General features: G+C 38.2%; 7 protein-coding genes across 7 annotated transcripts in view; 3 read left to right on the top strand and 4 right to left on the bottom strand.

Moving 5' to 3' along the window:
- LOC134741110 (uncharacterized) overlaps positions 1–50 on the bottom strand; it is a 1406-nt gene extending 1356 nt beyond the window's left edge. The window contains exon 1 of the mRNA XM_063673880.1: positions 1–50. This exon is cut by the window's left edge and continues 59 nt beyond it. Within this exon, the coding sequence (XP_063529950.1) occupies positions 1–23 (23 nt within the window). The 5' untranslated portion in view covers positions 24–50.
- An 18891-nt stretch (positions 51–18941) lies between these two features.
- On the bottom strand, positions 18942–21005 carry LOC134741195 (uncharacterized). Its single transcript, XM_063673969.1, has 3 exons — positions 20924–21005; positions 19876–19952; positions 18942–19142 (listed from the first exon to the last, which is right to left on the bottom strand). Exons 1-3 carry the CDS (start codon positions 21003–21005, stop codon positions 18942–18944), a joined length of 360 nt encoding a protein of 119 aa, XP_063530039.1.
- A 12904-nt stretch (positions 21006–33909) lies between these two features.
- On the top strand, positions 33910–34461 carry LOC134740884 (uncharacterized). The gene has a single exon (XM_063673537.1). It carries the CDS (start codon positions 33910–33912, stop codon positions 34459–34461), a length of 552 nt encoding a protein of 183 aa, XP_063529607.1.
- A 390-nt stretch (positions 34462–34851) lies between these two features.
- Positions 34852–48033, bottom strand: LOC134740883 (uncharacterized). Its single transcript, XM_063673536.1, has 3 exons — positions 47909–48033; positions 35576–35646; positions 34852–35061 (listed from the first exon to the last, which is right to left on the bottom strand). Exons 1-3 carry the CDS (start codon positions 48012–48014, stop codon positions 34852–34854), a joined length of 387 nt encoding a protein of 128 aa, XP_063529606.1. The 5' UTR covers positions 48015–48033.
- Positions 48034–52213: 4180 nt separating this feature from the next.
- LOC134740882 (uncharacterized) lies at positions 52214–53962 on the bottom strand. Its single transcript, XM_063673535.1, has 3 exons — positions 53804–53962; positions 53546–53634; positions 52214–52378 (listed from the first exon to the last, which is right to left on the bottom strand). The coding sequence occupies exons 1-3, from the start codon at positions 53943–53945 to the stop codon at positions 52214–52216; spliced, it is 396 nt and encodes a 131-aa protein (XP_063529605.1). The 5' UTR covers positions 53946–53962.
- Positions 53963–57553: 3591 nt separating this feature from the next.
- LOC134741109 (uncharacterized) lies at positions 57554–59466 on the top strand. Its single transcript, XM_063673879.1, has 3 exons — positions 57554–57702; positions 58340–58416; positions 59209–59466. Exons 1-3 carry the CDS (start codon positions 57615–57617, stop codon positions 59392–59394), a joined length of 351 nt encoding a protein of 116 aa, XP_063529949.1. The 5' UTR covers positions 57554–57614; the 3' UTR covers positions 59395–59466.
- A 3950-nt stretch (positions 59467–63416) lies between these two features.
- LOC134740881 (uncharacterized) lies at positions 63417–65574 on the top strand. Its single transcript, XM_063673533.1, has 3 exons — positions 63417–63546; positions 64596–64672; positions 65392–65574. The coding sequence occupies exons 1-3, from the start codon at positions 63459–63461 to the stop codon at positions 65572–65574; spliced, it is 348 nt and encodes a 115-aa protein (XP_063529603.1). The 5' UTR covers positions 63417–63458.
- The last annotated feature ends 6515 nt before the right edge of the window (positions 65575–72089 follow it).

The following is a 72089-nucleotide window of genomic DNA, read 5'->3' as shown; positions in this document are numbered from 1 at the left end:
AGCGAGCGAGCGAGCGGCGCCATGGCGGCGGCGGCGGCGGTGGCGGGAATGGCACGAATGATACGCGCCAGTCAGCCAGTAAGTTTATTGTGCACATCCTGTACAGTTGTGAGTAATCAAATTGCTCCGGCGCTACACTTAACACAAATCTAGAGATGATTCGGTCACATTCACAACCTCCGTCGAGATAACACGCGTCCACGCAGTGCGCAGCGCTAAACCAGTTTATTAAGACCCATTGCTTACGGCCTGAACGCGGGCTACCGGTGTCTTACAAGACTGGTTCCGGGCCTACTACCGCAGCCTTTTTAAATACAATTGCGCCACGGTAATTTATAAAGTGAGATATGAAGTGAACTTTTTATTGTAAATCACGAATCGCGAGGATCTCGGGGGCTCTCGTAACCCCCGGGAAATGCTACAAACAGTGAATTACATTAGTGAAAACGTCAATATGTTAACGAAAAGCAATAGTGTACGTTCGGACAATAATAGTGATATGGACATGGTCCCAATTAGTTCGGAATCATGCAACAAAACAGATACGGACAAAGTGAAACTAGTGAAAGTAGATTTGACAGACTTTAATAAAAATATAGTGCAGTGCTGGGAATGTGAAAGTAGCTTCCAGATGGACACTCCCCTATGGGGTACAAATCAAATGAACACTAGGAAGATCCAGTGCAAGTTGTGTACCAACTTCTTCCTCATCAAGGCTTCACTCAAAGCAGAGCCAAAATACGACAACGGCACTCTGAAAATCGAATCTGCAGTGACTATTTATACGACAGGACTAAACACCGGCGTAAAGAACATCCGCCCATGCCTCAACTGTAAAACCATGAAGGAACTGACCACCATACCCATCGAGAATTTCTCATCCGAGGAGTGGTTCATCTGCAAGTGCGGGAAAAACCAGTGCGCACTCATTGAATTCGTTCCAGAAGGCGCGAAATCACCTTTGGCTATCAAGAAAGTAAGCAGAAAGAAGAATCGCGGAAGCAGAGCGATGCAGAACATCGAAGCCTCTAGAACGCTCCAAGCACCAAGCGCTTACGGGACTAAAAGCCAGCAAGCGCTAGTACAGACCCAACAAGCAAGGCCGCAGATACACGGTGGCGCGTGCGCGCCCCCGACCGTCCAGCAAGCTCCGCTCACCGGTGCAGTACGACAGCGGGATAGCGGGTACGTGTACGCACCCGCGCTAAGCAAGAATAGTGAAAATGCCCAAAGCCAACCCGCACAAATAAGTACCAGGTGCGCAGGCACAGTAGCACAGAGTATTCCAGATGCGTGGATAACCCCAAAACCCACTCGACCTGCGCCTATTGCGGACGGGTCCAAAGTACAAAAAATGGCAAGCGACAGCAATCTCATCTCGCAAGTTAATCAGAACAGTATGTCACAATTTAGAATACCAGTGACAAATCAATACGAGGTACTACCAACAGAAAACAGACGAGCCAAAAGAAAACGTACGAGCGTAAACAATTGTACGACACCGACACAGAGGAATACCCACATCCCTAATATAATAATCAGGGATGAGAACGCAATTAAAAATCAAGACACACTAAAGAAAATCCGAGACACAATAGCAAAAAACAGCTCAACGCTCAATGTTATGGGTCGTCAAATAAAAATCAACCCGGAGAGCGGAACGGCCCGTGAGAATATACTCTCTGCACTCGACGCTTGCGGGATAGCCAGGGTAATAGCACCGAAACCGAAGGCCGACAGACAGCCGGCGACCAGGATCGTGCTTAAAAATGAAACCTACGGAGAAGACGTCGACACCATCGCTAACGAAATAGTAGACTGCATCGGCATCAAACCAACAGCAATCAAGCCACTAGGGAGAGCAGGGAAAACACACCTACTCATCTTTGATGGCAAATACAAATCAAGAGACATTCTGGAGAGCTTCAAAACCTCCGATAGGAAATTCTTCTGTGCTCCCTCCATCAAGGTCGAGCCATTCAAAGAAAACCCGAGGCACATTGTTCAGTGCAAAAAATGTTATGCATTCGACCACTCCAAGCAATCGTGTTACGGCAAACAAGAAGAACCGCAGATAACCATCACTACGCCCGAGGGCACAACGACGAAAGTCTGTAAAAATTGCAAATTAGAAGATCACGGTGCGAACAACGTCAAATGCCCAGTGTTCAAAAACATGATTGAGAGGCAAATGGAACAAGCAAAAATTAAGCAAACAAAGAGGGAGGAGAGAATCAAACGCTCAGTGGTAAGACAGGGTGTCAGATACGCAGACATCACAAACATGAGGCTATTCCCCACTCTGCCACAAAACGACATACCACAACAACAACCATCCACAGAACAAGTCCCGCTGACAATAGGCGGTCTCACACTCGAGGGCCTCTATCAGATGCAGATACAGATGCAACAGACACTGACGAGGCTGATCGACACAATAAATAAGACATTCGCATCTTAACATTCAATAACGAAAAAAAGAAAATACAGAATTTAAAAATATTACACTTGAACTCCCAAGGAATAAGAAACAAATTCTCAGAAATAAAAGCACTAGTCGAGAAATACAGACCGGCTATAGTCATTCTAAACGAGTGCAAGATCGACTTTGACAAACACAAATACGACATAAAAGGGTACGATAAACTCACCCACACACTAAAACGACACTTAGCCACGGCCATGTACATACAGAGGGGACTAAGATGGACCGAAACGGAAGTCACCCCAGGATGGAACGACGAAAACAAGAAGATCGAAGGTGTCGGCATCAAACTGTTCACCAACCACGCCACCGGACAATATATCAATATAAAAGGAATCTATATTCAAATTCCCAACCAACACCACGCCAAGGAAGAACTGGAGGAGACCCTAGCCGACGAACCATCAATCATCATCGGCGACATGAACCTACGCATGCACACCCTAGGCCACAGGCGAAACGTCGGCCTCGGTAACATTATTAAGAAAGCAATCAATGACGGAATCTGCACCCTGAAACACGCAAACGCACCATCCAGACCCACCAGCCAAGGCAACACCATCCTGGACCTGGCTATCATAACACATCAACAGCTCGAAGCGCAGGCCAAGCAGGTAGAAAGTGTTGGCTCGGATCACCTGCCTTGGCTGCTAACTGTGAGGATTGAACACAACATAGAAGAGCACCTATCTCGTAACACGAAGAAAATCTACGAGGACGAAGAACTGAGAGATGCATACCAAAAGACAATGCGGGAAGGACTTCGCGACCTTAACGAAGACTTCACTACCGAAGCGGATTGCGAGAAGTATGTCGAGACAGTGGAAAAAGCAATTGTCGCAGCCCTCGACACTCACGCACCCCTCAAAAGAGCAACGAGACATGAACAGCTACCGAAGGAAATCAATGATAAAATTGATCTTCGAAACAAACTGAAACAAATTAAATGGCAAGCAAGACACTGCAGCCTCGAACTCCAATTCGAAACACGTACTCTCTATAACCATGCGAAGAAAGAAGTCGAAAAAGCCCTAAAGGAATACACCGAAAAGGGCTGGCTTGACAAACTTCAAGATCCGCGAGACAACAGATCACAAATGTGGCGCATTCAACGGAACATGAAAAAGCCAATCGCCAAACTACCTAACATCACGGGGTGCAGTACGGAGTCAGAAACGATCGACTCACTTACCGACACAGCCATAGTAAAAGAGGCCAAGATAGCAAAAGAAGATGAGGGTACCGAAAAGACGACTCCATTTCAACCGCTCGACCCAACGTGTAAGAGCGAAGTCCAACGCGCACTGAGCAAATTCAAAAACAAGAAGGCTCCAGGTCCGGACGGAATCAAGGCAGATGCCCTTAAACTTGGGGGAGAAGTCTTCACTGAGGCATTCGTGCCTCTCGCTAACTTTGTACTGTCCACAGGGTACTTCCCTAACCGTTGGAAAACCGGCGTATGCATATTCCTGCACAAGGCTGGCAAAGATCACCGCCAGGCATCATCGTACCGCCCGATTACACTACTCAACATCATGGGAAAGCTATGTGAGCGGCTGATCCTGACAAGACTCACTGCTACGGTCAACCGGCTGCAACCACCATTCCAGCATGGCTTCACGAGGGCCAGGGGAACAGCGACCCAGATACTACGTACCGGCAAAATAATTACCGACGCGCTAGCCGTGGGCGACAGCGTCTCCATGATATCTACGGACCTCTCGAAGGCCTTTGACTCCATCAACCACAAAGGCCTGATCAACAAACTTCAGAACAAAGATGTCCCCAACAACGTCATACAAATAATTGAAAACTACCTCGAGGGCAGGAACCTGAAAGGTAGATTCAGAACTACCGAAACCGACGTCAAACAGATACCCCACGGCGTGCCACAAGGCTCTATCCTGGGGCCGGTAATCTTCAATCTGTACGTCCATGACCTATGGGACATACATGACCATATCAGAGGACTCAAACTCTCACAGTACGCGGATGACCTCTGCATACTTAACAGAGCCACGAACCCAGACCATGCGACCATGCGCGCTGAATGGGCAGCTGAAGCCATCATTGACTACTATACGAGATGGGGACTCAAGTGCAATATAGATAAAACCGAGTGCATTATGTTCTCAAAAAAGAAAAAATACCGCCCAACTGTGAAACTGAAACAACAAACGCTGCCTTACCAAAAACATATAAGATATCTCGGCGTCATTTTCGACAAACACATGAAGATGAACGAGCACACAGCAAAAATCGTCAAAAAACTAAAACAAGTCAGAGGAGCCCTCGGTCCTATAATAGGATACCACGCGAAGACGGAACTCGAAACAAAACTGGCCATCATACAAACTTGCATCCTACCGCTGCTGGATTACGGAGTTGTGCAACTACTCTCGAGGTATAGTGCAACGAACCTGTCCAAAATCGAACGCCAATACAGAATGGCACTGAAAAGTGCCGCACAATTACCAAGACGAACACCCACAGAAGTGATCTGGGAGATGGCTGACATCGAAGCTTGGCACCTACGTGCCGAGGACCTCAACACCAAGATGCTAGAAAACATCGCAAGATTACAAATAAAAGATCTTGAAACCCCCGGGGACGCCTACATGGCGCACGGCGAATTCAACCCCCTCAGAGTTAATTATAGAATAGGTGAAGTAATGTATGACCCTAATAAAAAAGTACATAGGCGGTGGCCTACCGATAAAACGAAAGCCCCGCGTCCTCTTAGAATAAGATAGTATGTAAGCACATATAAAAACAAAACACGCAATATGTTTGTATTAAACTTATTGCGAATAAACAAAGCACAGCAAACACAGATCCATTAGGACATAAGTTAGCTGACTCACCCCTACACGACTCCATCGGTCATAGGGACATTTATGTATAACACAAAGTAGGCAAATAAATGACATTCTGATTCTGATTCTGATTCTGATTCTGATTCACAAGGATAAGTCTTAAATTGCAACCTAATTCGATTATCTTATAAGGTGTAACTCGACTAGGAGGCTAATTCGAACGTACATTTTGACATCAATATGATGTCATTCAGTTATCAGTCGCGCGTGCATTTCGCTCGTACACGTATTGGCGCGAATGAGAACAAAATGAAATGAGATCATTTAGATACCATTTTGATGTAAGTTTAAATTAGCCTCTAGCTCTTCAAAATATTATCAATGTAAGTATCAAGTTATGATATGGAATTTGCAATATTTTACATTAGTAATAATTTCTTACGCACAAGCAATCAGAACACATGACTTCTATGATAACAAATTAATGTTACGGTCTGTTTGACGCTGACTCTACTACGGTACGGTGCACGGGTCATGTGCACGGTCTTCGCAAATAAAATCGGCTACGCGAGCAACATGCGAGCACACGAACGATTACAACAACGGAGCTGAAACAGTCGCCGTGGTCGAAACCGGCCGGGAGAGAGTATAGTACATACTACGGTAATATGGTTATGGTTTTATGTATGATGGTTAAGCATAATATTTCATGATGATTAAATAGGTAGGTATGTAATTAGAACTCTGCGTGTTAGGATGAATAATTTACACAATATTAACTTATTACCCCATATAACAAATTTTGATAAGTATAAAATATGAAATGAATTGACCTGTGCAACGTGCGATCTCCAGTAGGTATTTATTTTCAAAAGGATTATGTTTGATTATGTTTTTAAAATTAAATTTTAGAAATTAAAAAAGACGACTGCGAGTCTTCGCAAGCAACTTAAATATTTATAGTCTATGTCACTCCCACTAATAAGACCCCTTACCATGTCAGGGAGTATTGGGATCCTCGGTGTCGACATCTCCAGTGACGTCCAATTCCGTAGCCACCTGGAAGGGAAGGCTGATCTGGCATCCAAAAAACTCGGTGTGCTCAATAAAGCACGGCGATACTTTACTCCGGGGCAAAGACTGCTGCTATATAAATCGCAAGTCAGACCCCATATGGAGTACTGCTGTCACCTTTGGGCAGGAGCACCTGGATGCCAGCTTGGACCCTTCGACTCAGTCCAAAGGCGCGCTGTACGAATCGTCGACGATCCCAAACTCACAAGCGGTATCGAACCTTTAAGTCTAAGGAGAGACTTCGCCTCCTTGTGTGTGTTCTACCGCTTGTACAATGGGCTGTGCTCTGAAGAATTGTTTGACATGATGCCAACGGCCGCTTTCTATCACCGCACCGCTCGCCATCGGCAGGGTGTTCATCCTCACACCCTAGCACCTAAATGGTCGCGTACTGTGCGGTTTAAGAGGAATTTCCTCCCGCGTACGCTTCGGCTGTGGAATGAGCTCCCTGCCGAGGTTTTCCCGAGGGGCTACAGTATGGGGTTCTTCAAAAAAGGAGTGTACAGGTTTTTAAAGGGTCGGCAACGCGCGTGTAATATCTCTGGTGTTGCAGGCGTTCATAGGCTACGGTAACTGCTTACCATCAGGCGGGCCGTATGCTTGATTGCCACCGACGTGGTATAAAAAAAAAAAAAAAAAAAAAAGACCAATCTAATGATTCCTCATCATTATGACCCGTGAAACTATGTAAGATATAGGCCATGCAATTTCCAATTACTAATAAAAATATAATGTAATCTATCAGTTCAATACTTTTTGAAAAACCCCATACAATGCATAGTTTTTTCTTTTAAATAAATATTCTTATTCTTATTCTAATGCCGCGAAAAAACTTCATTCATTCCACGTAAAACATTAGTCTATTTAAATGCCCAAACATTGAGTTGGCACAGGCATCTTCGTTGTCAGCGGTAAGTCTACGGCATAAGAACATTTATTGCCTGGCAACCGCAGCACTAAGTGCACGTCTCCAAAACGAATGTGGCCGCGACGGCGGAGTTGCAAAATAATGGCGACGGCGGAATGAGTGAACACTGTTTTCTTTGTAGGTACGCTCTACTTCTCTTCTTTTAGACCAAGATTCTGGTAAGATTCTTACTTATTATTATAGAATAGAATAGAACAGAATATAATATAAATAATTTACTCGTTAGCACACACAAATAGAAAATTATACAAAACAGAGAAACATAAAAAAGAAAAAGTGCCACGAAATGGTCTCACCTCAGCATGTTGCTGGCGACTTCCAGCGCTGATCTTCTTATACTTATACTCATAATTATAATTTTTTTTTTATACCACGTCGGTGGCAATCAAGCATACGGCCCGCCTGATGGTAAGCAGTCACCGTAGCCTATGGACGCCTGCAACACCAGATATATTACATATATATATCTGAATGATGTCATTTAGTTATCGTGCGTCTCGTTCGCGCCAATACATGTACGTGCAAGCGTGTGAAAAAAGCACGATAACTGAATGTCATCATTTAGATATCATTCTAATGTCAGTGTACGTTCGAATTGGCCTGTAGGTAACAATTTAAGAATATGACGTGTTATAAATTTCAAGCCTATCATTCCTATCTTCAACGGTTTAGGTTGTGCGATGTAACTCCACTAAGAAAGGATTTTTGAAATTTAAGCTCTTAAAAATTAAATGGGGTTGAAATTTTACCAATTTCTACTTAGATGAATTTGCAGGCGGAGATAGTGTGTTATACCTGTAGTGGGGGAGACGGAGGTGAGTTGTAACAGAGGAGAGTTGTGAGATCGCCGATTTTTTTGGAAATTATTAACTGTTAGCGAGTTCGCAACAGTGCGCGTTTGTTAGCTAGTAACTTGAACTAACAAACGCGCGCTATTGCGAGCTCGTTATTAATTAAGGCCGTTCCATCGGTTTGCCGCTGTCTCTGTCACATTTCGCAAGAAAGAACGGGAAAGAACATGCGCGCCAAGTGTCAATTGATCGAATTTTATCGATTTTTATTTATTTTAAAAACTTTACCCTACAATATCGAAATTCGAAAGCTATGAAATTACTATTTAAGTTAAGGTTGTTTTTTCTCCTTTTTTTGTTTATAGTAAATAACCGAGTAAAGTTGAATTAAAAGTCTTAGAGGTTACTTTGGGAATTAATTGTATCGAGCGAAGTGTCATAATTCGTGTATCGGAAGCTATGATATTAAAGATAATATAGTCAATAACTACATATATTTTTTCCACGTCTACAAATATCAACGCTTCTTAGAAAAACATGATCATATAAGGAGATTTTTCGTCTTCTGGCTCAGGGAACCGCCTTAATAGATTATGTCACAACTCTCCTCTGTCACAACTCACCTCGGTCTCCCTTAGGTAACTTTTAGTTAAACATGTAAAGCGAAAATAAAAGCTTAAAATTATATAAACATTGTTAGCCACCAAACTCCAATTGTAAAAGAATAAGTAATGTAATTACACTTAAACTGTAAAAAGCGCTATTGAAATAAATGACTCTAAAGCACTGACGTACATTAAGAATATTTACCGCATGAAGTTAGGGTAAAGACGAGATATACGGGGTGGGTAATAACGCTGATTTAGGGGTGCCGCTTGACGGCTCAGGGGCAGGAGTAGGTGGTTTTACCCTAAGGGGCTCCTTGATTTAAGGTACATTGCGGGAATTCGAATGTGTGATTCAACTTAATTAGTTTACTTTTTTGTGGGGTATTTCGAACTATTACTATACCGCGTGTTTCCTGTAACAGGAGCAACAAATTAAACTGGAGGCTGTACGCCTCAAACTAACCAACTTTTTAAAATTTTGAAATTTTTATCTTTTTCATACTAATTAAATATTATTTTCAATGTACGCTGCCATCTGTGTGTTTGACGTTGCTTGTCACCCTTTAAACATAACAAACTTTGCAATACATTGCGTCTTAGAATAAACTTTAAAGTGTAATGAAAATAAAAACACAAGTTATTTTTAAAAGTTGCTGAACAAATGTTGGTCAGTTTGAGGAGTACAGCCTACAGATTAATTTAATGCTCCTGTTACAGAAAACACCCGGTATAATTTAAATTCGATTATTATATACAGGAATACAACTTAGAAAACTAATTAAAATATTTTTTATTTAATTAATGGGTTGAATAGTGTTTTTTTAAGTAGTCAAGTTACTATATACGTACCTATTATAACTACTCTATAATGGCCGTCGAGCGGGTTCGAACCCGACCTGTGGAGGTCGGGTTCGAAGAAAAAAAAAAAACCCTAACACAGCAAGCAGTGGTGGCACTGAAGGGCTTAGTCACTTTTTCCCTTTCCCTATGACAGTTCATTTTATATGGAGTAGATATCATTTTAAATGATTGCAAATTTCAAATCATTTATTTCAGGTTAATACCCATAATGTAACATGAAATACAAAAAAAAATGTTAAAGAACAAATAGTCACAAATGTCAAAATAAAAATAAAACACATATGAAACACATAATAAAAAACAAATGCAAATAAAAATGTCATTCCTAATCCCAATTTACCATTTAAATGCAACCAATTTAATTGAGGGTCAGAGTGCTCAAGACTTAAATAATAAAAATACGGTAAAGATATATTATATTTCCTCAATTACCTATATTTTAAATTAGGACCCAGAAGATATTTGAAGGGCCTGCCATAGGGAGGGTTTATAGTCTTTGAATAGTTGACATGGACAGGTTAATTTTATCGTCAAACACCTTCCTGTCCCATGTTTGTGTCAATTTCCTGGTCCGAACTTAAAAGTTGCACCAGGACAATGTTAAATGTTATACAGATTCAATGAAAACCAATTTGGTAGAGTATGAAAGTATTTTGTTTTTAATTGCTTTGTTCGCGGCTGGGCGTGTGTCAGTTTTTAACGTGTTTTATTTTATATAATGGTTGTTTTTTTTGTTGAAACGTGGAAACGTGAGGTGCAATGGGTGAATAAAACTTTATAATTGTTTCATTGGTATACAATAATGGAGGGAGAGTTTAAAATCAGCATTAATAATAAATAAATAAATATTATAGGACAATTTTCGAAAAATCGACGTAGTTCCTCAGTAAGCTCAATAAATTAGGGTTGTGGGAATTTTACACACACACAATAAATGCACTTACATGGATTGGAACCTGGGACCTCCTAATGATAATAGACAGAACAAGACACCAAAATTTATATCTGGATTAGACCTCACTTTATCGAGAAATTTACATGATTTTTGACGTATCTTACAGCATTGCAGTCGACTGCAGCAGTGTTGCAGCGCGACTGCATTACTGCCGCAAATGTCGAACATCTGGGCAGCAACATTGATTTTGACATTTGTCGCACTAATGCAGCAGTAAGTACCTAATGCTCTAATGCTGGTGCAGTCTGAATTCGAAGGGTACCTTAACTAGTCAAATCATTATTTATCTAATTACGCTAGTAAAGGTTTATCTGGTTTACGCACATGTAAAAATAAAAAACCTGCCAAGTGCGAGTCGGACTCGCGCACGAAGGACTACGTACAATTACGCAAAAAACGGCAAAAATGATGATGTTGTATGGGAGCCCCACTTAAGGGGCTACATGAGGTTTGTAGTAGTGTAAGCTTTAAGTAAACACCGGTTTGTATTAACACTTGTTTTTATTAAATAATTAGGTTTTCTTACATATATGGTTCTTAGCGTTGCGGCAGCTTCTAGGCAAAGAGCGCGGGGTCACCCATTTTACATTACATATCAATTTTTAAAAGATGCGTTCGGAAACGTTCTATACTGATACATTTGTTTCGGATACTATTACCACTGATATTACATCTTCCCCTTTCTTTTTTTTTAAATTTCATACAATCTCTTCCCCCTTTTCTTTTTAACTAACGCTGCATTACAAATGAAAATACAAAATTTAAGTTTTAACTACCACTACAAATATTCTTAAGTTTACTAAGTTGTCTTTACAAAAATAACCTGAGCCTGTTTTTTTTTTTTTTTTTTTTTAAATTCTACCTTGTGCCTAATAATGTAAGTATGCTAAAATACACAATGTAAGGGTCTATGTAGCCACACACTCAACCAGTTGCATAGCACCGGAAGACTACCAATCACCCAGGTCGAACATGATACGAAGTTCTAGTGTACCTAACATTATTGTTATCAATAACATCATAGGACCTCAGTCCATTGTTTTTAACAATTTGGCCTTGTAGCCACTTATTACTATTACATTCTTTTTTAAACCAGACTTTCTGACCAACAACAAAATTATTTTTCCTTTTGGTATTAGCATTATAGTTTAGTATATTTCTAGAAACAGTCTTATGAAACTCACTTTTAATATTAATATTCAGTCTTGGCATTAAATATCTAGATGTGACTGGTAATTTCGTTTTTATTTTTCTATTCATTAACAATTCAGCTGGTGAAAATTTAGTGCCACAAACAGGAGATGATCTATATTGTAAAAGCGCTAATCTGTAGTCTGTGTTGTCCTCCTGGCATTTGATAAGCATTTTTTTAGCAATTTGTACAGCCTTTTCAGCCATACCATTCGACTGTGCGTACCTAGGGCTAGTGTAGGTAAATTTAAATCCCCATATATTAGCAAAATTTTTACATTCTCGTGAGTCTAACGGAACATGATCAGAGACTATCTCACTTGGTACACCAAATATACAGAAAATATCTATTAGACTACTTATGACAGACTTGGCGCTTTTATTACTAATTGGTTTTACTTCTAGCCATTTTGAAAAATAATCATATATCACAAGATAGCTTTTATTTCTATACTCCATTATGTCTGTTCCTAGTTTTGAGAAAGGCAAGTCTGGGATGTTGTGACATAGTAGTGGCTCTTTTGTGTTGTTGTTTTGATATGTTTGACAAACAAAACACTGCCTTACAAACTTATCTAGATGTTCATCAATTTTGGGCCAATAATACATACTTCTAGCTAGATTTTTCATTTTAGTCATACCAAGATGGCCTTCATGCAATTTTTTAATTATGTCTGTGCGTAAGGATTTAGGTATTAATAATCTATGATTCATAAACAACAAATTTTCATCAAGAGTAATATCATCTTTGAATTTAAAATAATATTGCATGTTATCTGGAATCTGCTTTTTATCTGGCCATCCATTTTTAGTAAATTCTTTAAGATTTGACAATTCTGTGTCCTTATTAGTTTCAGAAATTAATTCTTTTTTAAATTCATTAGTGCACTGCAAGTTATTTGCTAGGCCGACACAGTGAATGACATCATACATGTATGGTTCATCAGTTTCATTACCAGACATGAAAGCACGCGACAGAAGGTCAGCAATATACATAAATTTACCTTTAAGGTACTGAAATTCAATGTCATATTTGAGTAATTTTAATTTTAATCTTTGAAGTCGGGGCGATGGAACCTCATGTATCGATTTTTTCAGTAAGGTTTCCAGTGGCTTGTGATCATTAAGAACAGTGCACTTTTGCCCATAAATATAGTAATGGAATTTCTTGGTTGACCAGACTACACTTAGAAGCTCTTTTTCTATTTGTGAGAAATTCCTCTCTGATGCTGTCAAACTCCTCGATGCAAAACAAACAGGTTTTCCATTTTGAAGTAAGCAGCACCCAAGGCCATCTTTTGAGGCATCACATTGTATAACCACCGGTTGTTTTACATCAAAGTTTTGCAGAACCGGTGCCTCGGTGACATATAATTTTATTTTATTAAATGAATTTTCATGTACATCTGTCCATAACCAATCCACATTTTTCTTAAGAAGTAATTGGAGTGGTGATGCAATTTTTGCCAGGTTTGGAACAAATTTCCTTAGATAATTTACCATTCCAAGAAACACTTGTAGGTCTTTTTTGTTACTGGGACTTTTAATACTGTTAATAGCTTTTATTCTTTCAGGGTCTATTTTCATACCTTCATAAGAAAATATGTGACCAAAATACTTGACTTCATTCATTTTATATTGAAATTTATTTTTATTGAACCGGACATTATGTTTTCTAGCTCTTTCAAACACCTTTGCTAAAATTGCATCATGCTCCGATTCACTGTCAGCACATATTAATAAATCATCACAATAAATTATTACTCCAGGAATGTCTCCAAATGCCCTTTCGTTATACTTCTGAAAAATTTCCGGTGCTACGGACAACCCAAAGGGCAACCGATTAAATTTGTAGCAGCCAAACGGGCTATTAAAAGTACAGAGATCACTGGATTTTTCGTCTAATTTTATGTTATAAAATCCTTCTGATAGATCGAGCACTGAAAAATATTTTTTATTTGACAATCTGGGGACAATCTCCTCAAGAGTAGGTATTAAATAATATTCCCTGACTAGCACACTATTAAGATCCTTAGGATCTAGACATATTCTTAGTGATTTGTCTTTCTTTTCAATGATGACAAGATTACTCACAAAATTCTTAGGATGTTCGACCTTGGTGATGATCTGTCGTTCTTCCAACGATCTTAGTTTCTCCGCAAGCCGAGGTTTGATTGCGTTAGGCACCCGACGTGGCGGCCTCACCACAGGTTCTACATCTGGTTGAGTGTGCAGCACCAGTGGTTCATTAAACTCTCCAACACCCTGAAACAGTTCACCATATTGTTTATAAATTAATTTTTTATCCCATTGGGACTCATCAATTGTGTTTATGTTTTTATTAGGAATGAAGTTTAGCTTAAACAGGGAACACAGGCCTAAAATGGCTTTGACATCTTGTTTTACTATTATAAACTGTGTATTGTACTGAACATCATTAAGTGTCAGTGTTAGTGTTATTTTTCCTTCAGGAACAATGCGTGAACCTCCAAAAGCTACTAAAATACTTCTTGTCTCAGACAGTTTTATATCATTTTCATCATTGACAACTTTTTTAAGATCTTTTAATGACAAAATATTTGCTTGGGCCCCTGTGTCACACTTGAAGTTAATTACAGACTTGTTGTTGACTTTTAAAGACTCGGTCCACTTACAGTTGCATTCGCTACTCGAGTGACACACCCTAACTAGTCAGATCATTTCATAATTATTTTCCTGCTCAAAACATTCAATTTGGTTGATTACTTTGCACCCAACTTTAAAATGATTGTACCTGTTACAATTTTCACATCGCTGGCCATAGGCCGGACACGCCCGCGGGCCATGCTCTGTGTTACATTTTTTACATTTATATATCTTATTGTTAAGTGAGGTTAGGTGTTGTTGATTATACTTAGCTTGACTACTTGAAGACTTTGATGCTAGCTGAGATGACTTGGAGTGCTGCGCTGGTGAATGCCTCTGAACTGCATCCACCTCCGCCATGGTCTGCTTTGCCAGGACCCGCACGTGTTCCCGGGAAAGCTCCGCTGATCTGCAGGCGTCCACTGCTTTTTCAAGAGTTAGATCTTTTATTTCTAACAGTTTTTGTTGCACCCGCTGCTCTCTGATGCCAACTACGATTCGGTCCCGTAGCATCCGGTCCAGTTGTGAGTCAAAATTACAATTTTTTGCTATTTTACGAAGCTCTGTATAGTACGTATCAAAGCTTTCTCCTTCTTCTTGTATTCTTTTGTTGAACTGCCACGTGTTAATCACCACGTTGGTTTTTGGCTTAAAATATTCTTCGAACAGTGTTATTACATCTTCTAATTTATCGGAATTTTCTGTATTTTCTTTTTTTAACGTGTTAAAATATAATTCTTGCGCCGGTTGACCGATACAGTTAAGTAGAACTGATGCTTTTCTGATTTCCGTGATCTTCTCCAAACCCGCCGCTGACACGAATATTCTGAATGCTTGTTTAAATCTAAGCCATTGCGGATATAACTCTTCAATTACCTCGAGATTTAACGGTGCCGGCATGCGGTATTCTATACCCGACATCTTGAATTCTTGATATCTTCTTTGTCTTGATATTATTTTATTTCTTCTTTTTTAGTAGGAGCTTAGCTCTTCTTCGACTGCGCCATGTAGTAGTGTAAGCTTTAAGTAAACACCGGTTTGTATTAACACTTGTTTTTATTAAATAATTAGGTTTTCTTACATATATGGTTCTTAGCGTTGCGGCAGCTTCTAGGCAAAGAGCGCGGGGTCACCCATTTTACATTACATATCAATTTTTAAAAGATGCGTTCGGAAACGTTCTATACTGATACATTTGTTTCGGATACTATTACCACTGATATTACAAGGTTTTCATCGATTTTTAACAAGTTTTGAATCGTATCTCCTTCTTTTGCACTTCATATATAATTATAAGACAAGCGGCTATCGGTTCTTCAATCTTTTATCTCCATTTTTGTCTACCGGATTGTGAAAAAAATGAATACTTATTTATTTATGATTGTTTTAAACATTGTCTAAAAAAACACTTTTTTCGTATCTCGATTGCTGTGAAAGATCTTACTTATACGAAATCTACATATTTGGGTTCGTCTTAGACGTCTCTAAAAATTTGTCTAAGGTTTTAATTTTAAACTAATTAACACAAAAGTTATGGCCAGAAAACCAGTTTTTTGGTCTAAAATTGTTCAACTTTGATGCCAAATATTTCGAAAACAATGAACTTTGAAGTAAATATGGGATACTATATTGCTAAAATCCGTTGCTGTTAATATGATAAGCTACAAAAAAACATTAGAAAACTAAGGGATTCAAATCGAAGGTCATTGAGGCATGGGATCCCCTTAAATATTTATTTTATTCTGTTTTTAGTATTTGTTGTTATGGCAGCAACAGAAATACATCATCTGTGTAAATTTCAACTGTCTAGCTATCACGGTTCATTAGATACAGCCTGACAGACAGACGGACAGACAGAAGGACAGAGGAGTCTTAGTAATAGGGTCTCGTTTTTACCCTTTATGTACGGAACCCTAAAAACAATTGAAATATAGTACCTAGTCTCGACAAATTAAACAAGAAAATACCAAAACTCCTAAAAATGACAAATGTAATATTAGAAGCATAGAGGCTCCATTTTTCGTTTGACCCAAAATACAGTTGGAACCGGTAGTTTTATTATTTCCACGTTAAAACGAGCCTCGTCCAGCTCAGGAAATATGTTTCGTTTGTCATTTCAGTAGTTTTATTTCGATTCTAGTCTGATGGCATTGTTTCTATAATAGTTTTAAAAAAACTAGGTATATCCATCTAATTATTTAAGCATTCAGCAGTCAATTTAGTAGAAAGCATTGATAATCATTAACCACAATGCAAATTGAACTGTTTGTCACTATACATATAATACAAGTTAACCATATATTATGCCCACGTCTTCGTCCGATGATTGATAAAAACTTAGTATCATATCTTCTCTCTCGGGCCTCGAACTTAAGCATTAGGTACCAAATTTCATCTAAATCGGTTTCGCGGTTAAAGCATGAAGGGTAGGGGTGAACGAGGTGAGTTAACACAGAGGTGGGTTTAACACCATCAATTTTGAGAATTATATAACCGTTATCGAGCTGATCAAACGATGTTCAGCCGCGCCCCACCGTCCGTGGGTTACTCAACATGCGTCCTTGCCTTAAGATGATTAAAGATACCGCAAAATTGACGTTGTTTCAACTCACCTCGGTTTCCCTTGATAGACAGTTACTTTCGCATTTATAATATTATTAGGGATATGTCTCAGCTACATATATTATATTAGTATCAACTTAACCAGTATGCACAGAGCAATCAATCCATCGGTCTAAATCAACGTACTAATTATTTTTGTAATAGGCTTATAATCGATCAATTAAATCTGGCCACGAACCACCATTGTACATTCGCCATCAGATATAGAAAGAAAGAAGAAAGAAAAAGCATTTATTAGCACAATAACATAAAACTAACATTAAATCATTTTACGGTTTAGACTCACTTGTTTTAGTCACTCGCGCGACATGTTTCGGAGAGCCTAGGTCTCCTTTCTCAAGCACTAATAGTGCGAGCAGCGTTCACGACGACCGTGTATTGCGTACTGCCGCTGCCGCGCGCCGCGTCGCTCGCTGCGCGCGCGCTGAGAAAGCCGGTTGGGGGAGGTCTTGCGCTATCGTTGTAGGCGGGCACAGTGGTGTGTTTGGGTTTGGGTCACCCAACACTTGTAGCGCCACACAGCACGAACTCACTAGGCTCTCCGAAACATGTCGCGCGAGTGACTGAAACAAGTAAGTCTAAACCGTATAATGATTTAATGTTAGTATGTCTCACAACAGTTTAAATTCGAACATAAAACTAAAACTAAGAATAATTACACAAAATGTAGAGTTGCGCTAAATGGTCCTTACTTAGCTTGGTGTCACGGTATTACTTAATTAAAATTATCCTATACCTAAGTCTTCTGAATGTTCGTGTATGTATGTAAATGTCTATGCGATTTGTGTGTGAGTGAGTGTGCACGGTTGCCTAAGTGTATAGCGTATAGTGTATATAACGTCACAGGGCGGACACGCTATAAATCAAAAATCACTTGCGTTTCTATGTGTGAACGGCACGTCTGTACATGCGTGTGAGTTGCTTAAAAATAGTACTGAGCGGTCGGCAAACGGCCGTCAATCTGGTGTCGCGGGGCGAGGTAATTCGAGTCGGGGCGGGGCGGTGCGTAGCCGTTCTGTACGAGTATGATAATACTATTACTTATTCTGTGATATCGGTGTATAGTGTATATATCGGAGAGGCCAAGGAGTTTACAAATATCAGAAAGAAGCAATCTATCTGTTTGAAATTACCAAGACATTAAATAATAATATAATAATAATAATAAACCATTTATTTCAGGCAAAGCCCATAAAAGTGTTAGTAATTAGGTACATACATAAAGCATATGTTCATATTTTTAATATAATAACTGTACCTTATATCGTTACCATAAAGTTTAAAATTTATCAATTTATTGTGTCAATGCTTGCTGAAGCACCAGACCGGAAAGTTGGCAACAAAAAGTGCGTTTTATGTTCCTTCGTGAGTTTGAACGAGTTTTTCAGGTTTATATTGGCTTCAAGTGATTTTAGGAAGATATATTTAAATCGTTTTTTCCGCGTTTTGCAGATAATATTGCAATTGTTTTAAACAGTGTCGTTCGCTAGAATCTTGTATTCTATATATTAAATATTGTATCGTAGTTATATGGTGAATTGTTAGAGTGTGGTCACACTGTTACATGTAAGAATGCAGACGGCGTCACAAAGATCTTTATCCTGAGGCCAAACTACTCAGTATTCTTCAATGTACTATTCAACATTATGTTCTTGTTTTGTTGACTGGTTGATAATGCCATTTGGCGCTAAGTCCGCCGTTTGTACATTACTGTACATACTTTGCGCAATCAAGTTTATATAAATAAATAATTTAACTTGCTGTCTATGAAATCACGCTTTAACCAAAAGAATTCGGAGACATAACATTAACACCTATTATTTTTTTACATTATTATCTTAATTAAACGCCATTTAGGGAAAAGGCTCCAATCCACAAAAAACTGTCAATAGAATTTGAAATTTTTGTCAAAACGAAAAGTCATTGATTTAAATGGCAAATTTTAGAGGATGGATCCTTTCCGCTAAATGGCGTCTAATTATCAACTATGGCCAGATCACAAAATAATCTTCAATATACTTTGTAACATTAACCGTTGATCCCTGCGGACACTCATCTTCATAACACGCTATGGTCACTTGTGAGAACTGCGTCGGCGTCGCCACCTCTATTACCGGCGGCGGCGCGTTGGGATCTTTATTGCAGACGGTTATCTTCTCACCCACTGTTTCTGTTATGTAGTAGGTCTATATGAAACATAACAGATTGAAGATATCGGGATCTCTAATGACAATCAATCAAATTAGGTATTTTAAAACTAAACCGCTTCATACAGACGTTGAAAAAAAAGTGCAAGTGCGTTGCTGGCATTTAAGATGGAAGTAACTATGCTTTAGTTCTTGAAGGATTTGAGGTTTCTTAGAAACCTCTTATATTTAGCTGATTAGTGCTTTAATTAATATTTAAGGGCTTAAGGAAAAACAGAATGAAACTCACGGATGTTAGACATAGACAAGAAGAGTTTTTTTTTTTTTAATAGTGCCGTGACACAAATTGTGTTGCTAGACTCGTTTGCGTTTAATTCTTCTAACAAGGTTGTATCGCAAATACCGCAGGCGACAGTTCATTCTACAGTTTAGCAGTGTGAGGCAGGAAATTATTTGCTATATTTTTAGCTACGTGGCTAAAAATTATAATTGATGTGTGTTTTTATATTATACATATACAAAACGACCTGTCTGGCCTAGTGGGTAGTGACCTTGCCTATGAAGACGATGGTCCCGGGTTCAAAGCCTGGTAAGGGCATTTATTTGTGTGATGAGCACGAATATTTCTTCCTGAGTCATGGGTGTTTTCTATATATTTAAGTATTTATATATATCGTTGTCTAAGTACCCACAACACATGCCTTATTATTGAGCTTACTGTGGGACTTAGTCAATTTGTGTAATAATGTCCTATACAATTTTTTTATGTTACCTTAGGAAGATAAACGACATCTCCTCCAGGAGCAGCATCATATACGTTCCAGCCGGTATCCGTTTTCGTTACATAACCTGAAAATACCAAAAAACAATAATAATAATGATAATGTCCTCCTCGCCGTGTCCGACGACGGCGACTCCAACCGTTTTTAATGGGAAACATGGAACGCTCTAATGTGGCTTGCGAAGCCAAACTTGGTTTTGAAGATGCGATTGCATGGTACGCAATGCAGCTGGCCGGCTGAATTGTAGGTGTAGGTGTACGAAGGCTTCGGGCGCGTCTTACGGAGATGGCGCTTAGCATCCAAGTCTTCTAAGCGCCGCTGCTCGTATTGCTCTACACTTTTACACTTTTATGTTAGAAGGCAGACGAGCAGACGGTAATCGCCAACAACCGTCCATGTCCAGGTGTCCACCTGTAACACCATGTGTGGCTACCACCATTTTGGCACTGACAAACGCTATAGAGAACGTAACTTACTTTCTATGTATCTCGCTCGTACTCGCATAATATTAGTGCGAGCGAAATGTATGGAAAGTAAATTACGTAGACGTTAGCGCGTATGCCAGTTTTGACACTGTCAGTGACTCATGGTACGGGTACAGAAGAGTTTGACAGGTTGCCGTTATGTGCACGGGTCTTTGTTAATAAGATCGCACGCGGGCACATGAGCGTCTTCAGCAGTCGCCGTGGTCGAAACCGGCCGGGAGAGAGTAGTAGTACAGAAGAGGTTCGATTTTGACATTTAAGTCGGCACGTCGCGCTGCAATAGAAAAAAGGAGAGGCAGAGGAAGACCGAGACGTGCGTTTTTGGACCAAGCCAAGGAGAAAATCAACGTAGTGACAGCAGCTCAAAACAGTGGCAGAAAGAAGAACGGAGTGGCGATTACTCCACCGACAAGAGCCAGGCTCTTAAGAGTTATGACGATGATGATGTCGCGCTGCAATAATGCTGCAGTTATGCAGTAGAGACTGTTTATTATACTTTAGGTAAAGACATAAACTTATTAAGTTCCTCCTCGTAAGATGACCTCGCATTTACCTATCATCTTTGTTCTGCATTCGGCGTCGGCGGCGGCGAGCAGCGCGCCTAGCGCGACCAGCGAGCGGGCGAGCGGCGACATGGGCGACCAAACTAAACGATAACAATATTTTAAATACCATCTAGCCATTCTCTCTGCTTTTCGCTAATTAAGTAATTTATATTTTGTATAGTATTGATTCGTTACAAATAATTGAACTAGTTACTTGCTGATAACTACGAGATTTTTGTCGGTTCCGTTCAGTCTGTATTTTTTTATTTAGTACCTTAACCCATGTATTATATACATATATGGTCACGCTCCGTGATTGTTGAGCCATTTAGGGTCCTAGCTAAATTGAATGGCAATACTGACGCTATGGAGTGTCCAATTCAGCTAGAACCCTAAATGGCTCCGTGATTGTCGAATAACGGCGCGTGACGGTATATTTATGTCAACCAGACGCTTCGCGATTTCTGCAAACAACAACTTGTGCGCGCTGCATGGACCTACTTTCATTTCCAAATGGTACAAAATGGGTATTATAAAATTTTAATCGATCTCCATTTGTTTGCGATTAACCTAAATCAAACTGATCCACAATTCATTTGATGGTTATCTAAACGTCGAGGACATGTTTCATAATTACCCCTTACCAACGACGGTCTTCTGTTCTGCTCTCTAATGTTTGCCATCTGTATTTCAGGAAACACCCAAGCTCTTTTTATCAAAGCACCACGCAAAAAAGCACCTTAATAACTCGCAAGAGAGTTTAGTTTAGCAAAAATCTTTTATAAAAAAGAGTGCATCAATTTGCTTTCATACTCAATAACTGTTCGAAGTACTTAACTAGTTCAAAACAGCCAGCGTACGCTAAAATTGACTTTATTCCCTAGTAATAAAGACTTTATCAACCGCAAAAAAACGGTAAAGACTTCTTATATTTAGTATTTGTGTTAACAACAGTTTTTTAAAGCGATAATCGACTCTGTTGCCTTGTGTTAAGGGTGTTAAAGGTTGCAAAAATGATGGTGACAGTGTGAACAGCCGAATCACTGTCATGTCATAAATCTCGGGCGACACTCTGTTACTACAGCGTATTGTGACTATGAGTTGAGGATTATGGGAGACAGTTTGTATGAAGTGATTGACAGAATTGTGATGTTATTTTTTGGAAAATGGTATCGAATGTACGAATAATATGGGAATAATTTTGGCGCTTTCTTGTATTTTCTACAATGTTCCGACTGAACCTAGACATTCAGGAGGATCGAGGAGTTTTGGCCGAAGGGTGTCAAGTTCCGCAAACGCATCGCAGCCATAATGTGTGTTCCAAATTTTATAATAAATATGTATGATAGTTTTAGATATAATGTAAGCCACTAAGTACTTGCCTGAAAATAAAGATTTTTCGTTTCATTTTCATTTCATAACTCACTCGTCCTTAAAGAATGGCGATTTCAAGCGCGACTTCATGATTAACAGGCCAATTCAGACGTATACTGATATCAGACTGACATCTAACAGATGTTTTAAATATCGTGCATTTCGCTCGTACAGTCGAGTTCATAAATATGTGTACATATTTTCACCTTCTTGCAGTGGATTAAGGAGTAGAAATGTATACATATTTATGAACTCGACTGTACATGTCCATACATGTATTGGCGCGTTATGCTGAAAGTTATGCTCCCAAATATTTCGATTTGTTCGTAGAGGAGATAACACAACGTGTGCTACGCCGTAATCCGTAGCAAGTCTACGAGGCCTGCGGGTTTACGTAGGCGAGGTCTACGAGTGCCATCAGCGTGTCACTGACAGTCAAGCTAAAAGGACCTTAAGTGGAAAGGGCACGTCAGCTTCTTCAAAATAGGGACTACGTTTGTATGGACATGGAGAAGCGGTGTTCACTTTCTCCTTCAAAACCAGTTAAATTTGAGAATAACAATGAATTATCCCAAAACATCCGAACTCATCGTCACCCGCCAACCCGATGCTTCATCAACCTGTCAATTTTATCGAAAAATAGCATTTTTTGCCTTTATTTACTGATGTTACCTGTTACTCGTTCAATATCCGTCCATTGGTCATAAATCAAAACCAGTACATTCATCACTGGAGCCAGTTCTGTTTTAGAAATTGGATCTTATTTTGATATTACCTTGAGCCTGATTCAGATTAAACAAATTGTTATGGGTTTGAACTGGTTTTGACACGACCTTGACGATTGTCTTGGTGATTTCGCATGCACCAATGAGCGTGAGCGACTTCAAGGCCTTTTTTGCCTTAAAATTTTATTTTATTTATTTATTATTTATTATTTTAAACTTTATTGCACAAGAACAAGTACAAAAGGCGGACTTAATGCCTTGAGGCATTCTCTACCAGTCAACCACTGGGCCAAACAGAAATTGTTAAGGTGGGTGCAGTGCGATGCGAAAAAAAAAATTTCTAAATATAAATTCTAATACTAACGCCAAATTTAGGTAGGTATAGTATAGGTATATGATTCCTTAGCCTAGTAAGTACATATCTACTAGGCTATATGAATGTGTTTATATGAATACCATACCTAATACATATTAGGTATGGTATTCATATAAACTTTAACACAAAACAAATTATAGGTGTACAAAGGCGAACTAATTCATAATAGATAGATAGATAGATAGATAGATAGATTGATAGATAAACTGTTTATTTGTTTGCCACAATACACACAAAATATTCAAATACAGAAATAACATAGGTACACAGAACAATCCAGAAAAAAAATAAAAATTACAACAACAAATAAGTCACACCGATTTTTACATAATATGTAGAGAAAAAGGAAAAAATACATAAAAATACTGTTTTATACAAATAAAAATCCTGTGTGCGTCGCAGCAAAACAAAAAGGTTCTGGCTCAGTATTACGCTTCACCCATTAGGAAAAGCACTGATTTTCTGCCAGGACCTGATCACGTCAACAAAAAACAGTGGAAAATAATGAAATAGTCGAAAGTTAGTACTTACCTAATTAATTATTAATAAATAACTAGTGACACAGTTTAAACTATAGAGACATTTAATGCTTGCACATAGTTGTGACATAGAAGTGTCAGTGTGGTTAGCATGTATATAGTGTCAAATGTGATTTAGAGAAAATATTTATTTTTAAGCAGGATTACTAAGACTAAATTCGGTAATCAGCAACCAGGTAACCGTGAGGAATTCCCAAACTTTGCTTCTCTAAAAGGAATGTTTTTGAAATGAAATTTGAAACTACGCTTAGTTTTCATAACACGAATAGGTGGAGGAATATTGTTCCAACACCTGGTTGCGAGATACCGAAAGCAGCCTGTAAAAGCAACGGTTTTGTGAAGATGTGCTTCTAGGAGACATCGTCTGGTGGAACGAGTACCGTGTCGTTTATGGAAAGAGGATATACGAATTTTGGTAAACAGGTATTCGGGCTTTTTGTCCGATAGCAAAGATAGATATAACTCCGTAATAGATGGATACAGTCTAAGGATAAAACGTGCCTAGAAAATCACAAACATTTGATTCTCGATCAGACGGCGCCACTAGCTTTGGCCTACTCTCGTATAGAGGGCGTTGACGGTTTCGTTTGTTATTTATAATTTTAACACATATCTGTTAAAGAACATGGGTCAAAATCAAATAAAAATAATTAATGCAAATAAAAAAATCATTTATCCATATTTAAATTTAAATTTAATTTAAATAATATTATAAATGAGAAAGTCTGTCTGTCTGTCTGTCTGTGTGTTACCTTTTCACGCTTAAACCGCTGAACCGATTTAGTTGAGTTTGAGTCCTGGGTCCAAAATCATCCCTTAAGAGGGTGAAAAGCGGGGTGGAATCATGGTGGAATTGAGATAATTAATGAGTTGCCTAATATTTGTGTGCATATTATAAGACTTTCTCCAGGCGCTATTCTTACTCTAGCTGGGTTTACTAAGTCCACCCAGACGAAGTCGCGGGCAAAAGCTAGTATTTAAATACATTTAAACGTATTTTTATAAATCTTCATTTTTAGTTTTAAAGTATGTCGATAGATGGCAGTGAATTTACAGTAGTTACAAAATTTACTATGACAGTACCGCTCTATCTTATTATATCCTCTTTGATAATAGGTTTCTTGCAGTTAAACTAAGCTAGGTTTAATTTCTAAGCAAGTGACATGTCTGTGATAGACCAGTTACAATACAGACTTACAAGAGTAACCGGGCATATTGAGACTCATTGTTCCTTCAACATCAGAAGCCGATGCGATAACATCGACTGTCTCCAGCCAGACGACGCCTGCAAGACTGTTTAAGGCGATGCTTCTTAATATTTTCAGTTATATTACATTTTTATTACATGTCTCTGATTTATTTTTAATATTACAAACAAGATATTGTCTTCGGTTACCGCGATAGTTACTCATGAAATAAAACTATGAAAACGGATTATATCGCGTATATTGAATTTATAATTCATCCCGACGTTTCGAACTCTTTACAGCGTTCGTGGTCAACGGGTGACTGAGGAAAAATTACAAAATGCAAAAATACCCACACACTAAAATAATGAACAATCATAGACTACTAATTATAAATTCAATATACGCGATATAATCCGTTTTCATAGTTTGATTTCATTACAAACAAGATTTAAATTTTTTAAATTAATTATAATTTGACGACCGGTATGGCCTAGTGGGTAGTGACCCTGCCTGTGAAGCCGATGGTCCTGGGTTCGAATCCCGGTAAGATTTTTCCAATTGGTATTGTCTCACAAAATATTCAACGAATAAAAAGTAAATAAATACGTCAAGAAATGAACGTAAATATCTACTCTTAAAACTTTGTAGCTCGAAAATAAATCGATTCAATTTCAAGTTTCAGTAAAAATAATAATCCCAAATAATATATTCTAAAAATAATAGTGAGTAAAAACCGTACTGATAAATATTTTGAAGTTTCAGTACCATCATATTCATGTTTCTTTTTAAGTATCATTTTAATGCAATATGAATTTTTGAATCAATATTTTTGTGACAAATGCAAATATATCAGTGATATAATTGTGATATTATAAAACAATTAGTGTGATATAATATTACTGTAAAAAAAAATTGTTTTTGCATCTCAGTTGTTTCCATTACGTTATGCACAGTATCATTTTATAAACGTTTTTGCCTGGTTTTTGCTAACGATTAATAAAATTAACTATTAAATGTTGCATTATTTTTGGACTGGTTTTTTCGGTAATTGTGAGTAAACACTGTTTTAATGCAGCAAAATATTATGCAATAAAACTCTCAAAAGGCTTACCCTTAACGCCCAAGACGCTCCGATAAGCCCCCGTCCATTGTCGGCGCTGCTCCGCGATAGACAGACAGCTTCAGACAGACAAGGATGTTCATATTGTTCATATTTCGTCTAGTAGTTTGTACCAAATCAGGTTTTAGTCTTCCAATATGTTTGGTATTAAAATGTTCACGCGCTTTAGGTACTATATTCGTTTTCTAGGTTTAAAATAATAACATGTAAAAATAGTGACATTTTGATTTTATCTTGTACTAAAAGCACGTTACTTGTGGAAAATTATTCAATAGGATTCGACATAATAACTTATTTTTTGGTCCTTCGAACCGGATTCGGAGAAAACTGAATTGCAATAAGGCGTGACAGGTGAGTCCGAATCTCTACTAATATTTGAATGCAAAAGGTATTAAAAATATCAAACGGGGTTACTCACACATATTAGATTATTTTAAACCGGGTCACTCACGTATTATTAAGTCGAATAGCTCGACATGTTTCGGTCCAATTTACGAGGACCGTCTTCACGGAGACGCGACACGTCTTCACTGGTCGACCTCCACCACTGTGACTGTGTGTGTGTGTGTGGTGGACTGGTGGTCCTCGTAAATTGGACCGAAATATGTCGAGCTATTCGACTTAAGAATACGTGAGTGACCCGGTTTAAAATAATCTAATATGTTTGTCTCACAGGAGTTTTATGGGGTTACTCACGTATTAAGTCGAAGATTGCTTGGTTGTTTAATATATTTTTATGTATGTGTCTTACGGAACTTTTGCGAAAGTAGGTATGTTCTTTTATATTTCTCAAGCTTCATTCTTCAGATATAAAAACCAGGTAGTCCTTTAATCTACTAGGCAACTTATCGCATGTTTAAAGTAGGTAGCAAAAACTTTAACTCAAACAGGTCTATCCCTCCTTTTTACCTAGTCTTGATGGGGCGCGCGGCTTGCCGCCATTGCTCATTCTTTATTCTTGCGAGGCAACGAACGCACGTAAAATCATAATTTTGTTTGAAAGTCGTTTAAAATGCCTATACGTAGTGCACTTAGTGCAGACATTATACGATTTATACGAGAATACGAGATGTAAGCTGTGGGATTATTCGTTTCATATTCGTTGTGCAATATAAAATATATTTGTTATTGAAATTGTTCATCATCCTGGAGGTTAGTCGAGAACTAACACGAAGGAATAAATCATCCTGGGGGTTGGTCGTGAATCAACACGAAGGAATAAATCATCCTGGGGGTTGGTCGTGAACCAACACGAAGGAAAAAATTATCTTGGGGGTTGGTCGTGAACCAACACGATGGAAAGTCTGTTCGTACTTCGAACACCGATTGCGCCCGGGGGTTGGTCGTGAACCAACCAAAGGTTTAATTAAGATCGGACAGCGCGCAACGAAACAAAGGGCCCTAAATAATCATATTGTGTTGTGTTAAAGAGACGAGGGAGGCTTTCTTTTTATTTGGTTTTAGATGGCCCAACAGAAAAAACTCAAGCAAAATTGCCGAGTGATAATAGATTCTTCAGATCCTGAAGAAAAATCAGATACTTAAGTGTAACTATTTTAACTATTTTTGTAAAAAAAAACTTACACTTTGTGATCAAATACCTTGCATTTACTTAGTACCGCGCGGGCCGTGAGTCCACGACTGGTAACTATAAACCTGGGGGGCGGCCTAGAGTCGTCACGAAGATAGAATTTGCTTGGGGTTGGCCGTGAGTCAACACGATAGCAATGCATAACACAATTTAATAAATCTAGCGGTTCTCGATCAAAACCACGCACATTTTAAAACACCAAGTTTTTCTATGGGCAATAAAGAATTATCTTTTAAGTTCAAGTTCAAATATACTTTATTCATGTAGGCCTATTTATGTAATCTAAAACCTTACCGGTTTTATTTTGAAAAACATTCGAAGTCTACCCTCGAATTAAAAATATTTCTTTTAAATTTTTTCACCAGCGCTCCGCGGTTCATTTTTGATTTGTGCGTGTCAGAGACACGTCGGTCTAGCTGCCGAAACGTTCGGTACAAGACTACATTGCCTTTTAAAATAAATCCTTACATATAAAATACATTTGGATTTTTAATATCCAATTATAGGTGACAGAATAAATTTTACTCACACCTAACCCATAGTACGGTACTTTTATCCGCCCAGAGGTTGAATTTGAATAAACACGAGACTACCTCGTAAATTTATAATTGAAACAATACAATAGTACCTATATTGTTTTTATATTACCCACATAAGTATAACTTGTCTCTAAAAGTGGGAATTGCTAAATAGGTGTACCTACATCACGTCACGTGATGTGAATCTGATCGAAATTCCTAAACTTAAGCTGGATAAAATCTCTTCTACCACAAATGAAATGGAATAAACTAAGTGGTAATACCCTGCACAATGCATATATTTTGGTGACTATTTTTGAATGTTTATATATGCATATAACCATACAAATTATCGGGATACGCACGCCAATATTGTTATGGGATACATAAAAATATAAATATATTTATAATACCGTGATCGCTTAAAGGCATAGGCGATGTCATTACCTAAGTACCTTGTGTCTGTTTAAAAATATGATTTTACTTTTTTAAGTGATATTGAATAATTAAATAATTTGAATCATCCAATTGTAACAAAGACACCTAACTGAATTGAATTACAGGAAAATGGGTTTATTCATCATTATCTATCTAATAAACCCAATGAAACAATTTGTGAGTACTGAATATGAAAAAAAAAAAAAAAAAAAGAGAAAATAACTTTATTTTGCATGAAATATGGTACAAAAGGTGGTCAGACAATATTATACATAAGTAACACATATTTCACCAGCATCTGGCATGCAAAAAACTAAACTTACAACTAAAGCTAAAAAACAAACGCAAACACATTTTACGCTTATTTCTTCATGAATACAAGTTCATGCCGAAGCCTGACAAAGTGACCATTAGAGTACCATCTAACTGAGTTAATGATAAAGCGGTTTCGGTACAATTTGGCTAAAAACACACACGAATATATTTGTTCGCATCTCTCACAGATATTTAATATTTATTTTTATGGTCGTAAATAATGGGTAACTAGGTAAATACCTATTAACCTGTATCAAAACTACAAAACGATTACCTTCCGATTATCTTTTAAAGGATCACCCTCAGATTATGCACATAAAAATATAAATACCTAATTAAGAAGTTAATAGAAACCGTAAAAAATCAATAAATGACGAATGCACCTATGGTTCAACTCTCATGTCGGTCGCGATACACTTTCAGCCATCATCAATACGATGGTACCATGCAATACGTTTTTGCCAAGTTTAAAATATATGTACCTTGATATTATATAGGTAAGTTTAGTAACTGTAGTTGGTGGGGACCCACCACTTGCAATACCGCTATGTCATTAATATAGCACATTCATGACATAAGTCAGGGATTAAAATATTAAGATGAATCCACTTAATATAATATTTGTTTTCTGAACTCTCAATACAACCATAGTAGCAATACAGCAAAGGCAATTTTTTTTTATTCCGGCTTTAATGTTTACATTTTAAAAATATACAACATTACGTCTAGTCGCACAGTCTTTCTTTCCTTGCAGAGCGAATACTTGAATGGAGGGCATAAGTTTTTAGATTTGATGCTTAATATCTGAATTTCTGTGGATTGATATTCATTTCATTTCATTGATTGCGTGGTTGATTGCTGTGCTGTCCCGTTCGCGCTGCGAGAATAGAAGCCGCTACACCAATATTTGTGAAAATATGGTCAATCGCGCCTTGCGGTCAATAAGAGTAATTTAAATAAAATAAAAAAGGTTCATATCATTTATATATTCTATTTAAAGGTACTCGTCACATGCAGCCATTTATAAATGTATACTAAATTAATTCCTAATGATGTTTGTTAAACGCTGATTTTACCTACTCAGGTTTAACTGGATATTATTATGCATTTTAATAGCTCGAATATATGTACATTAGGTACGTATATATAATTAAATGATAAATAAATATTCTGTTACCATTAATGGACCTTGGCCCATTCATTATATGTAATATGAGCGCAATAATAAACATTTGAGTTTGAGTAAATTACAATCTTATTTGAAAGATTACTTCGAAAGCTGAGTAGACTGCTAGTCTTATAAATTATTTTAGTTTAGAATACCTTTGGTGAGGCCACACATATGACATGCTTTATGCTTAATAACTGAACAGAAAGCATAATTTATGCACGTTCATATATTTTTTAGATTTCAGGAACGTGGTGGATTTTTTAATTTGATAAAAATCAAAATATAATTCTTCTTGGGTAAATCAAAGGACTTAAAAACGACGTTAGACATGTTTCGAGCAAATACATGTTTTTTTTGTTAAGTTGAAGCTCTCGAAAACGCGCTAGGCCGCGTGAGTCTTTGTCCATTGCACGTCGTGTCACTATTCGTTGATCAGGAGCTGCTGTAAGCCGATTTGCGCGTGCACGCGCCTAATAACTGAATTTTCTCATTGTCGTCGTCTGCTCAGAGATCATCGTAAACAGGATGAGTCGTCGTGAGACAGACATCACACGGCCTACGCGTCATAAGCATCAAGACGCGGGGAAAGACATCACAGCCACAGCGTACCCCACCCTGTCTGGAGGTAACGCTGGGTTGTATCGTTAGCCTAAATTACGTCTTATCTTCGTAGATAATTACACTTAGACGAGCCTGAATCTTGTCATCAATAGTGTACTGTTCTGAGCCTTCAAAAATTCCGTATCGCGGACAAGCACTGCTAGTGAATTTTAATACATTTCACAAAAGGACATATGTCTTATGAGTTTACTCGTATTAAACTTTTTCAAATCGAATTAAACTTAATGCAAAGTTGACCACAAATTGTATGGAATCTTAGTCAATTAGGTTTTATGAAGAACAAATTAGATTTTGTTTAAATATCCTAATACGTAAAAGTATATATATATATATTTATATACAACCTGGCTATACCTAATATATGTATACCTTTTTGAACCGGCATTGCTAAACTTTCCCGTGCTTCTTAACAATGCCTTATAACTCAATTGGAACAGTAAACTTGTGTATAAAATACACATATGTACATGGTAGATAATTATTCCTACAAATATGTTTTCAGAAATAAATATGCTATGATAATATTGATAATGGGAAAGAATGCAGCAAAACTTTCAACTCTTAACATCTACCTGGTTTTTATATCTGAAGAATGAAGCTTGAGAAATATAATACATGATCAAACGAACTTCAAAGTGAAGTTCGATCAGTATTATATGAGTAAGCTTCATTCGAAGATATAACTACCCTCCCTCCCCTATACCCGGAAAGAAAGTTTTGCTTTAGAAAGTAAAGTCTCTAAAAATAATGAGCAATGGCGGCAAGCCGCGCGCCCCATCAAGACTAGGTAAAAAGGAGGGATAGACCTGTTTGAGTTAAAGTTTTTGCTACCTACTTTAAACATGCGATAAGTTGCCTAGTAGATTAAAGGACTACCTGGTTTTTATATCTTCGAATGAAGCTTACTCATATAATACTGATCGAACTTCACTTTGAAGTTCGTTTGATCATGTATTAGTTAGGTAACTGTGTGTTCGTGGTGTGTTCTGATATGTTACCTTTTTAATCTTAAACCGATTCCGTTTTAGTTCAAAGTTTATATGAAGATAGCTTAATTTATTATCATGGAAATTTCTATTACTACGCGGAAGAAGTTGTAGTCTGAAGTTAGTATCTGATAAAGCTGAAAATCACTCAAATTTCCTTTATATCAGAGTTCATTTTCGGATTTTCCTACATACACAAATTAGATAAACATTTTTCTACTTACAAATGAAACTATACCTACTAATCAAATTCTCTACTAAATTAATAGACCAACAATTAGGCTACGAAATGAAAGTCAAGATTCAGTCAACCTTCCCGTTTACCCACTTAAGCAGCCTAAAGCATTTCCAACCGTTTTCACCGCCGTGTCGGCTTATGTTTCAATTAGACTTATATTGACCGGGATATAGACCACGCATGTACATGTATCTACGCGGTATCACGGTCTATATCCCGGTCAATATAAGTCTATTGAAACTAACCGTGAATCATTCAAAACTCTTATGCTTCAATTGTTCTAAAAATCAACAAAGCCCTTCAACTTTCACTTCAACTCTACTAATAAACCAGTATATTCAGAATCTAAATTCAATCCGAACTTCCACCTGCAAAATCCACTTCATTTCTGTACAGAGCGCATTCTCTTCGCCTACTTCGTATAAGCGAGTCAACGCCGCAATGTACCTACAATTTAATCCGCATCAAAAATAACGGATATGCGTCAAACGTGTCTAATAAAAACCGGTCAAGTGCGAGTCGGACTCGCGCACTAAGGGTTCCGTACCATTAAGTTAAAAAAAAGTCACATTTGTTGTATGGGAGCCCCACTTAAATATTTATTTTATTGTGTTTTTAGTATTTGTTGTTATAGCGGCAACAGAAATACATCATCTGTGAAAATTTCAGCTGTCTAGCTATCACGGTTCATGAGAATCCTGGTGACAGACGAACAGACAGACAGCGGAGTCTTAGTAATAGGGTCCCGTTTTTACCCTTTGGATACGGAACCCTAAAAAAGATATATCTACAATAAAGAGATATGTCTAATTGTCTACATAGATAGAATAATTAGACGTTGACTGATACCTTTTGAACGCGAACTACGGTAGAGGGTAATATGTGGTATTTTCTATAAAAAGGGACCTTATTGTCGATGGCGCTTACGCCATTATTAACGATGCTCCGATATAAATACAATGCCGCGCGACGCTGTGCGGCGTAAGCGCCATCGACAATAAGATCCCTTTTCATAGAAAATGCCCCATATATCTCCATTTGAAAGAGTTTTCCAGGATGACTGATACTTTAGACGCGTTAATTCATCCACTACTATTGGTGCTGATATAATGTAGCATCAGTGGCAAGCGTCAAGCGGCGCGTCTGGCGGTGAAATTATATATCAAAAAAAATCCTTCTATACTTCCTATTCAGAACACGATACAAAATACGCCCTTAAACGGATCCCCACTATTTTTGTTACACCTTGTACAGTTGTTATGGACTTTGATATCAGGATATCAGGATGACACTGGATATAAGTACCTACTAGACCCCAAAGACCCTAGATCATCGGGAATACACATCTTGACTATATTTTCAATCCGGCAACGCAGAAATGAATTTATCAGGGGATCGTTTAAGGTAGCACCTATAGTTGAGAAAGTAAAGGATAGTCGATTGCGCTGGTATGGCCATATCCTTAGACGTGATGATGACCATTCTGTTAAAAAGGCCCTAAATATACCCAACTAATCCCGAGGAAGAGGAAGACCACCCAACACCTGGTGGTCAGACATGCAGAAAGAGATCCGGAAAGAGAACCTGAGTACGCAGACAAGCCACAACAGAGCACTGGCGCAGACATACAAGGAGGCCCGACCCCGGATAAACTGGGAAGAGCGACAGGCAAAGAAGAGTTGTCATGGCGCTGCTGAGTGCGTCCGTGGGGGGCCTTCGAGAACTCATAACTCTCTGTGAGCAATTTGCCAACAGTCATGGCCTAAAATATAATGCAATAAAAAGTGAGATTATGATTTTCAAAGCGGGGTCCAATTGTCCGTCTAGCGTTCCTCCTGTGTATCTCAACGGAGCACCTTTGAAGCGCGTTCACAAATTTAAATACTTGGGACATGTGCTGACTGATGATTTGATCGACGACTCTGATATTGAAAGGGAACGGAGAGCGTTGTCAGTTCGTGCCAATATGATTGCCCGCAGGTTTGCCAGCTGCTCGAATAACGTGAAGGTCACACTGTTCCGTGCATTTTGCACATCATTCTACACATGCAGCCTGTGGGTTAAGTATACACAAAAGGCATACAACGCCCTCCGTGTCCAATACAATGATGCCTTCAGGGCGCTGCTGCGGCTGCCGCGGTTTTGCAGCGCCTCAGGTATGTTCGCGGAGGCGCGCGTGGATTGTTTTTACGCCACCATGCGCAAGAGGGCTTGGTCAGCTGCCTGCCGCGTGCGCACCAGTGGCAGCGCCCTACTAGCGGTTGTCGCGGACCGACTTGACTCTCCATTTGTGAGACACTGGTTGTCATTGCATGCACCAGTGTCTCAAAATTGGGCGAAATAAGAGATATATTTATAATAAAATGATATATGTAATATTAATTGATTTATCGGAGACATGTTAATGATTTTACTTTTGACATTAAATTAAATTGAAATGAGAATACAATCAATAATAATATGTTTATATTTTTTTAAATCTTAATTATATTTTCTGACATGTGTCCCATAGGTCAATAGAATTTGTATTTTAATTTTAATTAACTTAAATTTTATTCTTAATTTTTTATTTTCAATTTTAATGTTTCACTGCTTTTATGAGCCATGTTGCTTGAAATAAAGTATAAAAAAAAAATAACGCAAAGACGTTACGTGTAATTGTATGAATTGTGAGTAAAATAAAATACATATGTTGCTATTAAATTTTTAATCATTCACAAGAATTTGATTCCTATCACATAATAACCATTTCGCAATACTGCCATACGTGAACCTCGAGACGGTCACAACCAGGGAAACCGCTAGGACAGTGGATGTACAATGAACCAAAGTTCGGTCGGCGATAATCCGTCCGCAATGGTACAATGATTTCGGGCTTTGAGTTGGGCGCATTACATACGCTGATAGACTGGCCGACTAACTTGTTTCCTGGTCTGGTACATCTCTATAAATAAAAAAAACGTAATAAATTATTAATAATGTTTTCGGTTACCGCGATAGTTACTCATGAAATAAAACTATAATAAAACCGGCCAAGTGCGAGTCGGACTCGCCCACCGAGGGTTCCGTACTTTTTAGTATTTGTTGTTATAGTATAGCGGCAACAGAAATACATCATCTGTGAAAATTTCAACTGTCTCGCTATCACGGTTCATGAGATATAGCCTGGTGACAGACAGACAGACGGACAGCGGAGTCTTAGTAATAGGGTCCCGTTTTTACCCTTTGGGTACGGAACCCTAAAACTATGAAAAGGGATCATATCGCGTATACTTAATAAATTTATCATACATCCAAAAGTTTCACCCGTTGACAACGAACGCTGTAAAGGGTTGGAAACGTCAGGATGATCAATTCATAATACGCGATAACGTCCGTTTCCATAGTTTTATTTCATGAGCAACTATCGCGGTAACCGAAGACAATAACAATGAGTCTTTACATAATAAAAATCTTACATCAGGAATAGTAATGTAGCCACCAGCAACGGTTATCGTAAAATCCACTTCGTTATCTTGTGGATAGCCGTCTGTAAAAATATAATTCTTGAAAATCTTCCATAGGCCAAGCAATAAGAAGGTATAGAGGGAAGAGGGAAATGCTAGGAACACAATTTTTAACTTAGTAGCTTTGTTTGGACTAGTTAGGAGATGAACATATTAAAAGTCCCCGGCCGTAACCCTGGTGCTGGATGGGAGAGGGGGGTTTGAAGGTTCCATTTTTCGGTTTTTCGATTATATCTCGGAAACTATGCGTCTGAGCGACTTGGCTCCCTCTATACCTTTTTTTGGGCATTTATTTCCTGGCCTACCAATTTTAGTTTTGTGATGTCCATCTGAGCGGCCAGGTTCTCATTCACGGACATCAAATATTTTTACCATATGGGCCTTTAGGAAGGCGTAGGTAGATGTCACTAGATCTACTGTACATTGCACTGAAAGCACTGGGCTACTGATCCAGTAGTCGTGAGTTCAAGTCTCACTCAAGACAATAATTTTTTCCACTTTTAAATTTCTTTCGATTTGTCATTGTAATTTTGACAAAATCAATAATTTTATTACATTTAATTATACAAAGCGTATTTTTTTATAAATTTATATAAAGATTTAAAAAGCTGAAATCAATAAAAAATTTTTTTTGAAAGAATATACTTAATGATCTATTTTCATTACTCTTCAGTGATGCACCGTGTATTAATTAATGTAGTAAATGTAACCAAATTTAAGACGATAATAAGGTGATATTTACCCATTTTCAGGAAACTGCAATAAGGGCTCGGTGTGGCGTCGGTGGCGGCGAACAGCACAGCGAGCGTGAGCAGCGAGCAGGCGAGTGGCGACATAGTTGTGGCGGCGGCGGCGGTGGCGAGAACAATGGCGCGCTGTCGACGCCGACTCCGTTATATTGCGCTCGCTAGACTAAAGCAAGTAATAACCGTCTCCAATTGATTTATACTACTAAAACCTGTTAACAAGAGATCTGTTATTGTTAGAAATAATATACGTTGAAATGTACCTACCCGATTAATAATTTGCCTGTAATATCAATAGATCGTTATTTGTTTTTTTTCTTACAACCTTTTCTAATATTCAATTATTCGCTTTTATTTAATAGCATGTGTGCCTATATTTTTATCGATTACTTGTAGAATATCAACGTTGGCTTGTGTTGTGATATCGTCTGCAAGGACCTCAATAATTGATGTCACATAAAAAATGTTTAAGCTTCATATTGGGACTACCTCCGAAAAACCGGCCAAGTGCGAGTTGGACTCGCGTTCCAGGGCACATGACACAATTTAAACAATGTATCTTTTATGTGAAATGTCTTTAAAAAACCCGTAGGGGTCGGATCAAAAACTAAGTAATTAAGTCCGACTCACGCTTAACTGCACATTTCTAATAGGTTTTCCGGTGATCTATTGGTAAAGATCTATTTTGTGTATTTTTTTCAAATTTTTTGACCCAGTAGTTTCGGAGATAAAGGGGGGAATGGTAATTTTTTGCCTATTTTCTTGAATAACTTCTAAACTATTTACTTTAAAATAATAAAAAAATATATTTCAGATTTTCACAAAGAGCTCTTTCATTTGATATGTAACACGATATATTTTGACAAACTTTATTTTTTAATTTTCTCATTTAACCCCCAAAAGTGACCCCCAAAATTAATATGTTTACGTTACATGTCCATCTTTGGGTCATACACTTACATATGTGTACCAAATTTCAACTTAATTGATCCAGTAGTTTCGGAGAAAATAGGCTGTGACAGACGGACAGACAGACAGACGGACAGACAGACAGACAGACACACGAGTGATCCTATAAGGGTTCCGTTTTTTCCTTTTGAGGTACGGAACCCTAAAAACAGGGTTGATTCATAAAATCTGTGTTATATATTGACATGTGGGTACATAAGAAGATCTGCGGGTACCCCCAGTTCGGTTCTAGCTAGCAAGCCAGCACACGTACGTAACATTCTGGCGACGGGATTTAATTCGGGAATCGCGGCTAAAAGTGCTTTAAACATAGTGTTTGAATGTTTAAAAGTGTTATTTAGTGAAATCAATAAAATGCCTCTAAAATTTAGTGAATTTCAGATGGACAAAGACAATTGGAAAAATTACGTGAATAGGTTCGGCTATTGTTTGCTCGCGAATAGTATTCAAACTGATGAGTTAAAAAAAGCGAATTTCTTTGCAGTTTGTGGTCGTGATTTATATGATCTCGTTGAATCGTTAATTTCACCGAAAAAGGTCACGGACATAACCTATACAACTGTAAAGGCCACGTTAGACGATCATTTTAATCCAAAACAAAATGAAATTGTGCAATCGTATAAGTTTCATATGAGGTGTCAATCGAGCAGTGAAAATATTAAAGAGTACGTGGCTAGTTTGCGTAAATTGGCTATAGAGTGCAATTTTACCGATTTGGATCGCACGTTGCGCGATCGGTTAGTATGTGGCATTCGTGATAAAGATGTACAGAAGCAACTATTGCAGCAGACAACATTAACTTTTGATCAAGCGGTAAAATTGGCGTTAACGGCTGAAACGGCGGACGCCGGAGTGATAGTCATGGCGACGCCAGCGACGGCAGCGACCTCTAGCGTGGCGCCTACTAGTACTACTAGTACAGGCAGTGACGAGCCAATGGAGGTTAATAGAATTAAAGCGAAACCGTTGGAACTGGGCAAAGATTGTTGGCGGTGTGGCAAAAGGCACGGAAATTTCTGTAGGTTCAGATATAGTAGGTGCTATGTGTGTAAAAGAATGGGCCATATTGCAGAAGTATGTTCGGATACACGAGACAAAAGTAAGTCAAAGGAATCAAGTCGGGTTAATGGATTGTATGAGGATGTCTTGTGTAATTTGGTGTCAAAAAAAGTGGATCCTTTTTATGCAAATGTGGAATTAAATGGTCGACTAGTAAATTTGGAAGTCGACACTGGAGCTGCATTTACCATGTTGAGAGAAAGTACAGCGAGGGAAATTTGGAATGGAAACATGCCAAGGTTGGATGAATCAAGTGTTAGGTTAACAACTTGGACTGAAAATCAGGTGGAGTTGTTAGGAGAAGCGGCAGTTGAGGTAAGGTTTAAGAATATACATACAAAATTAAACTTACTGATCGCAAGAGGCAATGGGCCAAATTTGTTGGGCCGTGATTGGCTTCCAGAGTTAAAGATTGATATTCATGGAATTTATAACATGAAATTGGAGGATGGAGGTATAGATACTTTACTGGAAAAATATAAAGAAGTTTTTCAGTCTGGGTTAGGGAAGTACACCGGCCCAGTAGTAACCATACCTTTGAAACCCGAAGCGAAACCAAAAATTTTGAAGTGTAGGCCGGTGGCGTTTGCAATTAAAGAGAGAGTGTTACAGGAGATTGACAGATTAGTCGCAGAAGATGTTTTGGAACCTGTCAGTCATTCTGAGTTTGCCAGTCCTATAGTACCTATCATTAAGAAGAATGGGAAAGTCAGACTTTGTGGGGATTACAGGGCCACAGTAAATATGGCTACTGAGACTGATACTTACCCTCTGCCAACTTTAAATGAAGCTTTTGCGGTTTTGCAAGGAGGAGTTATTTTCAGTAAGATAGATTTAGAGCAAGCTTACACCCAGGTGGTAGTGGATGAACCAACTTCAAAATTACTTACCTTAAATACTCCTAAAGGGTTATTCCGGTGTAAAACGTTAGCATTTGGGGTTAAAGCCTGTCCTGGAATTTTTCAGCGCATGATGAGCAACTTATTGGCAGGTGTATCAGGAGCAGCGGTACTGCTGGATGATATTGTGGTCACCGGACACACAATAAAAGAACACAGTGACAGACTTCAACGCATCTTGCAGATCCTTAAGGAAGCCGGGTTGAGAGTCAACAAGGAGAAGTGCAAGTTTGGGAAGGCAAGCGTGGAGTTTCTAGGACATGTGATTGATGCCAATGGCCTGCATCCGTGTGGAGACAAGATCGAGGCTATAATGGAGACGCCAGCACCAAAAAATGTAAAGGAGTTACAGGCTTTTCTTGGATTACTGAATTTTTATGACAGATTTATAGCACAGAAAGCAACTGTAGCAGAACCACTGTACAAGTTATTGTTGAAAGGAGCCAAATGGGTATGGTCACCAAATTGCCAACAAGCTTTTAGTCTCTTGAAAAGAATGTTGACCACAGGGAACACATTAGTACATTATGATTTAAAGAAACCAGTGGTTATTACATGTGATGCTTCGCAGTACGGTCTCGGTGCGGTTCTGGAACATCGGATGGAGGATGGTTCTTTGAGACCAATCATGTTTGCTTCCAGGACGATGAGCTCTCATGAACGAAATTATTCGCAGATTGATAAAGAGGCTGCTGCAATTATTTTTGCAGTACAGAAATTTTACTCATATATTTTTGGCCGTAAGATAGTCATTCAGACGGACCATAAACCACTTTTGGGTATATTTGACCCGAAGAAGCCAATACCTAATGTAATATCACCCAGGATGTTAAGATGGGCCTTATTGTTAAACTCGTACGATTACGAGTTACAATATGTTGAAGGGAAAAAAATTGGGAATGCTGATGCCTTAAGTAGATGGCCTGGTCCTGAAAGCAGTGGAAAAGAAGAAGAGCTGCAAGAGGTGAATGTTTTGTTGCTCAATGAGACACCAGTTGAGTTACAGATGACGGCTAAGGATGTGGCTAAATTGAGTAGAACTGATGGTATATTAACAAAGGTGATGTTCTGGATTAGGAATGGTTGGCCAAGCAAAGTAGAAGAGAAATATAGAGATTATTATGTAAGAAGGGATGAATTAACAGAATACAATGACTGTATATTGTGGGGAGGTAGAGTAATTGTGCCTCTGAAGCTACGTGAAAGCGTTCTTAAAGAGCTCCACAGCAATCATGATGGTATAGTTATCACTAAAGCAATAGCAAGGAGTTATTTCTGGTGGCCTGGTCTCGACAGAGATATAGAGAGCTTGATACATAATTGCCAAACTTGTAAGGAAGTAAGGAATATGCCAGCCAAAGTGACTCACAGATGGATTACTCCACCAAAGGCTTGGTCTAGGCTGCATATTGATTTTGCAGGGCCTTTCATGGGCAAAATTTTCTTAATATTAATTGACTCATACTCAAAATGGCCGGAGGTAAAAATTGTTAGTGAGCAAAGTTCAAGTATGGTAATTAATAAGCTAGATGAGATATTTGCTGAACAAGGGCTGCCAGACACCATAGTGAGTGACAATGGGAAAGCGTTTGCGTCAGAACAGATATGTCAATATTTTAAACAGAATGGTATTAGACATATACTGGTACCTCCATATCATCCTGCGTCCAATGGACAGGCAGAGAGAACTGTCCAGACAATAAAATTGAAGTTAAAAAAGATGTCACATCTCCCATGGTCAACCAGACTGCAAAAGATATTGTATGGTTTGCGGACAACACCCAGTTCTGTCACTGGTAAGACACCCGCGGAACTCCTGAACAATAGACGTTTCCGAACTAAATTTGATAGGCTTCACCCCCTTTCGATTCAAGAAAAGGAGACAGAAGATATCCAGGAAAATGAAACAAAACGTGCGAGAGAATTTAGAGTGGGAGAGACAGTCTGTTTCAGGAACTATAGAACTGGGCCTAGATGGTTGGAAGGAACAATAGCCAAAAGGATTGGAGTGTTAAGATATAAAATTAAACAAGGAAATAAATTATTCATTAGACATGTCAACCAGATGCTTGGTTTTACTAGAAGTGACACAGAAGAAGAAAAACAAGCTGAAATCAAGGCAAGACCATCAAGTAATAGTAAAGAAGTTCAACAAGGGGAAGAAGAAAGAGAAGATAAGGGTTTTGGCACTATAAGAATCCCTCCACCGAGTCAGTGGGCAGAAATGATTGGTGTTAAAGGTCCAGAAGAGTGTGTAGTACTGGATTCGGATGATACAGTGCCTAGAAATGAACTTAACAGTAACAAGCGACCAAGGTCGAGTGAAAGCCCACCGTCCAACAGACCATCCTTGAAAAAGATAGCTCTCCAAGAATATGATAGTACAGACATTGAGTCTGGTAGTGGAGATGAGGAACATTATAGTGCAGATAGCCAATAGTTAGATAGTTACTCAATAATAACAAAAGACTATGAAAGCATGTTAGGGTATAAGTGAACAATATAGTTTAAGTGCATAAACAGAGTAGTGCAAAACTGACTATAGATATTGAATTCAAAATGTAGTGAAGTGTCATCTATCCAGAGGGAAAGGCATGTTATATATTGACATGTGGGTACATAAGAAGATCTGCGGGTACCCCCAGTTCGGTTCTAGCTAGCAAGCCAGCACACGTACGTAACAATCTGCTCTACAAGACTTGTTTACCAACCGGTCATAATTTTCATAAAAGTTCGTTCCATCTTTCCAGGCCACTTTCCTTCATGTGCTTCTGGACCTTGGTCATCCACGTAGTTTGTGGCCTGCCCCTCCCTCTCTGTTGTGTAGTGATGGAAAGGCACTTTTTAACCATATGGTCATCGTGTCTAATACCCAGCACATGTCCAAACTATCTCAGTCTAGTCTCAGTTATTTCCTCTGTAGTAGGTGCAACTTTGAAACTCCCCCTTATGTGTTCATTGCGCACTTTATCCTTAAGTGTAACTCCACCCGCCCAGCGCAGCATACGCTTTTCAGTGGTATGAAGTTTTTGTTGTTTTTTTTAGAGTTCCGTACCCAAAGGGTAAAAACGGGACCCTATTACTAAGACTCCGCTGTCCGTCTGTCCTTTTGTCTGTCTGTCACCAGGCTGTATCTCATGAATCGTCATAGCTAGACAGTTAAAACTTTCACAGATGATGTATTTCTGTTGCCGCTATAACAACAAATACTAGAAAGTACGGAACCCTCGGTGCGCGAGTCCGACTCGCACTTAGCCGGTTTTTTTCTTCATAGTCCAGTATTCACTACCGTAGAGCAAAATTGGTCTTGGCAGCAAAAGACTCATAATATATATGGTTGAAATATTCGCTGTATTGTGTAAGGTCTTGGTAGCTCAGATGGCAGAGCACTGGCTCATGGGTTCATGTCCTACCTAAGACAGTGAATTTTTCCACTTATAATTTAATTTTATCGCAATTGAAATTTTGTTAGAGAAAAGCCGTGATCCTCAGAATCTACCCTTCGGGCCTACATGGATTTTTCAAAGCTGGCGCATTTTTCTACTGAATCTGACAAATTGGTTTCAATATATTATGTTTATATAATTATATATCCAATGTCTAAAATTATACGCATGTGCAATAATGCATTATGTCACATTAAATCGATTTCTTACCGTTGAAAATCGATTAAAAATTATGTACATGTAACTATTTGTATTTCTATATATACTTCCTTATGTCCGTTTCAAATTACTATACATGTATAGATAATGTTATTATCCAATTATACCCAATTATAATATATAAATGTTATGGCTCCTCTACCCGATGGATCATCATAGTGGCCCACGACGAGATGGCGATGGGATAGCCGCGGTGTCGGTTTTTCGTCCGCACATCAAAGGCAGCGATGACAGTACGCAATTACGCATCTACACGTGGCCCATTCCACCGGTCGAGTCTGGACGTTCATGACTTACTTTGACTTATTGTCCCCTAGGTGGGGCAGAGGGCGTCCACAGTGCGCCGCCATCTGGATCGGTCTTGAGCTTCGTGCTTGACTTCGCTCCAAGTCTTCCCAATAGCCTTCGCCTCTGCAATGATAGTCCGGCGCCAGGTCTGCTTTGGACGGCAACGTTTCCTCTTTCCTTGGGGATTCCAGTCTAGGGCTTGCCTCGGTTCAGGATCCCTTCGGAGTGTATGCCCAATCCAACTCCATTTCCGGCGCTTGATCTGCTGGTCGATCGGAGTCTCATTGCAGCATCTCCACAGATTGCTATTGGAAATTTTCTCGGGCCAGTATATACCGAGAATGCTGCGGAGGCAGCGGTTAATACAGACTTGTAGCTGGCGCGAGATGTCTTTTGTGACCTTCCACGTCTCGCACCCATACAGCAATGCGGTTTTTACGTTTTTACGTTTGGACGTTCATGCTTTGTATCAATTAACGATTTCTTTTATTATTAATAAATTAATAGTTTAAAAACACTAGAAAAACATGCTTTTATAAATGCACGTAAAAACCAAAAATAAATTATGGATCGTTCAAGTTGTCTCTATTTCTGGGCTGAAGTGTAAATTATGTGCTTTTAATAATATTTGATTGTAAAAGCGTGGGGCGATGGAACAGGAAAGACTTTCTTGTAAACAAATACTAATACTAACTTCCTGGCGGAAGCTGCATGAGGTCGCACAGGAGCATAACTTTTATGCCGCCAAAGGGTTACCAAAAGGAACCAAAGATATCGACCTTCACAAACAAGAACTCTACATTTTGCCACTGTTGACGCATTACCCTTACGTACTTAATTATAAATATATTTAAAAAAAGGCGGTAGTTAATATTTTGTTTGTCTTAATTTTCTGTTTAATAATGTTTGTATTTTTATGTCAATGTAAATTTATTTGTGTGTCGTTGGCGTACGTGTCGCCATTATTTTTAGATTAAGCCAGGTCCCCACAGAAAACCAGCGCCACGGTTTGTCGCGGCACTATGCTGAGTGGGGATCCTTTTTGGCGTCCAAATGTTTTTTTGTCTGCATGCTTTTCTTTTTTATGTACTATGTTGTGGCGTCAAATAAATGTATTTTCTTTCTTTCTTTCTTTCTAATTGCCGGAAAGAAGAGGCGTTCAAAATGTCGGTGAATGTGGTGTCTCCTCGCTGCTGGCGCATATTTTGACTTTATCTTTGAACAGACTGTTTAATGTAGAGCCACCTACTTGTAGTGGTCGTGCTGCAACTCCAGTTATAGCGCCGATCTCTGTAACCTAGCTGCTTTCCGTAACATCGCTTTAATTGATTTCTCAGCAAGTTATATAAAAAAATCTTTCCTGTTCCAGCGCCCCACGCTTTTACAATCAAATATTATTAAAAGCACATAGTTTACACTTCAGCCCAGGCATAGAGACAACTTGAACGATCCATAATTTATTTTTGGTTTTTACGTGCATTTATGAAAGCGTGTTTTTCTAGTGTTTTTTAAATTATTAATTTATTTTATACTTTTTAGTCTTTGATAACGAAATACTTTTAACATTTATTTCATTTATAACCTTGAAACCTGATCGTGTTCAAAGTCCATTACGTGACCTTTCTCAAAAGTGCAAACACGACTATGATACGATATTCCACCATGGAATGCCAGTGCCTATCTTCTGGCTTCATCATCAGACCTTGAAACCTAATCGTGGTCAAAGTTCATTACAAGACTTTTCTAACAAATCCAAACACAGCTATGATACGATGTTCTGTCATGAAGTTCCAGTTCATATCTTTCGGCTCCATCATCAGATCAGTTCGACAGTATCATATTACTGTATTGTAATCAGAACTACATACAGCTGCCAATTTTCATAACGCTACGATCCTTGGAAGATGGTTAGATTAGTTACCTTAAATTCCATTACATAGTTAGTTACATACAGATCGACCTATTAAAAACGTGTTAAAAATAATGAGTACGTGGCCTCATCATGAAGGAATAGGAAAATAAGTTTTTGGCAAAAATTTCATTTTTGGTACAAGCTTTTATCGCTGACTGTACTTTTTTTCCACAGGCAACTAATACTCATGGTATTATGGTATGGTATTGTAACTACTTGGAGTACTTGGCTTGGCACCGACTTCAAACATATCAGTTGGTAACGCATATACTTAAACACGGAACCCTAAAAAGGATAATATTTTATTTCATCCTTTTTGAAGTCGGTTTATCTTTTTTTATAAAAGTTTTTATTAGTATTTGTTTTTAAAGCGGCAACAGAAATACATCATCCGTGAAAATTTCAGCTGTCTAGCTATCATGGTTTATGAGATATAGCCTGGTGACAGACAGACAGACAGACAGCGGAGTCTTAGTAATAGGGTCGCGTTTTTACCCTTTGGATACGGAACCCTGAAAAAGATATGTCTACAATAAAGAGATATGTCTAATTGTCTGCATAGATAGAATAATTAGACGTTGACTGATACCTTTTGAACGCGAATTACGGTAGAGGGTAATATGTGGTATTTTCTATAAAAAGGGACCTTATTGTCGATGGCGCTTACGCCATTATTAACGATGCTCCGATATAAACGAGCTGTGCGGCGTAAGCGCCATCGACAATAAGATCCCTTTTCATACAAAATGCCCCATATATCTCCATTTGAAAGAGTTTTCCAGGATGACAGATACTTTAGACGCGTTAATTCATCCACTACTATTGGTGCTGATATAATGTAGCATCAGTGGCAAGCGTCAAGCGGCGCGTCTGGCGGTGAAATTATATATAAAAAAAAATCCTTCTATACTTCCTATTCAGAACACGATACAAAATACGCCCTTAAACGGATCCCCACTATTTTTGTTACACCTTGTACAGTTGTTATGGACTTTGATATCAGGTTACACTGGATATAAGTACCTACTAGACCCCTAGAGACACTAGGTCATCGGGAATACACATCTTGACTATATTTTCAATCCGGCAACGCAGATATGAATTTATCAGGGGATCGTTTAAGGTAGCACCTATAGTTGAAAAAGTAAAGGATAGTCGATTGCGCTGGTATGGCCATATCCTTAGACGTGATAATGACCATTCTGTTAAAAAGGCCCTAAATATACCCAACCAATCCCGAGGAAGGGGAAGACCAACCAACACCAGGTGGTAAGACATGCAGAAAGAGATCCGGAAAGAGAACCTGAGTACGCAGACAAGCCAGAACAGAGCACTCTGGCGCAGACATACAAGGAGGCCCGACCCCGGATAAACTGGGAAGAGGGACAGGCAAAGAAGAGTTGTCATAACGCAAAGACGTTACGTGTAATTGTATGAATTGTGAGTAAAATAAAATACATAATTACATATGTTGCTATTAAATTTTTAATCATTCACAAGAATTTGATTCCTATCACATAATAACCATTTCGCAATACTGCCTTACGTCAACCTCGAGACGGTCACAACCAGGGAAATCGCTAGGGCAGTCGATGTACAATGAATCAAAGTTCGGTCGGCGATAATCCGTCCGCAATGGTACAATGATTTTGGGCTTAGAGTTTGGCGTATTACATACGCTGATAGACTGGCCGATTAACTTGTTTCCTGGTCTGGTACATTTCTATAAATAAAAAAACGTAATAAGTTATTAATAATGTCACATAATGTCTTCGGTTACCGCGATAGTTACTCATGAAATAAAACTATGAAAAGGGATCATATCGCGTATACTTAATAAATTACATCCAAACGTTTCACCCGTTGACAACGAACGCTGTAAAGGGTTGGGAACGTCGGGATATATTATCAATTCATAATACGCGATAACGTCCGTTTCCATAGTTTTATTTCATGAGCAACTATCGCGGTAACCGAAGACAATAATAATGAGTCTTTACAAAATAAAAATCTTACATCAGGAATAGTGATGGAGCCACCAGCAACGGTTATCGTAAAATCCACATTGTTATCTTCTGTACCGTCTGTAAAAATAAAATTCTTGAAAATCTTCCAATTTTAGTTTTGTGTTGTCCATCTGAGCGGCCAGGACCTCATTCACGGACATCAAATGTTTTTACCATATAGGCACCCAAGCGACATCTACTGTACACTGCACTGAAAGCACTGCGCTACTGATCCAGTAGTCGTGAGTTCAAGTCTCACTGAAGGCAATATTTTTTTCCACTTTTAAATTTCTTTCAATTTGTCATTGTAATTTTGACAACCTATCAATAATTTTATTACATTTAATTATACAAAGCGTATTTTTTATAAGTGCATATAAAGACAAAACAAAACCGGCCAAGTGCGAGTGGGACTCGCGCACCTAAGGTTCCGTACTTTTTTAATATTTGTTGTTATAGCGGCAACAGAAATACATCATCTGTGAAAATTTCAACTGTCTAGCTATAACGGTTCATGAGATACAGCCTGGTGACAGACGGACAGACGGACAGCGGAGTCTTAGTAATAAGGTCCCGTTTTTACCCTTTGGGTACGGAACCCTAAAAAGCTGGAATCGATCAAATTATTTTTTTAAATAATATACTTAATGACCTATTTTCATTACTCTTCAGTGATGTACCGTGCATTAACTAATGTAGTAACTGTAACCAAATGTAAGACGATAATAAGGTGATATTTACCCGTTTTACCCATTTCCAGGAAACTGCAATATGGGTTCGGAAACAAGGCGTCGGTGGCGGCGAACAGCGCAGCGAGCGCGAGCAGCGAGCAGGCGAGTGGCGACATTGTGGTGGCGGCGGCGGCGGCGGCGAGAACAATGGCGCGCTGTCGACGCCGACTCCGTTATATTGCGCTCGCTAGGCTAAAGCAAGTAATAACCGTCTCCAATTGATTTATACTACTAAAACCTGTTAACAAGAGATCTGTTATTGTTAGAAATAATATACGTTGAAATGTATATACTTACCCGATTAATGATTTGCCTGTAATATCAATCGATCGTTATTTGTGTTTTTTTTTCTTACAACCTTTTCTAATATTCAATTATTCGCTTTTATTTAAAAGCATGTGTGCCTATATTTTTATCGATTACTTGTAGAATATCAACGTTGGCTTGTGATATCGTCTGCAAGGACCTCAATAATTGATGTCATATAAAAAAATGTTTAAACTTCATATTGGGACTACTTCCAACAAACAGGGTTGATTCATAAAATGCTACTTGTTTACCAACCAGTCATAATTTTCATAAAAGTTCGTTCCATCTTTCCAGGCCACTTTCCTTCATGTCCTTCTGGACCTTGGTCATCCACGTAGCCTGTGGCTTGCCCCTCCCTCTCTGTTGTGTAGTGATGGAAAGGCACTTTTTAACCATATGGTCATCGTGTCTAATACGCAGCACATGCCCAAACCATCTCAGTCTAGTCCCAGTTATTTCCTCTGTAATAGGTGCAACTTTGAAACTCCCCCTTATGTGTTCATTGCGCACTTTATCCTTAAGTGTAACTCCACCCGCCCAGCGCAGCATACGCATTTCAGTGGTATGAAGATTTTGTGTTTTTTTTTTAGAGTTCCATACCCAAAGGGTAAAAACGGGACCCTATTACTAAGACTCCGCTGTCCGTCTGTCCTTCTGTCTGTCTGTCAACAGGCTGTATCTCATGAACCGTCATAGCTAGACAGTTAAAATTTTCACAGATGATGTATTTCTGTTGCCGCTATAACAACAAATACTAGAAAGTACGGAACCCTCGGTGCGCGAGTCCGACTCGCACTTAGCCGGTTTTTTTCTTCATAGTCCAGTATTCACTACCGTAGAGCAAAATTGGTCTTGGCAGCAAAAGACTCATAATATATATGGTTGAAATATTCGCTGTATTGTGTAAGGTCTTGGTAGCTCAGATGGCAGAGCACTGGGCTAGCGATCCAGTGGTCATGGGTTCATGTCCTACCTAAGACAGTGAATTTTTCCACTTATAATTTAATTTTATCGCAATTGAAATTTTGTTAGAGAAAAGCCGTGATCCTCAGAATCTACCCTTCGCGCCTACATGGATTTTTCAAAGCTGGCGCATTTTTCTACTGAATCTGACAAATTGGTTTCAATATATTATGTTTATATAATTATATATCCAATGTCTAAAATTATACGCATGTGCAATAATGCATTATGTCACATTAAATCGATTTCTTACCGTTGAAAATCGATTAAAAATTATGTACATGTAACTATTTGTATTTCTATATATACTTCCTTATGTCCGTTTCAAATTACTATACATGTATAGATAATGTTATTATCCAATTATACCCAATTATAATATATAAATGTTATGGCTCCTCTACCCGATGGATCATCATAGTGGCCCACGACGAGATGGCGATGGGATAGCCGCGGTGTCGGTTTTTCGTCCGCACATCAAAGGCAGCGATGACAGTACGCAATTACGCATCTACACGTGGCCCATTCCACCGGTCGAGTCTGGACGTTCATGACTTACTTTGACTTATTGTCCCCTAGGTGGGGCAGAGGGCGTCCACAGTGCGCCGCCATCTGGATCGGTCTTGAGCTTCGTGCTTGACTTCGCTCCAAGTCTTCCCAATAGCCTTCGCCTCTGCAATGATAGTCCGGCGCCAGGTCTGCTTTGGACGGCAACGTTTCCTCTTTCCTTGGGGATTCCAGTCTAGGGCTTGCCTCGGTTCAGGATCCCTTCGGAGTGTATGCCCAATCCAACTCCATTTCCGGCGCTTGATCTGCTGGTCGATCGGAGTCTCATTGCAGCATCTCCACAGGTTGCTATTGGAAAATTTCTCGGGCCAGTATATACCGAGAATGCTGCGGAGGCAGCGGTTAATACAGACTTGTAGCTGGCGCGAGATGTCTTTTGTAACCTTCCACGTCTCGCACCCATACAGCAATACGGTTTCTACGTTTTTACGTTTCGACGTTCATGCTTTGTATCAATTAACGATTTCTTTTTATTAATAAATTAATAGTTTAAAAATCACTAGAAAAACACGCTTTTATAAATGCACGTAAAAACCAAAAATAAATTATGGATCATTCAAGTTGTCTCTATTTCTGGGCTGAAGTGTAAACTATGTGCTTTTAATTATAATATTTGATTGTAAAAGCGTGGGGCGCTGGAACAGGAAAGACTTTCTTGTAAACAAATACTAATACTAACTTCCTGGCGGAAACTGCATGAGGTCGCACAGGAGCATAACTTTTATGCCGCCAAAGGGTTACCAAAAGGAACCAAAGATATCGACCTTCACAAACAAGAACTACATTTTGCCACTGTTGACGCATTACTTACGTACTTAATTGCCGGAAAGAAAGAGGCGTTAAAAATGTCGGTGAATGTGGTGTCTCCTCGCTGCTGGCGCATATTTTGTCTGAGTTTGACAAATTGGTACTTTGAACAGGTACTAAGTAAGGTAAGGTGGTAAGGTACCATTTCTTTTGCTGCGACTTCGTTCGTACGTAACTCAAGAAATAAAGGGAATCTGAGGTAAAACCGGCACCTTAAGGGAAAAGTTAAATGAAAACCAGTTTTATTAAAATCTTCGAACTTTACTAGTCTCTGTTTAATTAATCATCATCTGCCTGCGCCATTTCCCATCATCTAAGGTCGGCTCTCCTTGTCCGTTTTCTCCATTCCGGGCGATTTTGGGCGATATCTGGGTTTTAACTATAAAACTCCCGTGAGACTCAAACATATTAGATTATTTTAAACTCACGTATTATTAAGTCGAATAGCTCGACATGTGTCTCCGTGAAGACGGTCCTCGTAAATTGGACCGAAACATGTCGAGCTATTCGACTTAATAATACGTGAGTGACCCGGTTTAAAATAATCTGATACCTGGGTTCATGTCTGCTTGTTTCAGGTCTTTTTGGACCGTCGTTAGCCAAGTGGCGGAGGGCTTTCCGCACCCACGCTTCGTCGTTGGTATGTCTAGGGCTACTCGCACCATGTGGTCTTCGGGACGCCTGAGGATGTGTCCATACCAGCGTAAACGTTTTTCTTGGACTTTTTCAACTATGGGGGCGATTTTGAAGCTACCTCTGATATATTCGTTCCTGATTTTGTCGAGTCTGGTGACGCCCGCTGACCAGCGTAACATGCGCATCTCAGTGGTGTGCAGTTTTGTGAGATGTTTCTTGGTAGAGGCCCAGCACTCTGTTCCATACAAAATAGCGGGGCGAATCGCAGTTTTGTAGAGTTTCCCTTTGGTTTTCAGGGGCATTCTTTTGTCGCACATTACGCCTGTGAGCTGTCTCCATTTATTCCAACCAGATGTAGCACGATGGGTTACGTCGCTGTCAATTTTGCCATCGTTACTAATTATTGACCCGAGGTATTTGAATTGATTTACGGTTGGGATATGTGCGTCGTCAATCAGGAACTTAATTTGCTGTCCATCCGTTGTACCATCAAGTATGCAGGACATGTGCTCGGTTTTCTTGCGGCTAATTCTGAGACCGTTGTCTTCTAGTGACTTTATCCAGAGATTAAACTGAGATTGAAGGTCCTCAACATTGTCAGATATTAGCACGACATCATCCGCGTACAAGTTATTCCAGGGTACGGGTTTTTGGCAGTCTCTCGTTAAATAGTCCATGGTAACGTTGAACAACAGAGGGCTGAGTGCGGAACCTTGATGTACTCCGACCTCAATTGCGAAACCATCACTGGTACCGGCTGGGCTGACTACTTGGGTGGTGACATTGTTGTACATGTTTCGTATAAGTGATATGTACTGCTCGGGAACTTTTTGAGCTCTTAGAGCGTCCCTCTTAGAGCGTCTCTGTTTAATTAACTAAATTAATATTTATATATTTAATTTTCGGAAATTTTCCAACCCATGAATAAATTGAGCGCCTTCATTTATAACGGAGGATAATAAATTTGGTAGGTACTCAAGGAAGTTGGAATAAAAATACTAAAAACAATCATATCATTTTAATAATGTCTTAGCTACTCACAAAACTGAGAAATATTCAAAGAGCAGCCGCCGTCAATATTCGGGCACGTAATCGTGACCGGAGAGAACTGTCCGTCGACGAATATGGCAGGAGGGCCGCGTATACTGCATCCATAGATGGATTGAGCGACTAACTTTTTTCCGGACCGGCTGCACTTCTGTAACGAAATATAAAGTAAAATAAAAATAAAACTACGTAAACGGATTGTATGAATATAAAATACATCCCTAGACTTATATTGAACGGGATATGGGCCGTGATTATCTTTTGTTATGTCTACACGGCAGCGCTTCTTAGGCCTGCCGCGTGATCTAGGGCCTTGGACAGTGAGGTCGAGGCTTCAATTTCCTACATAGTCTAACTGCTTATATGGCCTGCTACTTATATGGCCATACCATCGGAGGCGACTTTCCGCCGCTTATCCGCTTCATCACGGATTTCGAGGATGCCACGGATGTGTTCGCTACGTATGCTATCTAATAGCGTAACGCCACACATCCATCGCAACATTTTCATCGTGACGTGAAAGTGGTGGACATGTCTTCCGAAGACAGGCTAGGTGTCGCTACCACATAGTAGGACTGGGCGGATGATGCTCTTGTTCAGAAGCTTCACCGATATCCTGGGGTATATAATAGTCCTCCTCATCGCTTTCGATGACGGCGACCCTAAATAAACATTATGGACGTTGTCTATTATAAGCCCTAATATGCTCTTAAATACTCTATTGCATGCGTGACAACAAAGTTGGCCAGCTGCGTTAAACTTGTACTCATAGGAAGACTTAGGTCTCTTTTTGCAACTTGATTTTTATATCTAAGCTTGTGAGGCTGTTTAAAAATATTATGACGCCGTTATTATGGATGGTAGAACGCCAAGATGACCTTCTTCCAGCAAGCTCGTCCCAACGCTCAGGGTCGATGGCGCAATTGCTCAGATGCCGTTCAAGCACGTCCTTCTAGCGCAGGTGCTGACCACCGTGCTTCCGCTTACCCACCGCCAACTCAGAGTAGAAAACAGCTTTATGCAAGCGGTGGTCATTCTACTTGTAGGGTGTCAACCTGTCAACTAAGGCCTCGGTATAATTACATCACTCAAATCAAATCACTCGGTCATCCAAATTACATTATATATGTGAAAATTCAACTCAATTTAATAATAGGAAATGGGTCTTATTTAGGTCGTAAGATTGATCTGAACAAACCAACATATAAATACAAACGTCGCAACTTAAATAAAAGCTTGTAGAAAAGGGATAAAGCACAAAAACAATACTTTGATGAGATTTTAAGACACAATTACGCCAAATGTATAAAAAACTTACATCAGGGATGTTAACCTTGCCACTGCGTTCGAAAAGCTCGAAAACAAAACTAGGCCTCTGCCACGGCTGGCCGTATGAGGATTGGGTGCCTGTGAAACATAGATATAGGTAATTTCGTTACGTTTAAATTCAGCTTTTATTATTAAGTATATTAGGTTGTTTTTATTAGTAGTGTGTAACTCGGGTGGAAGACACTAGTTCAGTCTCGAACTACAATACAATACTATACTAGGTATACTTGCAAAATACTGTCAGAACCTGTCGCCACGGAGTTGCAAAAAGGATTTGAGTCGGCGGAGACGTAGGAAGAACTTGAGTCGGCGGAGGCGTAGGAAGAACTGGCGTCGGCGGCGGCGAGCAACGCGGCGAACGCAACTAGCGAGCGGGCGAGCGGCGTCATGGCGACGGCGACGGTGGCTGCGGGAATACTGCAGTGGCAACGCCGAATCCTATTTATACATATTTATTTATATATTTTATAATACGCGCTACGCCCTATAACAAAATAAACAGCCGTATCCATATTATCGGGCTCGATACATTTATCCATTGATAATCAATTTAATATAATGTAATACGGTTTTCTTCACAGTTGTTTTTGAATTGTAGTTATTTGCTCTGATTTATTGACATATAATACATTATTTTACTTTTGACCTCGTTTGTATACTATAACTGAATAAATAACTTTTCATCACACTTGCTCCAAAAAGGATCTTATTTCATGCAGGTGTACTGAAGTATGGCCTATATTGTTACCGTAGTCGGGAAATTGGGACGGGTACTGCCGTGACCTAGAGATCTAAGATAGCTGAAGAGGCATGGCATCAATTTTACTTTATGATTTAAACTTATACACAAATCAAAATATAGTTTAAAAAAATTGATTTGTTTCCAAAAATAGTAATGCAGATAATACCTACTACGAAAGTACAGAGTTCTCATGGTGTACCCATCACGCGTCCATGGCACGTATATTTTTTATTTACATATTTACTGCTCGGAGCAGTCACTTACCCCTTGCCTCAGGTTGCTAACAGTCGGGCAGGTCATACGTTTGTTTGCTACCTGAAATAAACTTAAAGAACTATCAGCCGACGACCGGTCTGGCCTAGTGGGTAGTGACCCTGCCTGTGAAGCCGATGGTCCTGGGTTCGAATCCCGGTAAGGGCATTTATTTGCGTGATGAGCACAGATATTTGTTCCTGAGTCTTGGGTGTTTTCTATGTATTTATGTTTGTATATACTGTGTCAATGATTTATGTATCTGTATATTATATATATCGTTGTCTGAGTACCCACAATACAAGCCTTCTTGAGCTTACTGTGGGACTTAGTCAATCTGTGTAAAAATGCCCTATAATATTTCTATTTATTTATGTATTTTATTTATTTATCAGTGACTAATTCGCCCTAATATTAAATCCTGGTCGTAAATCATCAATCTGAATTTAATCATCGCCATATTATTATGGTTTTTACAGCCGTTTCATATTTCCAACTCATTAATATTCGTTTGTGGAAAGTTATGAAATATATGGCTAGGTAAGGTAAACAAGTCAATTTATTTTATTCCAAAGGTTAACTAAAAGGTTTTAACGTCTCAGTGTTAAGTTAACCTGTAAAGGTGCAAAGGTGCTATTTAATGTGATTTTAGAGCAAACATAATGTAAGTATGTTTATCGCATCGAACCATGTAAACTATGTTTATTGGTATTTATAAACCGATAATGGTATTAAGGTTTTCATAGCTACGAGTCATACAACTGATAACGGCGGGGCCATTATCATTTAGTTATATCTGCTTATTTATGTCTGTTGGTCTGCCTGTCAATGTCATATCAATGTTACTCAGAAACTATAGATATAGTCGTCGAAACCACTTTTAAATTTTTGGCATAAACTCCCTTTGAAAATAACTTGAATAAGTAAGTAAAATATTATTTATTGTGCACAACACAGTTAAACAACACAAAAATTAAAAACAGTTTAAAAGTAGGTATTAACTGGCTGTCTTATCGCTAGAAAGCGATCTCCAAACAACATTTAGGTAGATATCGCAGACATACCTTTTTCATAAAAGGATTTTTATTTGCACTTTTTTCGAATTGTATATGAACGTAGAGTTGGACCAAGATAAGTCTGCAACGATTTTGACAGCACACGGAATGCAAGTGTTATTTTAAACATCAAACTCTATGAAATAATAATATTAAGATAAGCTTCCTGGTTTATTGAAGTCTAATGAGGAAGGATTTTTTTTGTAGTTCAACATGAAAGACGAAACGAAAGGTGGCCGATAACAATAATCAACCTTTCATGGCAGCCTATAACAGTGCAGGATGCACTTATGCAATAGAACGGGAGGATCAATATAGTTTGTATAGCACATTAGCGCAATTTATTATTTTTGGATGTTTGTAAGTTTATCAAAGTTAAAAGGCGGAATTCATAATCATTTTTGTTCATTTTGATTTGGGGACAATCTTACACAGGTCTACCTAGCCCTAATAGGCGACGGATAAACTTAGTATATAGATAAATGCGTACTTAGATACATTGATAACATCCATAACTCAGGAATAAATATTTGTAAAAGACATACAAACAAATGGCCTTACCGAGATTCGAACCCGGCACCTTTTGCTTCGTAAGCTGCGTCGCTACTGGTTACCAACTAGGGTAGCATCGAGTCCGGTGAATGCAATTGACTGACAAAAAAACAATTTTTTTTGGTTGCACTCTTCGTCTAATGTTATGTTATGTATAAAATAATACCTCTGCACATTTGTTTTGCTCCGCCCATGCGCTTATAATGCCCCGTGCACCAGACTTGAGGCCCTACCACAAAAAAAAAATTTCGTTTATTACTTATTGGAGCCATAGAGAGGCAGGTAAAGATATTTCGATTTGCTGTTTTCGCGGTAGCGCCTCTGGACGCAATTTAATTCTACAACATATATTGCACAATATATATTGCACAACTTGTTTATTCATTTCATTATATAAATATCTTGGGCTGCCTCCCCAGTTTTCTAGGTTACAAAAGTTACAATCAATCATTCGGTTCGATTAAATTACGAAGATATATGCCTCTAAAACAATTACAAGCAGTTTCTATACAATAAGAGACTTATTTCTGTGGTGTTAGCTGTTAACAAAGCTGCTAGCATAGGTGTGCTATTTCATATACATATAGCACGCACCACACAGTAAGCATGTACGTCACATCTGTAACGAATAATGTTTGATGCTATTAGCTATACCATTTCCTTAATGCCAATTCCTTTATGCTAATTAGGCAATGAAAGCATATTGCAACTATATCAACAACACTTAGTTTTGCTTGTGATAGATACCAATAGGATTTTTTTATTTTATTTATTTAGGCAACAAACAGTCATATACAAAAATGATGTAATAATAAGCAATGTGTTAATGGACCTTGAGTGCCCATACCATACCATGTGTACCATAATTAAATAATTTCTAATCTAAAGTAGCTAGTGTAGCAGTGCGGAGAACAAAGTTATCATTAATTAACAAACTTATCAGTAACTTTGAGAAATTTATGCATTATAAAAAAAAATTTAAAATAACTTGTATGCCAAAGTTCAATTAATATTTTAGCTAAAAACCCTGGTTAGTCAAGAAATAGGAAGGTGCATATTAAAACGAAACGTACATTATTATTCACCGGTAAAAAATCATATTTGGAGATTTGATTTTCTAAGAAAATTGGTCGGGAATTAAAGTATAGACAAACATAAACTTGAATTTTACATTTTAAATGGATATGAATGGTTTGTATAATTAGCGTATCAAAGTTCTATGATGGGGTTATGCAGTAAAAACCGAAGGAGCGCATTTTATTTTATGTAAGTGAAGCCGGAAAAAAAAATCATTTACCTAATTAGTTATTATCGAAATCGAATCGGACCTAGGTACCGCACAAATTTAATGAAGTTTTAGATGCATTAATTATTACTAATTGCGTAATATACGAACTATATAACTGTGTAGGCGGCACCAGCAGGCCTAATTCGACGCCGCCGCCGCCGCCGCCGAAATGTCGCCGATTGCTCGCTTCCTGCTCGCGCTCGCTGTGCTGCTCGCCGCCGCCGACGCGCAGAGCAACTGTAAAACTGCGCTGTTTGGTGAATATTTTGTGTCATTTATAGAAGGACTTTTATTGTAATGTTTTGCTCAATCTAACTGTTTTGCATATTTTTATTAAATTTTAGTAGTCCGTTTTTATTTTTACATATTATTATGAATATTGCTAGTACATTTTTATATTGTATGTATGAGTTATTGTTTTTTACTTTGGCTATCCTTTATTTTTTGATCTTTTTTCACTATTGTTTGTAATTGTGCATTGAAATATTTAAAAATTTCACAAAGTAAGACTGTCCAAAAGTATGCACCAGTCAAATATCAAAACTTTTATTTAAAATGATAATTTTGTAGCACCTCTGCTCAGAATGGTTCTATATCCAAGTAGTATTTTTACATAGGCACCGCGAAACTCATGTTATCGGCTACGAGTGCTACGACGTAGCTCTGTCTTAGCTAAGTACAGTCATAAACCTCAGTTTTATTTGTGTTTATTTTCACATCTTAGGAACTTAATTATAATAATATTATTATAATAATATATTTGCCATCCTAGGCAGAGATTGGGCCTTGCTAATTTGTTTGTTCAATACTTACGCTATCCAATTTAGCTACCCTAAATGGAGAACCCAAAACTATTAAGAACCCTAAATTGCTTATTTTGACATTTGTCTACAGGCGTCGCAACTAGTGATCCAATAAACTTCTTGCCAGCCGAATATAAGGCTGGAGGCTCACGACTCTTAATGGATAATGTAAGGCTTTTTTTTTGTTTACACATTATTGTTATTAAATTGTTGACAATCGACAAATTAGGTGGTCCGGCGGTCCCTACAATTAGTAATAATTATATCAGCCTCTATAAGTACGTCCCATTTGCTGAAGGCAGGCCTCCTTTTATGTACAAAAGGAATTTTGTTGTACATGCCTACAAAATACCTCAAATCAGGTTGATATTCAACAAATTTAAAAAAAATCTAAACATCGCACACAGTGAGAAGGAACATAGTAAATATAAACTAAAATTTCTCCATCCTTTTTTTTAAGAATGATAGAGAACCTTCTAAGTACCCCAAAACTTTGAGTCATAAACTATATACAATATTTTTTTAGGTTTACAACAACTAGGTGTGACGGGCCAATCGTCGATCAGTTTATAATTTAAAAAAAAAATTCGAAAATTAAAAATTAGTTATGATTACAATAAAATTGTTAAATGTTAAAATCGATTGAAAATAAATAAAATTGATGAGTAGTTTAATAAGTACAGAATATCAACAAACATTTTTGAAAGTACTGTGGTAAGGAGGTAGATAGGGCCAATAGAGAGTACTCTCTCCAGGCGGGTGTAGTAAAGCCTGGAGCCGAAGTCCACTTAGAGGTTGTCAGAAGAAGTGTTGAGTTAGGATTTTAGTCATTCCATGGCATTTTTAAGGCCTGTAACAAATATACATAATGCTTGTTGTTCAGGGGAGTTTCGTATACTTCCAAACCTTCAACAAACTGTTAGGCCTCTACAGTAATATTTTACTATTTTCTCCATGCAGGAATGCCAAAAACAGAAACAAAGAATGTTAGTGGGCGAGCTGGTTACGGCGTGCGATTATAATCCGAACGGCGTCGCGCCGGACATCACTGAAGTCTACCCTCCCCAGTTCTCGCCCGTGGACGTGAGGTGCCCCGACGGCTGCCCCGGTGGTGGTGTTGCAAAAATTGTGCAATATTGTTATTGATCAGTTAATCTTTGATTAAACATCAGTAACAAAAAGCTCTTTACTTATTTTTGTATTTTTAACCATACAGAATTATTACTGTTTTCTGTCACTTTGTTTTATTTTGACAAATTGCTGTTCGAAAATGCAATGTTTATTTTTTTACATAACTGTTTTCTATTGATGTTTTTCTTGGTAACGACTTGTTGTCAGCATTTTTGGCATGAAACTCTTAGCAAATTTGCGTTTTGGCTATATTTACAAACACACCACAAATTTGCGTAGGCAAAATCATTTAAAATAAATTTGATTTATTCACGATGTAAATATAGCAAACTTTGTCTTTTTTTTAGATTATTTTTCTTCATAATAATAAATACCAAGCTGGTAATCGTCTTAATTGCATCTGCTAGACTGGATAATTATTAGTTTATTATTAACGTTGTGACAAATTGTGTGAAATACATTGGTTTCACTTGCAAATATAATTTATAGTTAATAAGACACTATTCTACCATATAACGGCGTCGGCGGTGCCGGTGCGCCATTCCCGCCGCCGCCGTTGTCATGTCAGCGCTTTTCCGCTCGCTGCTCGCGCTCGCCGGACTACTCTCGCTATTCGCGCTCTTGGCGCTACTTGCTAACGCTTCCCATGAATCATATGTGATATTTCTATATCTCTAACTCCGTGACCAATAAGGACAACCATTAATTACTTATTAATAATTAACGTTTCACTAATTGTAAGAATAAGAATTATATTCAGGAAAGGAAATAACAATAGGTGTATCACATGAGAGAAAAACAAGCATTTATAACCTAGGAGTGTTGTTAGATTAGTGGCTGTGTGAGCTGTAGACTGCAAACTCCCATAACTCTATTTTGAAAAAGATTCCAAAGTTAACTAAAAGTCCATAATTTGAATTATGAAACCTAATATTGTTTTCGGTTACCGCGATAGTTACTCATGAAATAAAACTATGAAAACGGATTATATCGCGTATATTGAATTTATAATACCGTTGACCACGAACGCTGTAAAGAGTTCGAAACGTCGGGATGTATTATAAATTCAATATACGCGATATAATCCGTTTTCATAGTTTTATTTTATGAAACCTGTTAAAAAAAACCGGCCAAGTGCGAGTCGAACTCACACACGATGGGTTCCGTACCATTAACTATAAAAACGGTCACCCATCCAAGTACTGACCCCGCCCGACGTTGCTTAACTTCGATCAAAAATCACGTTTGTTGTATGGGAGCCCCACTTATATCACTATTTTATTCTGTTTTTAGTATTTGTTGTTATAGCGGCAACCGAAATACATCATCTGTGAAATTTTCAGCTGTCTAGCTATCACAGATCACGAGATACAGCCTGGTGACAGACGGACAGACAGACGGACAGCGGAGTCTTAGTAATAGGGTCCCGTTTTTACCCTTTGGGTACGGAACCCTAAAAATGATGATTAAAAAAAAGGATAAGTACTCAAGCTAAAGTAGTGTCTATTAGGTTTATCGTTTTCGTTTATGTGTTTGATGCTTACAATTCTTACAAAACAATATTTTTACAGGCAGAAAAACTATGGACGACCTATACGGAAGGTCAATCAGGTTTTATACCGGAGGTGGTCGTATCGACATTCCAGATGTAAGATATACTTTAAAATTGCTTCGTATAGTTCACCTCCTTGCTATAAACAATCTAAAGATTATTGTTATAATGCTCGAGTTTCATAATGTGCAATGTGAATATTTGTTCAAAACTTCAATCATATATTTATTGAATGTAAATAAGCAATCATAGCACAACTTATACATATAAATGGAACTTCTAAACAAGGTCAACCTACACTTAACAATTCTAAATTATATTCTATAATTAACCATTTGTTCAAAATGGAATTTTAGGATAAAGAATAACTCACGTTAGAACGGTCCGGGTCCGGGCCGATGTTTCCGACACTTTGTTTTCTATCACGGGATACTTTCTATAGAAAACTGAAGTATTGGGTGCCTCAGATTGGACTCGGACCATTCTATCTCAAGTCATCCAGTTCAGTTTCTTCCTTAAAACATAAACATTGATGAGATTCAAGCAATTTTTCATAAACAGGGTTGTAAAAAACAAGAAAAAACGTTAGCGGGCGTGCTCGTCAAGGTCTGCAATTATAACCAGAACGGCCAGAACGGTGTGCCCAACGTCGTTGAGTTGGATGACTTCTCGCCGCTAAACGTGACATGCACCGACGGATGTCCTGGTGGCGGCTCTTTAACCTATACACAGTACTGCCACCACACCTGGAAATAACTGATTTAAGGCAGGATTTTGATTTATTTTATTTCTTACCTACTTTTTATTAAACGTTTTTACTTACAAAAATACTATTCAGACTTTGTTATGAGTGTGTAGTGTATTTTAAGATAACATATTGCCTTTTAATTAATATAATTATTTATTCAATGACTGTTGTTCGTACAAGTTTATTAAAGTTTGAATTAAATGTTTTTTTTATTGATTATATAACATTCCTTACCCTACCTTAATTTTAACTAAAGTAATAGGCTACAACAGTTTCAACACATTCTGTTTGACAAATGGGCTTTCTTCAAATACAATCAGACAGAAGTAGCTAATGACTATGGTTGAGATGATTATTTAACGCGTGTAGACCATTTTGAACACTCGCACGCTTAGAAAGCGTGCTAATGTACCTAGTCATTAGCAGGCAGCATAAAGAAAAACGGAAAAGCTATGAAGGATACATAGTCCAATTTAGAATCACTTTTACGAGTATTTATCTACACACATAAACCCTCTATGATGCATTCAAAAACCGCAAATAACGGTCAGCTAACGCTATCGCTATTTGTATCTTAACAGATACAAATTTTAAATTTATACGACCATATTAAATAAATACGATAAAAAAAATCGATTAAAATTTCTGACGCTTTATAAAAAATAAATCGATTTGAAATTTTTGAAGTCTGTAAAATTATCATAAATATATTGAATTGATTATTAACGCCTATAAATCTCATTATTACTCACAACGTCGGGACTTAATCGCGTAAAATAAGTTTTAAATTTACCTCCGACGTTTCGAGGACGGCGTTGTGCCCGTGGTCTCGGAGAAGACTGGCTAAAGTTGACATTAACATCTTCTAGGCGCGCGAGTTTTTCGAACTACCCGCACTTGGTCTTGTTTATTAACTTGAACATTTTGCCCACTAGGGATGTCACCGGGTCGACACACAACACTCACAATATTCGATTTTTCAACTTTCGATATTTGTTTTCGCTTACACTTACTAATGACTGGGTTCCATGTGGATGAGATCTTAAAACCTTCGTCTCGATTGAAATTTCTATGTTTTTTTTATTTCAATGGCTTCACGGATAAAATTAAATAAGGTAAATTTGAAACTTATCTTACGTGATTAAGTCCCGTCGTTGTGTATAATTTTTATGTTGTTTCGTTTTTTGGAAAATGTTCAAAATGGCGGAAATTAGCATAAAGGACTTAAGCGCCGGTCGGTGGTGCCTAAGACTATTGTGACTTCGCTGTGAACTGTAAAGGGGCTACAGTATGGGGTTCTTCAAAAAAGGAGTGTACAGGTTTTTAAAGGGTCGGCAACGCGCGTGTAATATCTCCGGTGTTGCAGGCGTCCATAGGCTACGGTAACTGCTTACCATCAGGCAGGCCGTATGCTTGATTGCCACTGACGTGGTATAAAAATAATAATGACAAAACTAAGATAATATTTTTTTTTACATTTAAATTATTTAAGCTCACCGCGAGGTCTACAGCTCACTGAGCCACTAGTTGATATAACGCTTATTGTATAAAAATTTATTTTGCTATCATACTGACAAAAAAATATGGACAAAGTCTCATTTGCATTTATTATATCACGTGTTTTTGTTAATTTACCTAATTAGGAATGTATAACGAATCAGACCTAAGCATTTGTGACAAATTGTACGAAGAAATTCGCTGCGGATAATTATAAACTGCTAATTACGAGCTATATAACGGCGTCGGCGGCGCCGATTTACCATTACCGCCGCCGCCGCCATGTCGCCGCTCGCCTCCTTGCTGTTCACGCTCGCCGCACTGCTCTCCGCCGCCAACGCTCAGAGAAACTGCAATTCTGTACAAATTGGTAACTATACGTGTTAATTTGCTTACCTGCATGTGCTTATTCAATGTACATAAACGATAATTTATTAAATTTCAATGTTTCTTGTCATGGAGACTATATAAAGGAGCCAAATCTCTATGTATGAAAAGTGCCCATCAAAAAACAGTAATTAGGCGGCGCCACCATACACCGAAATACTACCAAAAACAACCTACGTAATTTGGTCGGGTTATTTGTTGCCTTATATGGTTCATGTTATACTCATGTCCCAGAGCCTAACTAGCGCCACCGGAGAGATTAGGAACTATTATTTAAAGCTGAAAGTGGTCACTTTTGCAACAATTCTGCCATAAGAGATTGGCACCCTTTCTATACCATCCATATTTCTTGTGTTACAATGTTACAAACAGGTTAAAATAAGGAATATAGATATTATGAAACTAAGTTATATTGAAATCAAGCTACTTGTACATCTTTTGCTAATTTATGCTGTTCTTTAACGTAACCATTCTGTAAAAATAATAATTTGTTAATTGTATCTAAATTCTAATCTTATATGAAACGCAATAAAATCACACAAATGCCTAACGACAGATTTTATTTAACGGCCTCCTAGCCCAGTCGGTAGTGGCCCAGCCTACGGGACGGGTTCGAATCCCGGTAGGGGCGTTTATTTGTGTGCTCATCACACATATTTGTTCCTGAGTTATGGATGTTTTTCTATGTATTTTTATTTTTATTCTTATTTGCTGTAACCCATAACATAAGGCCATAAGTCGATTTGTGTAAGATTGTCGCATAATATTTATTTACTTAATTATTTATAATTGCAGATGTTGGATTTGATATTCGAATTCACCTACTAAATATTTTTAATTTATAGTTTGATCAAGCAAATCTTGTCAGCAGAAAAAGGCGGCAAATTTAAAAAATGTTGGGGCGAAGGGTTATCATCCCATAGAAAATTTGAATTTCGCGCCTATTTCTACTGACAAGATTTGCTTGACTAACTATAAATATTATATTCACTAAAATATCTTCTAATGTGCCCTTGTGACTATTTGTTACAGGCCTAACAACTCCGGTCACAGTAGTCTCCGATCCAGTCGCCTTTCAAGCTGGAGGTGGAAGAGTTATTATTGATGATGTGAGATAATTATACTTTTTTTGCCTCGTCTTATCACTTGCTGAAAAATCGTTAATGGTGTTAATAAGGTCATTCTCAAAAAACATGTGTTCGGTCTAATTGCCGCGGCCCATACAAAATGTATGAAAAGAGTCGTGGTAATTAGACGCAACCGCAGATATATTCTCAGAAAATAACCCAGTACGATTATGTTGTGAATTTCAAAGTTTCGTAGCTAAGTTGACACTGCTGAATGATAACCTTAGAGTGAAAGTTATTCATCATCACAGGCCTTTACGTCTATTGCAGACGATTTATGCATTGCTGTTTAGACAACGGGTTTGGTGACTGTGGAGGCCGATGCGTGAGCGACATTACCTCCCACATTTTTAGCAGAGAAAGCTTATGCCACCTGAGGTTCCAGTCCCGGTTTGCTTTCTGCGACACCTTCTGCTATCTAACGCATTAAACCAGGCTTGGTCGCATAGCCTTCTCCCCTCCACAACACGCTTGAGCCATCCATCACGGTCCTCAGCTAAGGTTTCCCAGGCATGATGGTCGATTTCAAATACTGACATGTCTCGCTTGACACAGTCATTATTCCCATCAAAAACCTTATAAATATCTATTAAAACAATAGTAACGTATTATGTCTATAAATACTTTTATACATATAGCCATCTTGATAATTTTTAATCGTTACCGCAGAATAATGAATATTCTATTGTCACTTATTGCAGTGGTGTTATCAGCGGGGTAAAGGAGTGGCAGTGGGCAATTTTGTGACGGCCTGCAATGCAAACCAGAACGGTGCAGCGCCTAACATGAACCAGGTGTCAAACAAGATTTCGCCAGTGGACGTGACGTGCCCCGACAGATGTCCGCTAGGTGGCGCTGTATCCGTTGTGCAATACTGCTTATAAGAGCCATACTCAAATTTTACAATTTGTTTTGATATTTTTATGAATTTTATGATATGAACACGACTCGCGATTCATCTCGCGCGCACATCTGACAAGCAGCGATCATGTCATGTCATTGCGATATCAAAACCTTAACCGATTTTAAAATCAGAAGGGCTCTAGGACATTTATTGATGTGATCCGCTCATTACAATTTGAAAGTATGAATGTTTTTTTTCTTTATATCCCTTTTATTGCACCTTAATACACATTCAATAAAACAGAAAAATTAAATAGGATAATACTGGAAAATTGCCAAAGAGAATAACTCCGATCCGAAACTGTCGGAAGCTTTGGGCCTGACCGGCAACGTAGTCCACAAAATGGACTAGACATAAACGGCAGATAAATATAATAAAAAGCCCTGTACGATACGTTTAGTGTAAATATATTACTGTGCCTGTGAAACTAAAGGTTATATTATGTATAAATTATAACATAAAAGTTTAATTGCCTGTGGACATAGCGTTTTAAAAACGCTATGTCCACAGGCAATAACATCAGTTAACATATTTTATTATCTAAAACGGACCAATTATGACAAATAGCGTGAAACAACATTGGACTCGGATTTATTTATTGTTTTTATGTTGTTGCTGTTGTGTTGTTAGACATTAATTATTTATTGTTGCACTGTGCGCACTACAATGTAGCGCACATGTAGGCGCACTTTAATATAGGTAACACATTTTAACGGTGTCGGCGACACGGGCGTACTCTGATCTCATAAATACATAGAAAACACCCAAGACTCAGAAACAAATATCTGTGCTCATCACACAAATAAATGCCCTTGCGTAAATAGTACATTACGATACAAGTGCGAAAAATAGGAAACTAGCAACGAGTGGCGATAAATTAAAACACGACCGAAGGGAGAAACATGTGCGAATAGGTCAATTCGCTACTAGTGTGCATTTAAAACACTCCCTTCGGTCGTGTTTTAATTTATCGCCACTCGTTTCTAATTTCCTCTTTTCCGCACTTGTATCGTAAATAACTATTATGTAATGTGAATATCCAGAAATGACAACAGGCCTATGTATATGTGAAGAAGCGGTCACGTGATATCGTCCCCTTTCGTGGTTTATGTAGCCTTCTATACATTATTATTATTATTATTATTATTTATTTATCTCAATGTACATCACAACAATTTTCTTATAATTATATTCTTCGCCAAACTGCGATTGCAGTTTGTTGGCGAGATAGCGCTCATTTTTACATTTTAAGCATTTATGCACTTAAAAAACTAAACTTAAACTTAAACTTAGATACTATCCAAAAGCGAACATGCATGGCGATAGTTTATGATGACTATAAAAAAAAAAGATATATTATTTTATCTTTTTGTTTAATTGTCACTACACCTTTTAAACTATTTTAACAACTAATTAAGGTATATTCAAATATAGTTTACAGTTTTAATATTAGGGTATCTTTTCCAATAACGTTTTTTTAAATGCTAGCACATGCTTACATGGCTGAACTATTTGCTGTAATAACTCGAGGGACGGTATTCCTCGCCCGAACATTCCTGCGCGTCAGGCGGCGGAAGGCATTTGTTACGCTTCCTAAAGGCTACATTCGGATTGAGACTGAGTTAGGTTAAGGTTAAATTAAGATTTTCGGCAATCGTTCACTCTCGCATTCTAAACTACTTCGGTCACATCACTATCGCGATAAGAGTTCATGGATTTCATGGATAAAAGCGAAGCTTTGGCGAAGAGCCGCGGCGCGCCCATCAATGGACGCAGTTGCGTTAGAAAATATAGGAGGCGAATTATTGCGATTCGATTCGATTCGCCTCGGCGAGTCTAGTGGACGCCAGCCTCTATGCAACAACTGCGCCCATTGACGAAGAGCCGCGGCGCGCCGATTCGAACCGCGCGCATTGCTCGTCAGGCGAATTTCTGCGGCTACGCGTTTCGACTCGACTGACTCGACGCGAGGTAGCGAATGAATGGATGACGGGTGGTTTCGTTTTTGAGTTTAGGTAGCATTTCTTCGTCCGAACTATCCATCATCGACAAACTGTACAAGCACGACCTCAGCACAGGCGCCCGTGACTTCGACTCACTTCGATTCGTCTGTGATGAACGCACAAGGAAAAATTGCGACTCGATTCAACATGGCTCAATTCGACGCGATTCGACTTTAATGGACGCCTTAATGATCTGTCAACTGTCAACAGTGTCATTTCTAGTTGAAAAAGTTTTTCATAACAAGAAATTACTAGATTTCCGGTTTAGCTTCAAATGGCAAAGGCGTCTCGTGAATATATTTATTCTGTTTTTAGGGTTTCGTACCCAAAGGGTAAAAACGGAACCCTATTACTAAGACTCCGCTGTCTGTCTGTCTCTCTGTCTGTCCGTCTGTCACCAGGCTGTATCTCATGAACCGTGATAGCTAGACAGTTGAAATTTTCACAGATGATGAACAAATACTAAAAACAGAATAAAATTAATGTTTAAGTGGGGCTCCCATACAACAAACGTGATTTTTCTTGCGTCTTTTGCGTAATGGTACGGAACCCTTCGTGCGCGAGCCCGACTCACACTTGGCCGGTTTTTGCGGAATGGTACGGAACCCTTCGTGCGCGAGTCCGACTCGTACTTGGCCGGTTTTTTTGGATTGAACTGAACTAAGAAGTTACTATAATATATGAATAGGCCTCCATGTACTTAAGTGGCGCTAATGTACAAAACTAATTCCACTGCCAACCGTACCGACACACTAGAATTATTTAGTGACATCATAATCGATTCGTTTTTATTGGGGAAAATGTAATCATATAATAATGAACCTTTTAATACGAGGTAGGTCAGGTAGGTAGATATCTACGCTCTATTATACGTATTTACTTGCAAAACTGCAAGCAACTGCAACTGCAACTGTATTTATTTGCTTATATAAAATAAAATAAAACTGCGGGAACGGAGTAGTAACACAAACTAATAACCATAAATATTCTTTATTTAAATAAATACAAGTAAATATACTATTAATTATAAAATAAGTTCATCAATGAAATAAATATTCAATTAAAAATTAAGTTAAATAAAATAAAGAACACTTTAAACAGTTTTAATATCATAAAGTTATACAATACGGTATACAATACATACACTAAAATAGGGAATAATCATTACACAATTTCATGAGGGTTTTCAAAAACTTGACGAATGATTTAACACCACCACCATAGTAACATTATGTTATCAGTATCACTCGACATATACAAGAAAGAGATAAAATACCTAATCATAATATTCATAATTTCGACTTGTTGGTATTTAAACCTCACGGCTTGGTGCACCATCTAGCGGAAACTCTCATTGAATAGCAGAGAACGAGATTTAGCTAACAGTATTGGGTGCCGTCCAGCTCACAACCACCGGGACAGTTACAGCCCACTTTGACCGGGGAGTACTGGCCTGGATCAATATCGATGGTTGGTGCACAGCCTTTGACATGGCTGCAGACTCTTACTGCCTCACCAATGACCGCTCCTGGTGCGCAGCCGTTCTAGGAAAAAACCAAGAAAAAACACTTTAAAAGCTAAAAAAGTGTTTTTTAAATCACTTACTTGCACGAGCACCCATAAGCCGATAGCGGACCCCAATTGCTACCAATTCGACCCCTGTGAAGGTACAAGTCATGGAGACTATATAAAGGAGCAAGTGTCCATCAAAAAACAGTAATTAGGCGGCGCCACCATACACCGAAATACTACCAAAAACAACTAAGGTAATTTGCATTTAGAAACGGGTCTATCGCGAATTTATTTTGTTACCTTTATTTACTGACGTTTCGACACAGGTTTCACTGGTCGTGGTCGCGGCTAACTGACGTCCCAGCAAAATGTCAAAACAGATGCGCGGATGAGCGGATGTTGTGAGTGTTGTGTGTCGGACTATTGACAATAATTAACTTTTATGTGTCGTGGGTGGTTTGAAAATGTGATGTCTACCTCGAACTTTAAATGCACTTTTCGTGGGGTAGTCACACAAATCTCTGTTTTGACATTTTGCTGGGACGTCAGTTAGCCGCGACCACGACCAGTGAAACCTGTGTCGAAACGTCGGTAAATAAAGGTAACAAAATAAATTCGCGATAGACCCGTTTCTAAATGTGATTTAATATGTGTTTAAACCGCGAAAGTTTTAAATGTTATAAGGTAATTTGGTCGGGTTATTTGTTGCCTTATATGGTTCATGTTATACTCATGTCCCAGAGCCTAACTAGCGCCATTAGAGATTAGGAACTATTATTTGAAGCTGATAGCGGTCACTTTTGCAACAATTCTGCCATAAGAGATTGGCATCCTTTCTATACCATCCATAGTACAAGTGTTTTGGTTATGTCTAACTATACCCTGAGGGGTGAAAATGTAGGTTCAATATGATATACATATTCACCCATAAAAACACCCTGCATGTTTCCCAACAATTATGAGATTACAACAATAACATATATTTCAAATTTCTAAATTTACCAGACATAAAAAAACAATCACTAAAAATCCTAAGAACTAAGAAATTTAGGTACTATTAATAAAACTAATACTAAATTAATCTTTAAAAACTAATCGAATAACCCACCCCATTATGAGATTTGAAAAATCTTTAATTTACAGATCAAATTGAATATTTGAATGTAGATGTTGCTCAAAGTATCGTATGGGTTACTATATTTTTTTGTGACAAATATATTTATTACTGACTGTACTACACTTCTTCTTATTTGCATGTCTGTCAAGTACTTTTCGAGGCCTTTCTATTGAGCCAAAGATAGATATAACTCCGTAATAGATGGATACAGTCTAAGGAAAAAACGTGCCTCGAAAATCAAGAAAATTTGATTCTCGTTCAGAGGGCGCTACTAGTTTTGGCCTACAGTCGTATAGATGGCGTTGACGGTTTCGTTTGTTATTTAACAATTTTAACGCATATCAGTGAAAGAACATGGGTCAAAATCATCAAAATAATTAGTGCAAATTAAAAAAATCATTTATCTATATTTAAATACATTTTATCGTATTTTTACAAATCTTCAATTTTAGTTTTAAAGTGTGTCGACAGATGGCAGTGAATATACTGGGGTTACAAAATTTACTATGACAGTACCGCTCTAGTATAAGTTACTCTATGATTGAGCCTAAACACAATGTGATATGTTTTTCCATCGAGGAGTTGTCCGTTGGCTACCTTTCGACTGCATCATTAGATCTTCTCCAAGTTAGCGTATTATTTGCATTGTCATCGGTATTACCATACCAGGAAGTGCGTAATATTTAAGTTACAAGATTTTTAGCACACATACTCTACATAATTATGAGGAGTGTCTTTTCAAAAGGGTTTATTTCTCTATGAAAAACCATACAAAAATAAGCCTTGTGTGTCTTTTCACAAGGCTTATTTTTGTACACATTTTCGTATTTTGGACACTCCTCATATATACGCTGTAAAGTTTAATAAGTGTGTAAAATATATAATGTTATCAAAATTAAGAGGCATCTAAAGAAAAGGAGTATTTACAAGTAAGTATACAAATTAGTTTCTCACATGTCAAATCTATATGAGTTACGTAAAGCATCCACTAGAACTAAATTTAGAGCTGATACACCTGGATGAAAGAATGTGTCAATTAATAACTTTCCTACTTTCCAAATAACAGAAAGTAACATCAAATAAAAAACGGGAAAAAAAATATTCCTTACCGAAATAATCACATCCTGTCCTGGCTCCGAAACGTGTACCGGCGTTATTGGAATTGGGACGTTAGTTGTGTGACCTGTTATACAATCAATACAATTACAATACAATAATATTGATGGCTTTATAATATACCTATATTATTATTAAGCCATGACCTGACAATTAGCTCCATGCATGAATTTATTTTTATTTTTGGATTCATAATTTATATCGTTGGAACACCGGAAATAATAAAAATACTTTTGTAAACCTTAACATTATTTTATTAAAAATATTTAAAATGTTGAAAATTTTTGAGCAGTTGAAACGCTCATAATTTTTGGCGCGAATTCGACAGAGCGTGATGACGTCACACGTTGGGCGGCCCAACTGACGTTTGCTACTAATGACACTAATCTGTCGAACGCGTGACGTCAAGTGGCGTTTCGAGCGTTTCGCTCACTAGCTTTTCGCGGGCAAATTTTTGTACTTTTTATTTATAATTTTAAGTAATTAAATGGTAATTTAAAAACGGAAATGCATTTGTAACATGATATAACGGTAACAAACATCCGAATAAAACATATTTCGTTCAAATATAAACTTCATGCATGAGGCTAATTAGCTTCATGCATGATTTGTTATAAAACTGGCAATTAAATCTTCTTCCCGTGAGATTCATGTGTTTCTAATAAACCTGATTATCTATTGTAGGTACTCCAGAAACTTACAAATTGCAAAAGTTCCTAAATGTGGCGCGCACATTATGAGTGGAAA

Source organism: Cydia strobilella, chromosome 4 (genome assembly GCF_947568885.1).
Source record: "Cydia strobilella chromosome 4, ilCydStro3.1, whole genome shotgun sequence".
Taxonomy (NCBI): Eukaryota; Metazoa; Arthropoda; class Insecta; order Lepidoptera; family Tortricidae; genus Cydia; species Cydia strobilella.
This window is presented reverse-complemented; position numbering and strand designations above follow the sequence as displayed.

What these genes read in the sequence shown, in the direction of transcription:
- LOC134741195 (XM_063673969.1), bottom strand. Translation starts at nt 21,005, where the DNA reads ATGTCGCCGCTCGCCCGCTCGCTGGTCGCGCTAGGCGCGCTGCTCGCC. An exon ending in ATGCAGAACAAAGATGATAG is followed by an intron (nt 19,953 to 20,923) that starts GTAAATGCGAGG and finishes TGGTATTTTCAG; the next exon opens with GTTATGTAACGAAAACGGAT. An exon ending in ATGTCGTTTATCTTCCTAAG is followed by an intron (nt 19,143 to 19,875) that starts GTAACATAAAAA and finishes TGTTTCATATAG; the next exon opens with ACCTACTACATAACAGAAAC.
- LOC134740884 (XM_063673537.1), top strand. Translation starts at nt 33,910, where the DNA reads ATGATTTTCAAAGCGGGGTCCAATTGTCCGTCTAGCGTTCCTCCTGTG.
- LOC134740883 (XM_063673536.1), bottom strand. Translation starts at nt 48,014, where the DNA reads ATGTCGCCACTCGCCTGCTCGCTGCTCGCGCTCGCTGCGCTGTTCGCC. An exon ending in CCTGGAAATGGGTAAAACGG is followed by an intron (nt 35,647 to 47,908) that starts GTAAATATCACC and finishes ATATTTTTACAG; the next exon opens with ACGGCTATCCACAAGATAAC. An exon ending in GCTACATTACTATTCCTGAT is followed by an intron (nt 35,062 to 35,575) that starts GTAAGATTTTTA and finishes TTTTATTTATAG; the next exon opens with AGATGTACCAGACCAGGAAA.
- LOC134740882 (XM_063673535.1), bottom strand. Translation starts at nt 53,945, where the DNA reads ATGACGCCGCTCGCCCGCTCGCTAGTTGCGTTCGCCGCGTTGCTCGCC. An exon ending in TTGCAACTCCGTGGCGACAG is followed by an intron (nt 53,635 to 53,803) that starts GTTCTGACAGTA and finishes TATGTTTCACAG; the next exon opens with GCACCCAATCCTCATACGGC. An exon ending in GCAAGGTTAACATCCCTGAT is followed by an intron (nt 52,379 to 53,545) that starts GTAAGTTTTTTA and finishes ATTTCGTTACAG; the next exon opens with AAGTGCAGCCGGTCCGGAAA.
- LOC134741109 (XM_063673879.1), top strand. Translation starts at nt 57,615, where the DNA reads ATGTCGCCGATTGCTCGCTTCCTGCTCGCGCTCGCTGTGCTGCTCGCC. An exon ending in CTGTAAAACTGCGCTGTTTG is followed by an intron (nt 57,703 to 58,339) that starts GTGAATATTTTG and finishes ATTTGTCTACAG; the next exon opens with GCGTCGCAACTAGTGATCCA. An exon ending in CACGACTCTTAATGGATAAT is followed by an intron (nt 58,417 to 59,208) that starts GTAAGGCTTTTT and finishes TTCTCCATGCAG; the next exon opens with GAATGCCAAAAACAGAAACA.
- LOC134740881 (XM_063673533.1), top strand. Translation starts at nt 63,459, where the DNA reads ATGTCGCCGCTCGCCTCCTTGCTGTTCACGCTCGCCGCACTGCTCTCC. An exon ending in CTGCAATTCTGTACAAATTG is followed by an intron (nt 63,547 to 64,595) that starts GTAACTATACGT and finishes TATTTGTTACAG; the next exon opens with GCCTAACAACTCCGGTCACA. An exon ending in GAAGAGTTATTATTGATGAT is followed by an intron (nt 64,673 to 65,391) that starts GTGAGATAATTA and finishes CACTTATTGCAG; the next exon opens with TGGTGTTATCAGCGGGGTAA.